This window comes from Oryctolagus cuniculus, chromosome 10, assembly GCF_051225735.1.
Source record: "Oryctolagus cuniculus isolate XC-2025 breed Fujian yellow rabbit chromosome 10, ASM5122573v1, whole genome shotgun sequence".
In the NCBI taxonomy this organism is placed as follows: Eukaryota; Metazoa; Chordata; class Mammalia; order Lagomorpha; family Leporidae; genus Oryctolagus; species Oryctolagus cuniculus.
This window is the reverse complement of record NC_142876.1, coordinates 5,452,325-5,524,413: the sequence shown is the minus strand read 5'-3', so window position 1 is coordinate 5,524,413 and position 72,089 is coordinate 5,452,325.

The window sequence follows — 72,089 nt, the reverse complement described above, 5'->3', positions numbered from 1 at the left end:
AATCAGGTTGTGGTTTTGAGAGTATGTTTCATGGTATGTGGGGATGGGGCTAGGAGTGACTTCATCACCCTCTGACAAACACAGCTTTCTTTTGATGCTCCCAAGTCAAGGACAGAATCACACTAGGGTGCGCCTGACCTGGTCTTGAAGTACTGGCTGGAAATCCAGGCAGGGCTACCATCTTCCATATGTTCCCTACATCCAAATATCCCTTCTTTAAAATGTCTAGGAATGGCATAAGGAATGATCCCGTGGCCATATGGTTAAGTTCTGTGTGTATGGGAAGGGTCATTGGTCACGACCACAAGTTTAAGGCTGGGGCTTCACTAGTGTAAGTGCTGGCCAATCAGCTAAGCAAGTGCTGAGTGTCGTGTTGTAAAGATAAAGGGGTCTGGGTAGGAATGGAATTAGGGCTGCTGGACCCGGCATAGAACAATGAAGAGAAGCATTTGTCTTCACAGATCTCTTTTATTTATTAATTTATTATTTTACATAATAAGGCAAAGGTCATGCCAGGATAAAGAACTTTTTCCAAGTCATAGGGCCACCGTGTCTCCTTGGATCATGAACAAAGGTTCACAGTGTTAATTCTTCCTCACTTTTAATAAAAAGATGGGAACAATGCCAGGTATTTCAGCAATTGATTCATTCATTCACTCAACAATCATCTACTGAGTGCCTAGTGAGGAAATGTGGTACGTTTAGGAATAGCACTGGGTGGTCTGGGCGGACATCATAGCTAACGGGTAAAGCTGCCACCTGCAACACCAGCATCCTTGATGGGCCCAGTTCAAATCCTGGTTACTCCACTTCCAATCCAGCTCCATGATAATGTGTCTGTGAAAGCAGCAGTGGATGGCCCCAGTCCTTGGGCCCCTGCCAACTATGTGGGAGGCCCAGAAGAAGCTCCTGGCTCCTGAAGCCAGCTTAGCTCTGGCCATTATGGCCATTTGGGGAGGAAAAACCCCATGTGTGTTTGCATGTGTGTATCTTTTTGTGTAAGTCTACCTTTAAAATAAATAAATAAATCTTATTAAAAAAGTGTGGTCTGCCCATGGAGAAGACAAGAAACAAAGAATATAAGTAAATACCTCACAGATTAGGATGGGGAAGCACTAAACAGGAAGTACACAGGAAACAGGAAATGATGAGGAGGGTTGGAGAGGGCGGGGAAAGGAGTACAGGGTGAATCACTTCACCCAGGATTTCTCATGGAGAAAGTGACATGCGGGTGAAATTCTGAAGGCAAGGATCCATGAACTTGAAGCCCTGGAGAAATCCTTCCAGTCAGAGAGAATAAACAGCAAATGCAGGCCCTGTGAGACACAGCTGTGTCTGTAATGCTCCAGAGGACGCGTGGGCCCGGCATGGAGGGAGTACAAGGTGCAGGTGGCCAAGAGCACAGAAGAGCTAAGAACTGAGAGAGCTGCATTTGCAAGATCCTGTTACTCAAGTTAGGAGGCCTCCGCAGGATTCCGGGTGTGGGAGTGGAGAAACCTGACCTCAGTGTACAGCAACAGTCTGCCTGGAGAGCCATGTATACCACACCTGCAGGGGGGAAGTGAACACTAAACTAGCACGGTAACACGGCTCTCTTCGTATGCTGCTTCTATTCCTTGGAATCAGCACACCAACCAAAAATGTAAGAGAATTAGGATTTTGGGGGCTGGCATTGTGGTGTAGCAGGTAAAGCCGCTGCCTACATCCCATATGAATGTTGGCTCGACTCCTGGCTGTTCCACTTCCAATCCAGCTCTCTGCTAATGGCTTGGGAAAGCAGTGGAAGATGGCCTAAGTTCTTGGGCTACTGCACCTGCATGGAAGACCTGGAGAAGCTCCTGGTTCCTGGCTTCTAACAGGCTCAGCTACGACCGTTCTGGCCATCTGGGGAGTGAACCAGTGGATGGAAGACCTCTCTCTCTACCTCTGCCTCTGTAAATAAATAAATCCTTAAAAAAAGATTTTTGTGAGATTTTGATTCTTCTTACCAACATAATTTTTTATTAAAATTACCATTCATTATTATGGTTTAAGTACATTTTTTAACAATTTTGGAGTTTCCTATTTAGCTCTCTCAATTTGCATCTGATGTATATCATAACAAAATAGGTTATCTTTTTAAATTAACTTAGCAAATCAAGTTTACATCAGAAAAAGACGAATCTCATTTTTCAATTCAAACATATAAGTTAAATGTTTTTGAGGGACATTATGTCACTGAGAAGCAAATTATAAAACACACTTTTAAGAATCCATTGCGGAGTCAATCAATATTAAAACAATACAGATGTGGTATTATGAATTTACTTGCTTTTATGAGATCTTGTAACAATGATTCAGGATATAAAATCAGGAATTCCATAATTGTGGCTGGGTGGCCTTGGACAAATACTTCATTATATCTGTGCCTCATTTTTATAATCTGTGCAATACAGAAAACCCTGGTACATATTCCACAGGGCTGTGGTAAAGATTGTCACTCTGGGGAATCAAATTCTCTCTGAAACTTGGTCCCCAAATCGATAAGAATGTATTAGCCCACCCTCTCAGAATTCTTGAAGTATTACAAATATCTGACTGATGCCCACAATATGATATGTGTGTGTTGTGTCTGTGTTGTGTCTGTGTCTGTGTCTGTCTGTGTGTGTGTTGTGTCTGTGTGTGTGTTTGACAGAAAGCAAGGAAAACACCCATGTCTGTGAGTGCTGTTTGCCTTGTGGAGTCTGCAGCACCATTTCCAGTGCCTCAGAATCAGCCTGTTCTTTGATGTCCCTTTATCACTCTCATCATTTTTGACAGAAGCAACTTCCTGAAACATTTGTATAAAGAAGTGTCTTAGAGGCAACTATGTGACGATTCCAGTAACACACTGTGTAGGATGAAAGTGGACTTTGTCTGAAGGTGCCAGTGATTTCCAGACACATTGTAGCTCTCACAGGTCAGCTTTCCTCCATCTGCTTGGAAAACATCTAGGGAGGTCACACTATTAAAAATGCAGGTCTATATTCATTTACTTTTCTTTTTTAAATTTAAGAAACTGACCCCAGATGGAAACGAAACCATATATTATTAATCTCTTACTGAGTTGATACTTAACCATTTTTTCTGTATTCTATCATTGTTGTGCCAACATGCAGTCACTTACTCTGCCAAGCACACCCTTAGGTAAGTCCCAGTGAGTCAGCTCTTGAATAATTCCTCCTAGTAAGTGCCTGTAGGGCCTGCGATTTCCTTCTGATCAATAAAATATGGGGAAAGTGATGCCCCATGTATGTTACATGATCTGGACTGTATGTTTAGAGACCATGGAGCTTTTCCTGTTGATGCTGAAGACAGAAAGCCAGGTTTTGAACACTTGTGCAGAGGGCTATGTGGACAGGGTTGGGACTCCCAACAGTCAAGAGACAGGAGCTCCTGCCCTCAGATGTCAGATGCGAAAACGGCAAACTCCGTGGTCAGCCACCTGCGTGAGTGAAGAGAGATACTATCTCCAGTAGAGCTGCAGGATGAGCTCACAGCCCAGCTGCTGCCTGAGCCATGTCCATGTTCCTGACCCACCGAAAGTGGAGATTCTGTGCAGTTTACATGAGGTCTTTTACCATGCAACAACGTGCAATGGGTGCACATATTCAGAAAACTGTCTGTAATTCTGTTTTTCCACCATGAAATTACAGCATGGTTTCCATTTTCAATACAATTTTTTCACATAGTGTGTACATGAATCAACAAATTCTCATAAATTAAGTTTCATCTACATAAATTTCTTTTGAAAATATATCTGCAGGGGCAACCATTTGGCCTAGTGGTTAAAATGCAGCTTGGGACACACACATCACATAGCAGAGTTTAAGACCTGGCTCTGCTTCTGCCTCTAGCATCCTGCCGAGCCTCACCTGGGAGACACAGCAATGGCTCAAGTAGTTGGGTCCCTGCCACCCACATGGGAGACCCAGAATGTGTTTCTGGCCCGTGATTTCAGTATGGTTCAGCTCCAGCCATTTGAGGTAAACTAGCAGATGGGAGCTCTCTCTGTTTCTCACTCTGACCCTGTGGCTCTCTGCCTCTCCTGATGTGAATGGAAGGGGAGAGGGAGTGGGAAAGGGGAGGGTTGTGGGTGGGAGGGACGTTATGGGGGGAAGCCACTGTAATCCATAAGCTGTACTTTGGAAATTTATATTCATTAAATAAAAGTTAAAAAATAAATGAATATAATAATTTTAAAAATGCATCTGTGCACCCAGATTTCCTCTTCTCTATCAAAAATATATGGACTATGGCTGGCGCTGTGGCTCAATAGGCTAATCATCCGCCTTGCGGCGCCGGCACACTGGGTTCTAATCCCAGTCGGGGCGCCGGGTTCTGTCCTGGTTGCCCCTCTTCCAGGCCAGCTCTCTGCTGTGGCCCGGGAGTCCAGTGGAGGATGGCCCAAGTGCTTGGTCCCTGCACCCCATGGGAGACCAGGAGAAACACCTGGCTCCTGGCTTCAGATCAGCATGATGCGCCGGCCACGGTGGCCATTGGAGGGTGAACCAATGGCAAAAGAAAGACCTTTCTCTCTGTCTCTCTCGCTATCCACTCTGCCTGTCAAAAATAAAAAATAAATAAATAAAAATAAAAATATATGGACTAAATTTGGGCTTCTTTCAATGGCTTCCCTTATTTCTCCCTAAAAACTGATTCACATGATTTTACAGCATCATTTTTTCTGCATGCACAGCTCCAAATGTAGAGTATACTTTGTGAATCTGGCAGAAATACAATTTTTCTTTGATGTAGTAACAGAGAGCTCTCAGCTCACTGACAGCCATATTGGTAACATGATTCCACTTCTTCTAGGATGGTCTCAACTCCAGTTCAGTTGCTACCTATGATATTGCACCTTGCTTATCTATCCTTATCCCTTTCATCTTCTCAAATGTTGTACATCTTTAAATACTGTCATTCTTTGGCAACTGCTACCATAATGAAAATTTCACTTTTATTTGTTGATGATGCAATAAATGCAGGTTGTCTTCCCTTTCCAGGCTGCTAACTCTGCAGTTGTTTTTCATGAACCCTGATATTTGTTTTTTCCCTTTCTAATGTTGCAGGTATTGGTAATTTTCTTGAATGCATCCACTGAAATGGCAAATGTCCACATAGGCATTTATACCAGAGATAAAGCAGTCAAGTCCCTTCTAAGGTCAACCATATCCTTTATCATTGTCTAGTTTGAGTCCTGGCAATTCTTTCGATCCAGCTTCCTGCCAGCATGTACCGTGGAAGGCAGCAAGTCTCAAACACTTGGAACCCTGCCACTCACATGCGAGTGAAGGTTGGAGCTCCATGCTCCTGCTTGCAGCGGTCAGTAGATAGAGGATCTCTGTCCCTTTGTCTTTCAAAAGAAGAAATGAAAATAGCTCAATAAATTTTTAAAGCCAAATGTTCCATCTTAGTTTCTGCCCCTTTATAGGGAACTTCATATTTTTTAATTTGTTTTGAATACCACCATTGAAAGCAGAGTGAAATCTCTCCACGTCTGTCTCAAACGCATGACAAAGCTCAGCAGTAAATGATGGACACTATTGGAATCATCATTAGCATCCGACTCTTTGACAGTTTCTTCCTAATTTACTTCTGATGAGTGAATGTTTCTGCCTGGACTTTTCCATTTTTGTTCTCATCGAAGGCGTGTTAACAATAAAGCCTGAGATTATAATAAAATAGATACCAGAATAATTTATAGAATTATTGATCTGGTTTTGTGATTTCTAGAACACTGAGGGAACAACACCAGGAAAACTCTACTTTAGGTCAATTTTAAAAATTTTTCTCCTATTTGATTGAGAAGCACAGAGGTGGAGGAGAGAGAGAGAGAGAGCGAGAGCAAGAGCAGGAGTGAGAGCGAGGGGCGGGGGTGCATCTACTGCTTTCCTCCCCAGTGGCCGCAACAGCGGGGACTAGGCTGTGCTGGGCTGAAACTGGGAACCAGGACTCAATGCATTCTTCCACATGGATAGAAGAAACTCAATTATTTGGCCATCTCTGCTCTTCCCTGTGTTAGCAGGAAGCTGGAGTCAGGAGCCAAAGATGGGGATTGGACCTAGAAACTCTGATGTGAGACATGGGCATCTTAATCTCTAGGCTAAATGTTTGATTCCTCATTTTTTTTTTTTTTTTTGGATATAACTTTTGATACTTCTTTCTTCCCTGGGCTCCCCTTGATGGCTAGAGCTTTTAGCATTAACCTGCAAAAGTTGAATATGAACTCTGTATGGTGGATTTTACATTTAAAGTTTTAAAAGCCTCCAAAACTAAAATGGAATGAACTAAATAAGATCATGTTTTAGTCCTTGCGGCAGGCAGTGGGGATCTAAGTTAAGCCCAGGCACCTGGCCAGTCTGCCTCTAAAGACTAAGTGTGGCACTCAGTAAAACGTTCCAGCTCTGTCCATCGACTGATTGTGAGCCTTGGGAAGTCCAGTTTCTTCCTCAAGGCTCAGGTTCCACACCTGTGAAAACATCCGTTCTCATCATGCATGCATCCCTGTCAATGGACTCACGATTGCCTGAAAATGCATTGATTACTCAGCAACATGCAAAATATTTGTCTGCTCTCAGCCTATACATAAAGGTGAACAAACAAAATAATAATAAACTTAGTATTTTACTTAAGAAAAGCAAGAAATAGTTAATAGGAGTTTTTGGAAGATGATAAGCTAAAACCATAACATGATGACCCATGTGATTTGCAATTCAAGGAAGAAAGGAAGAAAGGAAGGAAGAAAGGAAGAAAGGAAGGAAGAAAGGAAGGAAGAAAGGAAGAAAGGAAGGAAGGAAGAAATAAGGGAGGGAGATAGAAAGGTGGGGGGGGAAGAAAAGAAGAGAGCGAAAAGCAAACCAGGGTGCATGTATACCTGTGTTTGTGTGGCAATTACTTAGGGTAACTTTTGATAAAAGACACATGGCAGTGGTGCAGTGCGACTTCACTAACGCGCTTCTATGGAGGCGTTAGGGCAGATGAGCCTGGCACGAAGCCTTAACTGTCTGTGGGAACAAAGTGCAGCAGCCTGAGGACCGCAGAATTAACGTCCTCCTGAACCTGTCTGTGTCCTTCCCTGTTTTCACACTGGATTCGCCTCCTGCTCAGTTTCTGTGCCAGTGGGTTGGGCAGGAAGTGAGACTGTGACTGTCTGTGAGTCCTCTGTCAAGGAAGAATTCACTTACATCCCCACCCCCTCAATTACCCACTCTGCGTATCACATTCTTCATTTTCTTGCAGACTTCTAAACAATCAACTCCTTAAGATGATTGGATCCTGTATTTTAAACAAATACTAAAACTTTATAATCACAATTCTTTTAATTGCTGGGAAACTAATTCATGTTAGCACTTTTATTAACATCAAAATGTGTTAGAAATATGGTGCTCACATAGGGGTGAATGGGTGGGATGCCCACATCTCCCAGTAAAGGAAGCCGGTTTTTACATCTCTTCCCAGACCTCTCTGCACCGTCACCACTGGAGGAGAACCACCACATACCCACCACATTATACTGGCCCACCATCCCTGACACCACAGGCCAGTTCATGACTTTTTTGGAGGGGGTGGGGGAATCAATATAAGCGTTTTTTGAGACCCACTACTTTAGTTTGGATTTGTAGAGAGAATGGAGAAAAAGAGGAAAGAAAAAGTGTTTTCTTTCCTCCCAGAGAAAATAGAGAATAAGGTCTTTCCTTCAACCCCTGATAGGTGTAATGAAGGCAAAGTTAACTTTTATCCTTTCACTGAAATGACTCCTTTTCCTTAAATAGAAGTCATCTGGACGTGTTTCCTCGGAGGCCACTTGACAGCTTGTTCAAACGGCGACATTTTTCTGACCTTGGTTCTTATTTTCTCCATTTCGGCCCCACTTGGGAGACTACCATGAGACGTTTTAATTTGGGCTCTCAGTGTTCTCATTCTGTCACACCCACGACATATGGCAAGTGCACCACTGAGTGACCTCACTTTCAGTTCCATCTTTTTAAGGCGAGTAAGTCTAAATCCTTACATTCACCACTAATCTATCTGTCAATAACAGAGAAGTCACATTACATTTTTAAAATTGTATTTTCAGGCAACACTCTAATGTGTAAATTTTTCAAGTCTTTTATGTATTATCTGTAGAAAAATGCATTGTTTTACTGCATCATAACCATATGGTAAATGCTTTTATTGAAGCAAAAGTCTTATAAAGCTTTAATTTCAAAATATCGTCATATTTAAGGAGCTATAGTTAAATAATACTTCCATAAAATTTATTTGTAAGTTACATTTATTTAATTTATTTTAATTGCTAACATTTGAGTCTTCAAAAGGCTGTCAGACTAAATTACTGAGCAGAAGACACTAAATTTATTAGGCCTGCTATGATGAGAATTCCACCTTAATATTAGTTGGCAAACACAAGGAAATCTGAGAAAATTAGTCCTGTGGTTTGGCAGCTGGGGCTGGGTGACTTGGAGGTGGCCTTACATGGTGGGGTCTGTAATAGAGTTTATCAGGTCCCAGCTTGGAACTGGAAAACAGAGAACAGCCTACGGAAGGGAATCTTGAAAACACTAAGTTGTTTAATCCACCTGCTTATCGTCTGAGAGCAAGTATTTCTAGAGGCAAGCAGCCAATTATTTTAATTTAATCTTAATATACTTTTATGTGAGTGTATAGGCACACACAAACATAATATAATAATTAGATAAACTTAATTTTGAATTTTAGTCTAAATATTATCTGTTTTAGTATATTAATTTGATTCTTATTGAGTTTATAGCTTTAATAAATTATGACAATTTCTTCAAGAAGCTTGCAAAATGATTTTATTATATACATATTTATACATCTGTAATTGGTGCATTTGAAATTATTACAATAATTTATTTTTTTCTTTAATCAAAGCAAAAAATTTCTGCTTTTTATAAACACCAATAAAAACTAGAGGAAAGCAACAGGAATTGTCTACAAATTGTTTCTCCATTAGATAATTCTGTATCACTTTAACAAAATTTAAGGATGTAAGTAACTGCACATCCATGTCATTGTGGCAGCAGAGAACACCAGAGACATTCTCACATGGTGTGCGTCTATAACCATGATTATTTGTCAATGCATAGGGCAAAGGTGTTTAAAATCATGTTTTATTATCAATGTGTCACTTTCCTTACTATGTTTTTTTCTAAGTCTCCATGTATTTTTGTTAGTTATCAGAATTTGACATGTTTACACACTGAAAGTTGAATAAAGATCTAGAAATAAAAATTCAGCACAATGCATTTTCTTATTTTCATAAAGATTTATAAAAATGTAAAAGATCAAATTTTTAAAAGATACTTAATTTCCCTTGAATGAATTTCATGAATTTTAAAATAACTTATTTGACTCATAAAAATAAAGTATGAATTTTAAGAAGATTAAATTATAAAAAAGTCTTGTTGGAATTACTTTTCTGTTTATGAGGTATCAACTGCTTATTATTTTCCAATTTTGTTTACTTACATAAGGTGAACAAATTTCACATACCCAGATTTAGAAGCACAGTGATAATTCCCACCCTCTCACTCCCATCCTTGCTCCCATCCTCACTCCTTCGCCCTTTCTTATTCTTTCCTTAACTTTTACAGTGATATACTTTCAGTTTGTTTTATAATCATAAGGTTAACACCTTCAATAGGTTAACAATTCAACAAATAGTAAGAAGAAAAACACACTGAACAGTAGGGACAAGGGCTGTAAACAATAATCAAATCTCAAAATGTCAATTTTGCTCATATACACAAGGGCTGTAAACAATAATCAAATCTCAAAATGTCAATTTTGCTCATATACACAGACAATAAAAACAAAAATATACAAATGGGTTTACATCAAGCTAAGAAGCTTCTTTACTGCAACGGAAACATTCAACAAAGTGAAGAAGCAACTAACAGAATGGGAGAAAATATTTGCAAACTGTGCAACTGATAAAGGATGAATATACAGGATATATAAAGAGCTCAAGAAATTCAACAAGAAAACAAACAATCCAGTTAAGAAATGGGCAAAGAACTTGAACAAGCATTTTTCAAAAGATTAAATTCAAATGGCCAATAGACACATGGAAAAGTGCTCAGGATCACTAGCCATCAGAAAAATGCAAATGAAAACCACAATGTGGTTTCACTTCATCCCAGCTAGACTGGTTATCAAACAGAAATCTAAACTGCTGGCAGGGCTAGTGATGTGGCATGATAGGGTAAGTCTCCGTGGTGCTGGCATCGCATATTGGCACTGGTTCATGTTCCAACTGGTCCTCTTACCATCTAGCTCTCTGCATATGGCCTGGAAAAGCAGTGAAAGATGGCCCAGGTGCTAAGACCCCTGCACTCACATGGGAGACCTAGAGGAAGGTCCTGGCTCCTGGCTTCAGATCTGCCCAGTTCCAACCATTGCAGCCATCCAAAGAGTGAATTAGCAGACAGAAGATTCTCTCTCTCTCTCTCTCTCTTCCTCTCCCTGGCTGTAATTCTGCCTCTCTCTCTCTCTTTTAAATTTATTTGACAGATAGGGTTACACAGTGAGAGAGAGACAGACAGAAAGGTCTTCCTTCCATTGGTTCACTCCCCAAATGGCCGCTATGGCTGGAGCTATGCCATTCCAAAGCCAGAAGCCAGGTGCTTCCTCCTGGTCTCCCATGAGGGTGTAGGGACCTAAGCACTTAGGCTGTCCTTCGCTGGCTTCCCAGGCCACAGCAGAGAGCTGGACTGGAAAAGGAGCAACTGGGACTAGAACTTGGCTCCCATATGGGATGCTGGCCCTGCAGCGGAGGATTAACCAAGTGAGCCACAGCGCCAGCCCCTACTCTGCCTCTCAAATAAATAAATCAATCTTTCAAAAAGGAAAAATGCTGTCAAGGATGTGGGGAAAAGGCAATGTAATAAACTGTTGGGAATGTAAGCAAGTACAGCCCTTGTAGAAGACAGTATAGAGATACCTGAGAGATCTGAAAACAGACCTACCAAATGACCCAGCAATCCCACTCCTGGGAACTGGAATCAGCATATGAAAGAGTCGTCTGCAGCTCCATGTTTAGCCCAGATCAATTCACAATGCCTAAGATATAGAATCAAGCCAGATGTCCATCAACCGATGACTGGATAGAGGAAACGTGGTACATATACACTATGGAATACTACTTGGCCAAAAAAAGGAATGGAATCTTGTCTTTCACAAAAAAAAAAAAAAATGGATGCAACTGGAAACAATTATTGTTAGTGAAATAAGCCAGTCCCCAAAAGATAAATATCATAGCTTTCCCCTGATCTGTGGTAACTAATAAAGTACAAAAACCGTAATGTGTATATGTATAAAATTACTTTTATATGATGATAAAATGAGAGAATAGATCATAAAGATGTTTTTATGCTAAAATCCAATCACAAAATTCAACTTTTGAAAATGCAAACAAATTGTTTTAACATAAGCAACCCTATGTGTCCACATATTAAAAAAAATGTTGAAGCACTCTTGGATTTAAGCTTCGTGTTTCTTACGTTCCTTTTGATACAGAGGTGAATATTACTACTCCATATCACCATTAATTTTTATCCTTTATCCAAAGATAGAAAATATAAAGGAAAGCAAATTATAATAAGGAGAAGAATTGAAAGGGGATTTTATGGTAAATACAATGAACTTATGTCCTTTTAAAATGATCTGCTGGAGTGTTTGTTGTAACTTTTGGGATGTTCCCACCCATAGCAGAGTGCCCAGTTTCCCTCACAGGTCCACTTACAAGCCCAGCTTCCTACCACCGCTTACTCTGGGGAGTAGCAGGTGATTTCTTATGTGGTTGGCTCCCTGCCACCCACTTGGGAGACCCCAGTTGAGTGCTTGGCTCATGGCTTCAGCCTAGCCCAGCCCAGCCCTGGCTGTTCCAGACATTTGAGTAGTGAACCAGTGGATTGGAGTTCACTTGCTCTCTCTTAGATAAATGCAATTTTAATAATAATACATAAAAACAAATAAAGTGATCTATTATTTTCCCTATGTGGCCAGAGCGATTTCGTATTGACTTCGCCAGTTTTATTTATTTCATGTAAACATAAGTAGAGATGAAGTGGAGAGGTGCGGAGACTATAGGACCAAATAGTGAACACCTAATAAAATAGTAATGGTTAGTGATAACATTCATGAAGAACATGTAACTCCAAATGCCAGAACTCTCCACTAGAAAATGACACATCTCCCAGGCAGATAAACTAAATGGAGTCGCTGTCAAAGAGACTAAGTCTGAGAAAGCCTTTCACTACATTGAAAAGTTGACTCAAGCTAAGATTTTCCCAGAAAAAGGCCAAGTAATGTGACCTTATGTAGTCACCAGCAATTTGGGCCAGCTGGAGAGAGGGACTTGTTGGACCTACATCCACCCTCTTCCGTACAAATCTCCTCTTACAGGCTCACAAAGCGAGTGCCAAAGACAGCGATGCACAGAAACAAGACAACAAAATTGGACTGATCCAACAGTGAGGTTAGATGAGAATCAAATGTTTCAAATAGGAAGAGTTTACTCCAATTCATGTATTCAAAAAGAACTTTTTTTTCATTCAATGTTTGAGAACTTGGAAAAGGAAATTTGAGCTAGGGGAAATTGTAGGCCATACCTTCCCCTGTGGCCAGAGGCTTGGTGGGCCTGGTGAAAGTGAGCTGCATCTGAGCCGAGCTTCTGAGACATTGTTGAGGAAACTTCTGTGTGACGTTGGTGGATGTCCAGGGTGATGGACGACCATTTTCCAAAAGATCAGTAGAAGCACTTCTTGATCTGCAAAAGTCTGGGTTTGCTATTCCAAGAAGGACCATTCTGATAGAGGGAAATTCATGGTGGGGGTTTATAAGGTTTTAGGTCTCACCTGAATGATTTGAAAGCAGCTTGGAATGGAACAGTTTTCATGACACAATGGCTTCGGAGCAGTGGGCGTGGGAAGACAGATTCTGCAAGGGGGCCAGGAGAGCAAGCTGTGTCGCTTTGCTCACATGCATCTCTTCCAAGGGAAAGAATCCTGGAGCAGCTAGCCAGTGCCTTGCCCAGCATTGTAGTGTTTAAGAAGGGCAGGAGAAACATGCTTCAACCTGAGCTTGTTTATCTTATCAATAACCATTCATAGGACACATACTCTGTGCTAAGTTAAGTGGAATAAAAAGCTAAACACATCACAACTTAGCTCATATTTGAAAAATCTAGAAAATGTGAAAAAACAAGGTGGTAAAGAAAGTCTCCCTTTGAGCAAGCAAATTGTAGGCCACATTCTGACTTTGTAGATGACCCAGTTGACCAAATATTTTAAGGTGGCATATATCTGTACAACCCTTATTCTGTATGTTCAAAGGTGTATGTCAACTCAAATAGAAGTGGGGATGGCTACAGAGACTGAAATGAAGAAGAAAAGAACCAATGAAGAGAGCTAGCATGTGAGAATGTGGGCACAGCCGAAGCTGCACCGGACGTGCTCCCCAGGCAAGGACAGGTTCACTCAAGACAATTGCAGCAGGAGAAGGAGCTCAACTTTGTGAGGGAAGGCTGCAGCGGCTCTAAGAGCTTGGGTGGTGGAGGTCATAGGTCATCTGTGTTTCTTAATCATCATTCCCCAAAAAGAAAGTAAGTTTTCTTGGATTTCTTTAACAAGCAAGTTTTACAACTTGGAACAAATTTCCTCTTGAAGTCAGGCACCTACCTTCTCACAAGGCTAAGAGACTGAGGCAGACACTTCCTTGATGATTACATTTCATGGGTGTGGAACCTAGGACACTGAGAAAGACATACCCAGGTCTTAAAATAAGCAAAATTGTATTAAAAAGCCTTACATCTCAAAGCAGCAAGGGCCAGCGCTGTGGCGTGGTAGGCTAAGTCTCCCCTGTGGTGCTGCCATCCTTTTTGGGCGCAGGTTTATGTCTGGACCGCTCTTCTTCTAATCCAGCTCCCTGCTAATGTGCCTGGGAAGGCAGTGGAAGATGCCTGAGTCCTCAGGCCCCTGCACCAGCATGGGAGACCTGGAAGAAGCTCCTGGCTTCAGATCAACTCAGCTCTGGCCATTGCAGCCACCTGGGGAGTGAACCAGGAGCTGGAAGACTCCCCCTCCCCTCTCAGTAAATCTACCACTCAAATAAATAAATAAAATCCTAAAAAAAATAAAAGAGGCAGAGAAAGAATGTGCAGTCACAGGTTTTCTGGAATAAGGGCTCCGAGACAAGGAGATCTGGGAGAAGCACAGGCGCAGCCGAGTGGAAAGGGAAGGCTGTCCTGGTGCATGGAAGCAGTGCTGATGGACAGAGCTGAGCTGTTGTGTGGGGAGGAAAATGTCTACACTGGTTCCAGGCAAAGGGAGGAGCCCAGTAAGCTACGTCTCAAGCTCTGTCCACCTGGTAGTTAACACTAGAAATGCTTCAGAGTTTTAGGGGCTAAGTTGTGCTGTGGTGTGGATGATGGAGTTCCAAAGTCATGTTTCCTGACTCTTCCTCAAGGACCATTCGGTAACCTTGTGTCCAGAGATAATATAGTTGAAGATTTTTATTTCTTGGCATTAATGGACAAAGTTGCATAAAATGTATGCATTACTGTGTTAGAAACATCTTTAAGCATCATTTGTAGGAAAAGGCATTATACATTATCTAATAAATACACACAAAACAAGTCATTTAAATGCATAATAAGATAAAATATTTTTACTTTAGCAATGATCTCACTGGTTCTAACATTCTAAATGGCATCATGTTTATTCAATATTTCAGTCACAAATTTCCAAAGAAAATCCTGGAATTTCAAATTTGGGTGATATCATTAGTTAGTTTACCAATAAAGGGACTAACCACACAAATACAAAGCAGTTATTACTTGTTTTCACTACCTAAAGTAGAAGTCTTTATGAACATGGTTTATGGACCAATTACAACATCTATCAAACAAATATGTAAAAATACATACTACCACTAAGCTGCAACTACAGAATGTTAAATAATATATATATATATATATATATATATGTCATTTAATATATGTACATACACCAAGCATTTTCCTCGGTATACTGACACATAGTGTCATTTAACCCTTAAGAGAACAAAAGAGAGTTACATGTCTTTATCAGTCTCATTTCTTAGATGATAAATATTACGTTTGTCTTCTGAGCACAAATATCATGTGATTTCCCAATGCTATTTTTCCAGTAGACTATTTTTTATTTAAAGGAATTTATTAATATATTAGACTCTTAAGGTCATAGCAAATGCATGATAATTACCATGGTAGAATTCTCATATTAATGTGACGTTAATACAGAATAGATTCAATGTAGTTCCTAGACACAGGTCTAAGGATATAATGACACTCTCTGTCCTCTTACCCCCCCTTTTCACTCTCCCTTCATCCTTGCCTCCCCATTTCTTCTTCTTCTTCTTCTTCTTCTTCTTCTTCTTCTTCTTCTTCTTCTTCTTCTTCTTCTTCTTCTTCTTCTTCTTCTTCTTCTTCTTCTTCTTTATTTTGACAGGCAGAGCTAGACAGTGAGTGAGAGAGAGAGAGACAGAGAGAAAGTTCTTCCCTCCATTGGTTCATTCACCCCCCAAATGGCCGCGATGGCAGTCGCACTGCACCAGTCCAAAGCCAGGAGCCAGGTGCTTCTCCTGGTCTCCATGCAGGTGCAGGGCTCCACTGCTTTCCCGGGCCACAGCAGAGAGCTGGACTGGGAGAGAAGCAACCGGGATGGAATCCGGCATCCCAACCAAGACTAGAACCTGGGGTGCTGGCATCGCATGCAGAGGATTAATCTAGTGAGCCACGGCGCAGGCCCTTTTTTTTTTTTTTTTTTTTTTTTTTGCACAGGCAGTGTTAGACTGTGAGAGAGAGAGAGAGAAAGGACCTCCCCCTTTCTTCAAATGCTATTTTAAGGGGAAAATCTTTATGACATAATAGGAGCCCAAGATGTTAATAATTTCTTCTATTGTAGAAAAAATAGGCATCCCCTATGTCAGTAAATAACTTGAACTTTCTTTTATAAAAATGGACACAAAACTGTTATTTCATTCAAAAAGTCTGACATCTAAGGCATTAATATTTGATTATAAGTTCATGTGTTTATTAAAACATATATGATACATTTTGACATGTAAAATGACCAATGAGACAATCACATTTTACTTGATAAATTGTATGTCACAATCTTTAAAGAAGTTATTAAAAGCAATTTCTATTGCTCCTATATGTTTTATGTAATACATATTATCTTTCAAAATCTCATTTGATTATGGAAATATCCATAATAAATGATCAGAAGTGTAATACTTTTTTCTTTTGTAAAGTAATAGATTTTGAAAATGAAAATGGAAACTAGTAGTTTATCATGTGGTCCACATCAATTAGTGAATCAAAAATACTCTCACTTTTAAAATCAAGGTTTAGTGAGATATCTAGTTGATGTTTTCATTATTTGAAGATTGAACAACTTCCGTACTGTAGCAGAAATTTGGAATACACTTATTTTAATAGTAAAAATTACACAATGAAATTAGAATGCAATAGCATATTTGAATCAATAATCCTATGAAAATGTTATCAATTTTTACACTCTAAGTAAAAGTAATAATAGTTTCGTGATAATTAGCTTAATCAATATGGGAAAAATTAGTTGAAATGGTTAGTATGTTAAACACTGATTAACCATGAGTTATTATTTTCATTATTGTCATTTTTAATGTGAATAAATGACGGAATGCAGAAGAGTGATTGTATTCAACAATGTCCTGTCTGTGCGACCCCACACAGGTCTAAAGCACAGAAGCTCGCGGTCTCCTCAGTCTCTGGGTGCTCTTGCCTCCCAGCCCTGGTGACTTGGTCTTTCGGGGACCTGTGCAGGGTGAACAGCACCAGATCCGCTAGGAAAACAGAAGGTCAACCAGAATAGCTCCTGTTACCATCAAGGCACGCACACCTCTGCAGCAAGCATTTCCTGTTTTGATGAGAAACACGCCGAGTTGTGGCACGTTCCCAGCTGCTGCCCACTGCCTTCTGAAATGCGGTCTATTTCTAAAGCTGCCCCTCCTGCAAGCAGTGCATAAGGCTGTCTCACAACGCTGTCATGTCTGGGGGGTCGTGGCTGTGTTCACTGATCTCCCACTGCTGTGGGCTGGCAACATTGCTTCCTGACAAAGCCATTATGATTATCCTATCAACCAAGCCACATGTTCTCATAAAAACAAAGGTGAATTTATGCATTTCCTTGTAGTTCCCCCACAGCCCTTGTTTTGACAAAATGATTGTTTAAAATAATTGTGCCATAGGATTCCCAAAGGAAAATCAGCCATTAATGAAATAGAGTGATTGCAAACACAATACAATTTGTTTCAAGCATGCTCCATTTCTAGTGAAAGAGATAAAATAACACGACTTTCCTACGTTAGAGACCATCAGAAATTCACATTCATATCAATTTTAGGTAAAAAAAGAATATGGCTGGCGCCGTGGCTCAATAGGCTAATCCTCCGCCTTGCAGCGCCAGCACACCGGTTTCTAGTCCCGGTTGGGGCGCCAGATTCTGTCCCGGTTGTCCCTCTTCCAGGCCAGCTCTCTGCTATGGCCCGGGAGTACAGTGCAGGATGGCCCATGTCCTTGGGCCCTGCACCCACATGGGCGACCAGGAGAAACACCTGGCTCCTGCCTTCGGATCAGCGCGATGCGCTGGCCACAGCACTCCGGCCGTGGCGGCCATTGGAGGGTAAACCAAGGGTAAAAGGAAGACCTTTCTCTCTGTATCTCTCTCTCACTGTCCATTCTGCCTGTCAAAAAAAAAAAAAAAAAAAAAAAAGAATATACATGTAATTGAGCACTTCAAGGAAACAGAAAAGCACAGGTAATAGTAATAAATTAGTGGAATTTTTTAATAGGAAACTATGATACAGGCCAGCACCATGGCTCACTTGGCTAATCCTCTGCCTGGGGCGCTGGCACCCTGGGTTCTGGTCCTGGCTGAGGCGCAGGATTCTGTCCCAGCTGCTCCACTTCCAGGCCAGCTCTCTGCTGTGGCCCGGGAGTGCAGTGGAGGATGGCCCAAGTGCTTGGGCCCTGCACCCTATGGGAGACCAGGAGAAGCACCTGGCTCCTGGCTTCGGATCAGCGCAGAGCGACTGCCATAGTGGCCATTTGGGGGGTGAACCAATGGAAGGAAGACCTTTCTCTCCGTCTCTCTCTCTCTCACTGTCTAACTTTGCCTATCAAAAAAGAAAGAAAGAAAGAAAGAAAGAAAGAAAGAAAGAAAGAAAGAAAGAAAGAAAGAAAGAAAGAAAGAAAGAAAGGAAATTATGATACAAATCTCAGCACGTGGATTCAGAGGATTTTAAGTAAAAGGTATAGCAGGTTCTCAGTTCTGCTGCGGTGGGGGAAAAAAAAAGATGAAAAGCTGGTAAAACTGCCGCCTGCAGTGCCAACATCCCATATGGGCGCCAGTTCGAGTCCCTGCTGCTCCACTTCTGATCCAGCTCCCTGCTATGGCCTGGGATACCAATAAAAGATGGCCCAAGTCCTTGGGCCCCTGCACCCGCGTGCAAGACCCGGAAGACACTCCTGGCTCCTGCCTTCGGATCAGCGCAGCTCCAACCATTGCAGCCTACTGGGGGGTGAACCAGCAGATGGAAGACCTCTTTCTCTCTCTCTCTTTCTCTGTGTAACTCTGACTTTCAAGTAAATAAATAAATAAATAATATTTTGAAGACTGACAAAAACGAGGCCTTGTTGTTCAGGGAGACTTTAGAACAAAGCTTTTGAAATCACTCAGAGCCAAAAGTCAACAGCATCCTCTACCTCCCCCCCATAACTATTGCTGCAATCCTAGCTGTATTTACTTAGCAATCTTTCTGTAAACCACTTCTTACCCATTCTCAATCTCTCTTCCCATGGGGCTACTTTAACTCTTGGCCCCACTGCTGAGCTCAACACCAGTGACTGAGTCAGGGGCTAGCGTGTACATAAGATCACAGACTAAAGAGAATTTTCCAGATAATTTTGCAACTGCTATGCTATGATAGTTCATTTGTTGCTAACTGAAAAAGGTAAACATGGGGGCTGCTAATGATCATTCTTTTGCATTGTCCTGAAGGAGCCTTCTCTGGGGATACAGAACAGTGGAGGGTTGGGGAAGGAAGAGAGAGGGGAAGAAAAGAATAGGTAGATGACAGATTGATTGATCTGTGGATAGATGATAGATAGGTGATAGATGATAGACAGACAGATAGATGATAGATAATAGATAACAGACAGCAGAATGATTGTGTTGCCCATCATGTCTCATTGACTGGTCCTCTGTGTATAGCTATTACTGGCATCAACCTTACCCCTATACTTCTTGGTTTCATGGCTTTGCAAACTTCTCTTTCATTGAATGTACTTTACTTACTACTGTTTGCAATCAGAAGCATCTTAACTTTTATTGATGTACTCTGTGATCAAAATTAATTTCATAAGAACACAGAGAAGTTTAAATGCAAATCATTTTTTAAATTTCTAAACATTAGAAATGTGCTTTCACTCACAAAGTAAATATGCCTGTATCATGTAAATACATCAGCTCCTTAGAGGATTGATAACTACAAAATAATGCCTCTAAAATATTTTGTATTGATGCATTTACTACAAGTTCTTTATCAATAAGCTGTTGTATTCAAGACCGTGGTAATACCATGATAATCAAATATTGATAGGGATTTTATCCTTATGGAAGGGTGAGCATTTGGCCTAGTGTTTAAGACACCTGCATCCCATATCAGCATACCTGAATCAGTCCTGCGTTTGCTCCTGATTCCAGCTTTCTGCTGATGCATACCCTGGGAGGCAGGTGGTGATGACTCCAGGAGTTGGGTCCATAGAGTTTCCAGTTCCTGGTTTCAGTCTGCCCAATCCCAGCCATTGCGGGCGTTTTGGGAGTAACCTAGTACATAACAGTGCTCTCTCGCTCTCCCTCCTCCTCCCCACTTCTCAAGTACATAAGGAAACATTTAAGAAAGTACTCTGGGAGCTGGTATCATGGCACAGTAGTTTTAGCCTCTGTCATGCCAGCATCCAATGTCCAAGTGTCAGTCCTACTCCAACCCACTTTCAGCTCGTGTGCCTGGGACAGCAGCAGATGTGAGTGCAAGCACTTGGTTCCCCGCCGTCTATGTGGTAGGTAGCTGTCCCGGCCTTGTGGCTTCAGTATGGCCCATTACAACCATTTGGGAAATGAACCAGCAGATGGGGTTTCTCTGTCTCTCCCTCTCTCCCTGTAACTCTGCCTTTCAAATAAACAAAGAAATCCTTAAAAAGCACATTAGATTATTGCAGGGAGCAAACTGCTGCGTTAATTCCTTGACTCAGAACCCACAGGAGGTGCTACAATTGTGGACAAGTAAATGATCTTGAACACATTATGGCCAGAAAACACAGTGCAAACCTTAGCAGCGACAATTACACAGAAAAGAACTGCTAAACAAAACTGGAGGGATGAGGTCATTAGAGGAGACAAAATAATGGGTGCAAAAGGAAAAAGTGGGTATCAGTGTCTTCAGAACAAGATCAAAGAGAAAGGAAATCTATCTGTTACGCATTTTCAGCTGGAGCAACAGAGGCCTTGTTGTATAATCAATGAGACTTCAGACATTTAAAGCACAGTATATGAAAGCATGGACTAATACCTAGTACCTATGGCTGAGATTTCTTTAAAAGATTTATTTATTTATTTATTTGAAAGGCAGAGTTACAGAGAGAGAGAGAGAGAGAGAGAGAGAGTTTTCCATCCTCTGGGTTACTACCCAGACGATTACAATGGTCAGAGCTGAGTCGACCTGAAGCCAGGAGCCAGAAACCAGGAGCCAGGAGCCAGGAGCCAGGAGCTTCTGGGTCTCCCATGCAGTTGCAGGGGCCCAAGGACTTGGGCCATCTTCTACTGCTTTCCCAGGCCATAGCAGAGAGCTGACTCGGAAGAGGAGCAGCCGGGACTTGAACCAGAGTATGGCTGAGATATTAATACCCAGGTAAATCTGGAGATCTTTGGAGTAAAGATAATGGAGAAACTATGAAAAGAAATCATTGAATCACATCGGTGTTTTGAAACATGAACCAGCACTGCTCAGAACATGAAGGTGTATAAAGCCCTGGAAGTGTGGGAGGTGGAAAGAATCAGACGCTCCTCGTAAGGCTCAGAGAGATAAGAAACTGGAACAAAACCTACTTGGACTTTGAATCTGCTAAAACTACATATCAGAGGAACACTTGGCTGATTTTTGTGGCAATTCAGAATTTGAGAAAAGCCAAAATGTTTGCTTCATTACAATGCAGATTTTTAGATACCTGCAAAGAGAGGAGCCTGACAGAAGGTCTGCAGGGGAATTATAATTGAAAGGGGTATATGAGCAGAAGTGGAGAATGGAGACCATGGTGCAGGGAGGAGTCAGCAGGAATTAGTGGACGCCTGGGGGCCTCTGTTGCCCTCAACGAGTTCTGTGTGGCAAGAATGTTGCTAAGCCAGCAGGAGGACAGGTCTCCCTGTTCACAGGTGAACCTGACAGTCAGCTACAACAGAAAATCACTCAGTCTGTCAATTAGCTTTAGGTGATGTGAGAAATTAAGTCCATACTCTGAGCACGGAATATGCACGCAAATAAAACACAAGGTGAGGACATATTAGAGGGAGGAGGAAAACGAGGCAATTGATGCATAATTTTCAAGGGTGCAGTTGTTGTATTTTAGCATACGTGGAGTCATAGGGGATATCAAAATGCTTTCTGGGATACATGCTATCCACTGAGCAGGAGCCAGTAATTCTTTAGAAATTGCTACAGTGACAATTCTGGTGTATAAATTCAGAACCATGTCATCTTTTAAAAAGTAGTGTTCACCTGAGAATCGGATCCATCCACAGGGCAATTGCTTGTCTGGAGATATTACTTCTACAATGCTGGTGTAATACTAATCAATCAAAATGCATGAGTGTTGGCAACTCAGTATCTGTGATTTTAATGTTTGCATTCAAGATCAGTGGAACACTGTGAACAAGAATATCATGAGTTGAGTGTTGCTCACCCTGGGCTTGCTCAAGGGATACCCATCCAACAGATCATGGAGTTTGGGGTAGACAAATCCTTACAAGTTACAACTTGGCTAATAAAAGCAGACAAGATCAGGATTAATATTCGGTTCTGCCACCTTACAAATCTTTGAATTCTCTCTCTCTCTCTCTCTCTCTCTCTGACTACCCACTTTCCCTCCTCTCTCCTCACTAACCACCTTTTAAATAAATAAAAAATGAAAAAAATTAAAAATCTTTGAATGTATATGATGATGGCTTAAGAGATGCCACTTGAGGGGCGGGTGTTGTAGTATAGCAGACTAATCTGCTGCAAAACTAGTACAAGTACTAGTACAAGTACTGGTTCAAGACATGGCTGCTCTACTTCCACTCCAGATCCCTGCTGGTGGCCTGGGAAAGCTGCAGAACATTGCCCAACTCCTTGGGCCCCTGCACCTGCATGGGAGACCTGAATGAAGCTCTTGGCTCCTGGCTTTGGCCTGACCCAGCTGGACTACTGGGGAGTCAACCAAAAGTGGATGGAAGATATCTGTCTCTATCCTCCTCTCTCTAACTCTGTAATTCTGCCTTTCAAATAAATAAATATGTAACTCGAATTTTATTTTCTCATGATTTTTCAATATAGAAACATGACATAGAAATTTTAATTATATGATTAAAGAAATTTTTGACACATCATTGGGTCATTTTAAAGATTAAAAATAGGACGGCGCCGCGGCTCACTAGGCTAATCCTCCACCTTATGGCACCAGCACACCGGGTTCTAGTCCTGGTCGGAGCGCCGGATTCTGTCCTGGTTGCCCCTCTTCCAGTCCAGCTCTCTGCTGTGGCCCAGGAGTGCAGTGGAAGATGGCCCAAGTGCTTGGGCTGTGCACCCCATTGGAGACCAGGAGAAGCACCTGGCTCCCGGCTTCGATCAGTGCTGTGCACCGGCCTCAGTAGCCATTGGAGGGTAAACCAACGGTAAAAGGAAGACCTTTCTCTCTGTCTCTCTCTCTCACTGTCCACTCTGCCTGTCAAAAAAAAAAAAAAAAAAAAGAAAGAAAAGAAAAGAAAAAAAAGATTAAAAATAAAGTTCTACTGCTTATTATTAGAAAAGTAATTTAGGCTAGTAAAACGCAGAAAAATTCTAGAAGAAACTAAAGCAACTTAAACTCTTTAGTCTTTACTATTTATAACTAGAAAAAAATGTGATAATTAATAAACAAATTTTTTAATGGATAACAATTTCTAATTATAATTAAATCTAATTTTGTCCATTTTTTAAAAAAGACATTTACTTATTTAAAAGTAGAGTGATAGAGCAAGGGAGAGATTGGGAGAGAAGGGGAGATCTTACACTCTCTGGTTCACTCTCCAAAAGGCCACAGCACTGGGCCTGGCTGAAGCCAGGAGGCAGATCATGCACACTGGTGCAGGGATCCAAGGACCAGGCATATCTTCCTGCTTTTCCAGGTGCATTAGCAAGGAGCTGAACTGGTAGTGAAGCAGCCAGGAACCAGCACCCATATGGTACCCACCTGTGGTGGGTATTTGTGAAGTAAACCAAAATAAGGGCACCTCCCTCTCATAAAAAATAAATAAAAATAATACCAAAAAGGTTAACTTCCCCAAAATTGAGACAAGTATTACGCTTGAAGTATGAGAAAAACAGAGAAAGAGGTGAGGGGTGGGAGGAGAAAGGAAAGTACAGGGAGGAAAGGGAGGAGAGTTGGCCAGGCTCAAAGACAGACCTAAATGCCAGCAGCCTGCACTGCTATAGCAAATCTATAGAAGGTGAAGCTCACATATTTTGTCTCCTCCAGTGCTCTAGGCTGTACCTGGGTCTGCCTACCCACAAAATAGAGAAAGACAAATGAAGATGACTTTGGCCCTTCTGTGATACAGTGACTTCAAACACAGGAACTGTAGCCAAAGCACTATCTTGACTGCTAAGTGATCAGGGTGGAACTTACCCGATCCTTTGTTAGAGGGTAACCAATATGGGACTTAGAAACATCTGTCAGGAAATAATCTGTCCCCCTATTATAAGCCTTATTATTCTCATTTTGTAGATAAGGGATTCGGAGCCCAGAATGTTGATGCGCCATTCCCAAGATCAAAGAACAGCCAGCAGAGTTCACTGTAGAAAGAGCGAGGGGATGGCCCAGGAAGACGTAAGTGCTCGCATTCAACTTTTGCACATACTTCATCCACACGTTTCAGAATACACTGTGCCTGTCCCCACTCATGCCAGCTTAAACCTTTGCATCTCCATGTCGGGGAACGGGACAGCCTGGCCAGCTGTGCCCCTCCCGACATGTACAAGCACAAGAAGTTTAGTGCTGGGCTTTTTCCACCCTGCCCGTTGCTAATTGCAAGATCCTGTTTTGACTTTAAGCATCCTGTTATTGCATGTTTCCCACACTTAGTTGGTAACATGTTTTCCGTGAATGATATATATAAATAGGTGGACGGTGGGCGGGAGTAAGGAATGAACGCTGGTAAAAGACGGAGAGTGAATGAACGCTGGTAAAAGACGGAGGAATGAATGAACGCCGGTAACAGGCGGAGTTGTGAATGAACGCCGGAAACAGGCGGGAGTTATGAATGAACGCCGGTAACAGGCGGGAGCTGTGAATGAATGCGAGTAGTAAGCCGGAGTGGTGAATGAAGGAGTTGTGAATGAATGCCGGTAACAGGGCGGGCGTTCGCGACATGTAACGCGAGTCTGCTGAAAAATAAAGTGGAAGCTGAAAAGCCGATAAACGCGTCTGGTGTCTCCGAGGTCTCGCTGGCGTTAACCTATCTGGAAGGTGTACGCCTGCATCTCCATGTCCCCTCAGGGTTAGTGTCAGAGAAGGAAGAGAAGGATGACCAACCTCACAACCCATTCCTGAGGTATCCATGGAAACCGTGAAGGCCACGGTGATCTCCATGGACGCCTGGGGGAACATGAACCCCATTGTTATCCAACAGCAATGAAGATCTCCTGCCCACTGTGTGGTGCAGCGGTCAAGAGAGGGGACTGGTATTCTCTGCCCATACCAGAGTATCTCCCATGCTTCGCTGCCTGTTGGGGGAATCCAGCTAACAGGTTTCAAGACAATCCAGTGCCTCACATAACACCCAAAATGGCCCACACAAGGCATATCATATGCAAACTTCAGATAATCAGAGGAAAAATGTCAAGATTCCTGAAGAGAATAAAACACCATATGTTTGAGGGAACGAGAGTAAGAATTACAGCAGGTGAGTTCTCATCAGAAACAGAGAGGACAAAAGGGCAATGGAATTAAATATTTAAAACGTTGAAGAAAGAGAATTTCAACCAAAGTTATATGTCCAAAAATGAAATTATAATTCAAAAATAAAGGAAAAATAAAAACTTTCTTGGGTAAATAAAGCTAGAGGGATACAGCACCAGGAGAGTGGGCTTGCCAGAAATGATAAATGATTTTTCTTGGAGTTGTGGAAAATTATGTAGGTCAAAAGTGAGATTCTTCATAAAGGTATGAGGAACATTGGAGAAAGAATAAAAGGTTTTAAAAGCCCTTTCTTTTCCATTTTTAATTCACCTAAAATGTACCTGTTCAAGGTAGTAACATGGACAGTGTACAGTGTGCTTATGTCAGCCTGTGGACTGGTGAAGTGAGTGACAGTAATGTTATCAGGGTCAGTAGTCTGTTTTCCAGTGTTAGGAAAATCATCTGAGGCTGGGTGGCTTAGAAAGAAAACAAAGAGGTTTATTTTGCAGGCTGAAAACTCAAACTGCAAAGTACAGCTATTCACAAGGAGGGGTTATCAGATGGGGGATGGCAACATAGTGGAAACGCCTGTGGACCCATGGGGATACAGGGGGCCAGTGTCAGGGAAGGGGCTACATTTGCTCCTTTTGCAACAACCCTATGGAGTACAGACATCCCTCCATGAGAATCACCTTAATCCCTTATGGGGGCAATGCCCCCTAAGATCTACAGACCCCAAGACCTCACACTAGATCCCCAGCTCTAAATTTAAAGTCCCATTGACTCTTAACATCATCACACTGGGCACCATCTCTAATACTTGAATGTTCTGGGATACACTCAAATGCTTTCCAAATGATAACACAGAACTGTTTATTTAAAACTAGACGTTAGTGAAATGCATAATGTGAATTCTGAGGCAGCTAACACAAAAATGTTCAAGAAAAGCATAACTGAAACAGCAAGAGGGGAGAAATTATGAAATATTATAAAAGTTAAAACAAATATTAAGTCCTTGCTGCGGTAGAAAGCACCAACAAACTTGATTCCGATCAACTCAAACACGTCAATAATTCCTTGAACAGTGAATGGTCTAAATGCACAGTTAAAACACAGATTGTCAGAACAATGTATCAGATAAAAACAAGGAAGTAGATCTAAATGTAAAATGCAAAAGCATGTCCTCTTGAAGCAAACAATGCAAAAATCTATTACTTTGAATTCAGCAGAGTATTTTAAATATAAAAACACAGCACAATCCATGATAGGAAGAATTGATAAGCTTTTACTAATACTGATAACTTCTACTTTGAAAAACTCTTATTAACGAAATGAAAGATAAGCCATAGCCTGAGAGAAAATGTTTGCAAAGCATGTATCTATGAAAAAACGTATATCTAAAATTGACAAAGAATTCTTAAAATAGCAATAAGACATCAAACAAGCCAATTTTAAGCAACAGACAACATCTATAAGCAGACATTTTATCAAATCAGCTACATAGGTGGAAAATAAGGGTTTGCAAAGGAAAACAATGAGATGCCCATGCACACCTACTTGAAATGGTTGAAATTTTTGTGTGTACAAGGAAGTTATTCTATATTGTACTGTAATGGTGATGCATAATTAGCATTTCTTAAAGCCCATAGAATTTACATCACAAAGGAAAAACCTTAATGCATGAAAATTGTAAAACTAAGTTAGGAATTCAGGGAGATCAGTATGGAATGCATGAGGTGACAAAACATTGTAAATGTATTATGAATGAGGTACAATAACTTTACTGAAGAGGATGGGGGATGGAGGTGCTGATCTAAGTCACTTCGGACACCAGTGGAGGCTGTAAGATTATGGGAAAAAGCAAATGTACATGAACACTATGCTCAGTTGATGAAAATTTTCTATGAGGCTATAGTTGAGCTGTTCCAATGTACTTAACAACAACTGTGCATGAATATTTGAATTGAATAATTAAGTAAACGTATGGCAGATGGCAGGAGCAATGTTTCTCACTGTTGGAGCAGGAAATTATAGAAAGCAAGACAAGGATGCCAGATCCCAGAATGATCCGTGTAGTGGTTCAAAGTTGAGTACATCAGGATAAACTTATGTATACCTTAATAGAGATGTAGATATTCCGATTTGGTAATACTGATAGATATGTGTCTATGCATGAGTTAGTGCATGTATTATCACACGGGTCTCCTGTATCTTTAAGCAGAGGAAAACCAGGAACTATAACATGCTAGTAGCAATGAATGCACCTAGCACTACGACTGTGATTTTAATATCATTTTCAAAAGATCCAGGCATCCTTTGAAAAATGGCTGATTTTTCACAATGCAAGAAATATACACAAGTAACCTGATTCATTTTGTCCTGTCATCAAACATGCACTCAGACACACATGGGCACATGTGACACACACATGCATACACACACACACACACACACAGAGAGAGAGAGAGAGAGAGAGAGAGAGATTATACAAGGAATGCAAAATCCACTGAAAAAAGCATCCAATGATCAAAGCTAGAACAATTGAGCAAAAAAATGAGTAAGGTAGCACTGGATTATAGCCTGAAGTATAAAACACATTTCCATGGGACCACATTAATATAGATAATTTAATGGCAAATATGCGATGGACACTACATAAAATTTCCATGCAGAAAAATCCAAATTTACATTGATATTGCCTCCTTACGTGGGGGATCCTGCGCCTGTTTGGGAGTTTGGGAGACTGCCTGCTTAGACCATTCAGGAGGTTAAGAGGGCATGGCACACCATGCCTCCCAGGAAAGACCCTGTTTGGGGGCTCAGCACACTGAGACCCACACATGACCTGACTGCTGGCAGGCAGCAGGGGCTACTGCACATTTCCCTCACCCTCACTTCCTGTTGAGGGGCTTGGTAATTGTCAACTAAGTAAACAGCTCCTGGGTGTGACCCAGACTCCTTAGACCACCTGGAAGGTTACCTAGGCTATGTGAGCTTTTAAGCTGATTGGAGAAGCATAGCAGGTCCTGTATCAGTTTTATCCTGTAGAATTAGTGTTGCTACCCTGAGCTAGCTACTCCCCTTTGCCTGCCCTATAAAAGCCGTGCCTGGGCCGGCGCTGTGGCTCACTTGGTTAATCCTCTGCCTGCAGTGCCAGCATCCCATATGGGCGCCGGGTTCTAGTCCCAGTTGCTCCTTTTCCAGTCCAGCTCTCTGCTGTGGCCCGGGAAAGTAGTGGAGAATGGCCCAGGTGCTTGGGCTCCTGCACCTGCATGAGAGACCAGGAGGAAGCACCTGGCTCTTGGCTACACTGGCTACGCTGCCTGAGCTGGCTGTGGTGGCCATTTGAGTGGGTGAACCAATGGAAGGAAGACCTTTGTCTCTCTCTCTCTTACTATCTAACTCTGCCTGTCCAAAAAAAAAAAAAAAAAAAAAAAGCTGTGCCCAGTTATTAATAAATGGACATGTTCACTGAAACTGTCTCCTGTGCTTCTTGTCGAAGAACATTGTTGCCCCACCATCCTGACAGTGTGGCCCTTTCAGGATGAGCCCACATCCTTATAGAGCTGGATCATAACTCTCCACCTTGTAAGGGGGGTGCCCTATGGACAGGGAGAAGGAAAAGTGTGACTTTGCACTGGAGAGACTGAGACACTCTGAAGCCAGGGCATCACAGTTACTAGCAACAGTGGTAAATCATACTTGACATGATCAGAATGACACTCCTGCGAGCTGCTTCTGAAACACCTACTAACCTCAATCTAGCCATGAGGAAAACGTTAGTTCCCATCTGAGCTATGCTAGAACATATCATTAGAAATATTTTCCTCATTACTAAAGTTGTCATAATAATTAAAACAAGGAAAATGTCACCAGTTACCCACTGAGGCCTGATGAATGATGATGATGTGCTATGTTGGATTGCATACCTCAACAGAAAAATGACAAATACAGCTGAGGAAATCCAAATGAAGTTTAGTTAATAATGTATCATTTTTGCATATTAATAGTGAAAAATATATCTTAATAATGTAAGATGTTAACAATAAAGGAAACTAGGAGTAGATATACTATCTTCACTATATTTCTGTAAATATAATACCATTACTTAAAAAGTTCATTTAAAAAATATTTACAGAGGGGTGGGCTGACAGTATGGCATAGTAGGTTACGCGTCCACCTGCAGTGCCTGCATCCTGTATGGGTGCTGATGCGTGTCTTGGTTGCTTCACTTCCAATCCAGCTGCTTGCTGATGGTCTGGGAAAGCAGTGGAAGAAGGCCCAAGTGCTTGGGCCCCTGAACTAGTGTGGGAGACTCAGAAGCTTGGAGCCCCTGGCTTTGGATTGGTCTAGTTCAGGCTGTTGCAGCCATTTGGAGAGAGAACCAGTGAAAGACCTCTCTCTCTCTCTCCATCTCTCCCTCTCTCTGTCTGTAACTCTGCCTCTGAAGTAAATAAATAAATATATAAAAAATTTACAAAAACATATTAATAGTCCAAGATACTTTTTTTTTTTTTTTTTACAGGCAGAGCTAGACACAGAGAGAAAGAGAGAAAGGTCCTCCCTTTCCGTCGGTTCACCCCCCAAATGGCCTTTACGGCCAGCTCAATGCGGCCAGCGCACCTCCTCCAAGTCTCCCATGTGAGTGCAGGGCCCAAGCACTTGCGCCATCCTCCACTGCCCTCCCGGGCCACAACAGAAACCTGGACTGGAAGAGGAGCAACCGGGACAGAATCCGATGCCCCAACCAGGACTAGAACCCCGGGGTGCCAGCGCCTCAGGTGGAGGATTAGCCTAGTGAGCCGTGGCACCAGGCCCTTTAAAAAAAAATTTTCATGTAATAAATATAAATTTCCAAAGTACAGCTTTTGGATTACAGTGGTTTTTCCTCCCCCCATAACTTCCCTCCTACCCACAACCCTCCCATCTCCTGCTCCCTCTCCCATTCCATTCACATCAAGATTCATTTTCAATTATCTTTAAATACAGAAGGTCAGTTTATATTAAGTAAAGATTTCAACAGTTTGCACCCGCACAGAAACACAAAGTGCAAAGTACTGTTTGAGTACTAGTTATAGCATTAATTCACATTGTACAACACATTAAGGACAGAGATCCTACATGGGAAGTAAGTACACAGTGACTCCTACAATTGACACTCTTGTTTATGGCGTCAGTAATCACCCTAGGCTCTTGTCATGGGTTGCCAAGGCTATGGAAGACTTTTGAGTTAGCTGACTGCAAGCTTTTTTAGATAAGGTCATAGTCAAAGTGGAAGTTCTCTCCTCCCTTCAGTCCCTTCAGAAAAAGGTACCTCCTTCTTTGATGGCCTATTCTTTCCACTGGGATCTCACTCGCAGAGATCTTCCATTTAGGTTTGTTTTTTGTTGTTGTTTGTTTGTTTGTTTTGCCAGAGCAAGATATGGTTTCAAAAAGAATAGAAAAGGAACTATATAAACTTATAAAATGGAAAGGAGAAAATAATAATAAATAAAATAATAAAGACAAATATGAACAAAAACAATGATACAATCAACAAATTCCTTGAAAATATCAATACAACTGACAAATTTGTATCAATACTGACAAAACAAAGAGAAGATGTATTAACAGCATTAGAAATCAAATAAGAGCATCACTACACACCTTAAAGTGTTACTTCCTAGAAGAAGCATCCAGATCCAGATAGCTTTATTAGAGAATTTTACCAAGTATTTAAACAAGAACTGGCATCAATTTCAAACTTAATATAGGGATAGTAATAAAAAATATTATTGAAGAAATAGATCAATCAAAAATAATAGAGAAACTAGATATAGGCCCAAATATATATAATTTTTTTTCAGATGTGTTAGTTCTTCCATGGAGAAAGGACAGTCTTTTCACAAGTACTGCTGGGAATGCAAACGTTCCAGGCAGAACACTGAACCTTGATCTAACACTGAACTTTGACCTGTGCCTCGCACCTTACACAAAAGTCAACTCAAAATGGATCATGGCCCTCAATGTAAAATGCATACCATAAAGCATTTATAAACATACAGAGGAGGAAACTTTTTGGATCTGTGGGTAAAAATGAGTTCTTACTGATGCCAGTACCATGACCCAAAAATTGTACCTCATTTAATTAATCACTACTGCTTTTGAGCACTCCTACGAAGAGGATAAGAAGGCAGCTGATACAGGTGGAGGCAGATATTTATAATTTACAGATCTGACAAATGGCAACTATTTCAAATAAAGAAAAAAATCAATAATGAAATTGCTAACAGTACGATTAGGAAATGGGCCAAAGAAATGAACAGTCATTTCATGGTAAATGCAGACGGCAAGCAAATAGTTGAAAAATAATAAAACTCATCACCTGTTAGGAAAACGCAAATTCAAACCACAAGGTGTTACTACCCATAAGGAGCTCCTCCTAAATGTCTATCACAAATGCCAAGATTTCAAAAATAGTACCAAGTGCTGGTGATGCTCAGAAAACAAGGATGCAGGTGGGATGTATGATGGTGTAGGCCACCTGCAGAGCAGCTGGGCAGGTTATACATCAAACAAATGTGCCACTCTGTAGCCACCTACTGTCCAGAAACCCTAAATTATTGGCATTCATCTTGCACAATTGAAAACTTCCAATTACAAAATTAAATCAGTTATATTATTCTAAAAAATATTTGTTTCCCAAACACTTTAAATATACATGTCAGCACTCTACTGAACTCACTAAACATTATTTCCTGCCATGAAAAAATCATATATAGTTTCACAGGGATAGCACAAATTTAACACAACACATCCCTTCAATGATTCATGAAAAATAGTCTTCTATCTTAGTAAGCAGGAATTCTTCTCAGAGTGTTGACATCTGAAACTATCTACAGTCTTATAAATTTTGGAAAATGATTTTTGTATGTAAACTCACATTTACAAAAAGAATTTTACGTAACTCACTTATCTCACATTTCAGAGATAACCAGAAAAAATACAGAAACACAAGATAAAGTGAAAATATTTAGGTGTATATCACTTCTTCAAAAAATTCAAAATATGCATACTCTTATGTCGCTCCCCCTCTTCGCGGAGGAACGACACAGGACCCTGTGCTGTTCTTTTGTCTGCTCGGCCCTTCCCGGGTTTGCTGCTGGTTCTTCCCGGGTTGGCTACCATCCCTTCCACCTCCGTGGAAGGGCAGTTCCCCCTGCCACTTTCCCCACTTCCGCGGGGGAGCGGCACACCGCCGGCCGGCTCTCTTGGGGGCTGCACAGGTGTTCCTTCAGATAGATGTTCCTGGTGCATGTTGTCTCTCTCCTCCTTTATAGTCCTCTTCCACCAATCCCAACTCTGCTACCCACACGCTGAGTACGCTGCTCTCCTCCGATCAGGAGCAGCTCCTACAGCTTGTCAAGTTGGTGAAAGGCAGCTGTGTAGAAGCTGTTTCCTCCTCTCCCAGCGCCATATTGTGGGAGAGCAGATGCATAGAATAAGTCTTAATTCCAGTAACAGTCTAGTCCGAGTTGCTCCCCACACTCTTAGTGATAATTATAGTTATCATCATGTATTCTTTATTACATGGCAGGCCTCTACCAAGTATTTTATTTCCATACCATATTACCCTTGGGCTTAAACAATTCCACTACTAGAAAGTGTTAATGTCGGGATTTAAAAATCAAGTTAAAGTAACTGCTCTTTCCATTTCTCTCCACACAGGCATGCACAAGCACACATACACAGGCATACACACACATGTATACACACAATTACAAATAAGCATGATCCTGTACTTTCAAAGGTAAACAAGCCACTTTTTTTCTAAATCCTAGCAATCATTGGCACAAAGTTCAAATAAGCAGAATGAGCATTTGCTCAAACCACAGCCCTTAAGGGGAAATTTATGTTAGAAACAATTCCAATAGTTTCTTTTTCAAAATAAAAATAATGAGGCTGAAATATAAAATGCCTTGATTGTTTTACTAAGCAGCAAAATTGTTAAAACACAAAATACTTTTATCCTTTGATTTTAGGACTAGAAACCTAGAATGAATCATTTAAAATCTTATAAGGGAAAGACAATGTAATGAGACACTATGAGTTACAGAATTAAACCAATTCTCTGCTATGGCCTGGGAAAGCAGCTGAAGATGAACCAAGTCCTTTGGCCCCTGCACCCACGTGGTAGACCCGGGAAGAAGTTCCTGGCTCCTGGCTTCAGATCAGCTCAACTCTGGTCATTTAGGGAATGAACCAGTGAATGCAAGAACTCTCTCTCTCTCTCTCTCTGGCTCTACCTCTCTCTGTAAATCTTTCAAAGAAATAAAATAAATCTTTTTTAAAAAAACAAGGATTAATATACAAAAATAATTGTAAAAATAAAATAACTTAGAAATATAACAAAATTAAATATCTCACACCAATTAAGAAATATCCTACAAAAGGTATTGAAAATATTGCGTCAGAAAAAGCAGAATATAAAGTCAGAAGCCTCTATCAATGGCTAGATTAATTGAACATTCTCATTACAAGGAAGTAGTCTGTATTGAAACACCTGAAACAAATAAAAATTAGAAATGTTTCATAAACAAAAAAAGTTGAAAACAAATTTTAAAGCATAAGTTGCTCTTGGAGATGATGGAAAAACCCCAACAATTATCTTTCTTAATTGTTTTTAATATTGAATGAGATAACAATTTATCCCAAGTGTTTGTGTGTTTTGTTTTGCTTGGGGATAACAAGGTAATTCGCTTTTCTGGTTGAAAAGAAAAAAAAAAAAAAACAAACAAGGAAAACAAAAAATCTCAAGATGTTTTGAATGATAGGAAAAGGGGTTCCATTACTGTGTGGATCATTGGTCTCCCATCTGTGAGTACCAGGTTTGATCTCCAGCCCCTGTGCTTCCAGTCCCAACTTCCTGCGGAGGAAGCACACCCTGCAAAATGCCGGTGAGGACTCAGATCCTGGGATTCCTGTCACCTGTGTGGGCTCCTGCTCCCAGCTTGGCCGAGCGCTGACTGCTAGACAGTTAGGGAGTGTGCCATGGATTGAAAGATCTCTCCCTTCTCTCTATCTCTTTCTCCCTCTTTCTCTCCTCCTCTTTTCTGCCTTTCACGTAAAACAAAGATAAAATAACACACTTTTACAAGATGAAGAAAATTTCTTCCTACTACATTTTATTTTTCAGAGGTACAGCAATTTGAAAAGCTGGAGCCTATAAAAGCACAGAGGTAAGTGTTTGGTTCATGGTTAAGACGCTTGTTTAGGAACCCATATCCTATATTGACCTGCCTGAGTTTGATGCCCAGCTCTGACTCCTGACTTCAGCTTCCTGCTAACGTAGAGCCTGGAAGACAGCCATGGTAGATCTACTGGTTAGTTTTCTGCCACTCCTATGGGAGATGTAGATTGAGTTCCCAGCTCCTGGCTGCAGCCCCAGCTGTATCATTGCAGATGCTGAGAAGTGAACCAGCAGATGGTAACTGTCTTCTGCATGTCTCTCTGTCCCTCTGCCTTTCAAATGGATGGATGGATGGATGGATGAGTAACTAAATAAGTAATAAAAGTGTATGTCAGGGAGTTATGACAGAATAAATGAAAGATACGTGGGAACAGACCCATTATATTTTGCCAGAAAACAGGCAACTTCATAATTTCAAATAATGTGCAATTTAATTAGGATTCATAAGGGGCAGGATGAATGACTGGGAGCTTGGAATGATCTCAAAGGCCTCTTCATCTGTCTGTCTCCCAGATGACAAAGATTCAAACCTCCAGGACCGGAACACCTGAGTGTCTCCAGAGATTATGTTTTTTGTGATCTCTGCACCTCTTTTTCTCCACTGGTGATTTCAAAGTAGCCAGATTAACTCGTTTCCCGACTCTAAGGTGCACGTTTCGAGAAATGGCTACAGCAGAAGCTGCAGTGCCTTCGTGTCCCAGCACCCTGTCTGCTCCAGTCCCTCAGCACAGGCAGACACAGAGGTCTGTGTAGTTCAAGAAGAGGGACGAGACCTCACTTCTCAGAGGAGGACCGGACAAGGTGAGTAGAAAGGACAGGGAGAGTGTATAATGCCATCATGGAAAAGGCCTCCTGTCACAAAACACTTGACTAGAGGTAGCACTTGAGAAACACAGACAACAGGTGGCACTCAGGTAAGTGGTGACACACGGGATGTTTCAAAACTGAAGCGATGTCACGTGTCCTTGCCACAAAAAATAAATAAACAAATAAATAAAAGCAAGGTGGTAGATTTACCAGCCTTATTAAATCAACACACAACGTCAATGTGTATCAAAACATTTCATGAATATGTAAGATCCTTACATATTAACTAGTAAAATAAATTTAAATAAAGAAGATCAAGAGAAAGACGAGTAGTCAACTAATGATGTTTTTAGTTACAGAATAAAATATTTAAGCTCTTGATTTATAAGAATAAATCCAGTGGGCTTACCTGATGCAGAATAATGTTCATATCATTCAAACATTTAAACTGACAAAAATAAAACTTTAAAAACACTGGTGGTAACTTGAATGAGATTACTTCTAATTCTGGAAAGTCAAAGGATTTCCAAGGAAGACATGAAATCTGTAAATAAAACAAAATATTATCTCCATAGAAATCTAATTCTATATAGCAAAAAAATGCAATAAAATAAAAAAAGATTAAGGAAAGTTTGAAAAACATTAAGCAATTTGCATATACTTTATTTTCAAAATGCTCAGAGAAAATAATTGAAATATATATCCAATACTGAAACCAGTAGGGGACATGAACCATTACTTTATAGAAAATAAAAAATAAAAACTTCAAAGGAAATATGGTGACAGAATTTAAAACTACTCGTAAGACAGAAACACATATTGAATCAAAAGCTACACTTGGTTAGGAAGACGTTTTCGCATCTTGTCTAACAAGCAAAAATAAATCAGGGGTGTGTATAATATCTGTGTATCTATCACCAAGACCAACACCTTTCTTTCATGTCTTTGCCTTGTTGAATTTTATGCCACAGCCATAGTGTTGAGACACAAATCCAGGGCTTATTTTAATACTTAAAGAGAAGAAGACAATTGCTCAAAACCTCAAATCAAAGAATTCTAGTATGCATAATCCAAGGGTTGCATTTCTGTGTTTGCATGTAATACTTTATCCATTTTAGTATATTTTTTTTTGTTCTAGTACCACTGGTTGAACTCTGTAAGTAACACACAATTATTCTTAGGTGTTTAAATTTAACTGAAAAGTGATCCCTGTTAGGAATTTGGAAAACATTATGCTGAGTGAAATAAGCCAATCCCAAAGGGACAAATACCACTTGTTCTCCCTGATAGGTGACAACTAACTGAGCACCAAAAAGGAAACTTGTTAAAGTGAAATGAACACTATGAGAAACGGTGACTTGATCAGACCTCGCCCTGACTGTTGATGAACAACTTAATATGTTAGCCCTCTTAGTATTTTTTTTGTTTGTTCTACTTAATACTTTTGGTTGAATACTGTAATCAACACACAATTATTCTTAAGTGCTGAAACTTAACTGAAAAGTAATCACTGTAAAATATAAGAGTGGGAATAAGAGAGGGAAGAGATGTGCAATTCGGGACATGCTCAAGCTGACTTACCTCAAACGGTAGAGTTAGAAACATGCCAGGGGATTCCAATTCAATCCCATCAAGGTGGCATGTACCAGTGCCATCTCACTAGCCACAGTCTGTTCACAATTGATCGTAATGATAGGACTAAGAACCAAAGGGATCACATAAACAAGAATAGTGTCTGCAAATACTAGCTGATAGAACAAAAAGGGGGGAGAATGATCCAACATGGGAAGTGAGATACACAGCAGACCCATAGAATGGCAGATGTCCTAACAGCACTCTGGCCTCAGAATCAGCCCTTAAGGCATGCAGATCCAGCTGAAAAGCCCATGAGAGTATTTCAGGCATGGAAAGCCAACACACTCTGGGGAAAAAACAAAAAACCTAAATGAAAGATCTCCGTGAGTGAGATCCCAGTGGAAAGAACGGGTCATCAAAGAAGGAGGTACCTTTCTCTGAAGGGAGGAGAGAACTTCCACTTTGACCATGGCCTTGTCTAAATATGATCAGAGTCAGTGAACTCAGGGGGCTTCCATAGCCTTGGCAGCTCATGACAAGAGCCTAGGGTGATTACTGATTCCATAAACCAGAATGTCAATTTGTTAAGTCAACAACAGGAGTCATTGTGCACTTACTCCTCATGTAGGATCTCTGTCCTTAGTGTGCTGTACATTGAGATTTAATGCTATAACTAGTACTCAAACAGTATTTTTCACTTTGTGTTTCTGTGTGGGAGCAAACTGTTGAAATCTTTACTTAATGTATGCTAAACTGATCTTCTGTACATAAAGAGAATCAAAAATGAATCTTGATGCGAATGGAAGGGGAGAGGGAGTTGCAAAGGGGAGGGTTGTGGGTGAGAGGGACGTTATGGGGGGGAAGCCATTGTAGTCCATAAGCTGTACTTTGGAAATTTATATTCATTAAATAAAAGTTAAAAAAATGTTCAGAATAATGCAAAATTGAACCTGTTACACACAATAGGACTCTATCTACTGAGGCCAGGCTAAGTTTTAGTTCCCTATGGCAATCAGCAAAGAAGATAAGAACAAGAATGGATTTATTTAAAGGACTGACATGCTCTTATTTCAATAGCAAAGGTATTGAAATCAATAAGATCAATAAGAGCAGATTCCATATCCCCTGTTTCAAAAGAGGATGAAATACTGACTTTGTTGTTACCTAGATTACCTGATTCGGAAGAGTGTTTTTGTTTCTATTTCTGTGTTGCTTACAATTTGAGTTTAAACCAAAGATGGATGGTAGATGGATGGACGGACAGACAGATGAATGGGTGGGTAGGTGGATGGATAGATGGTAGATAAAATAGATCAGATGCATAGTAGATAACATAGATCTGCACTTCACACTCACACAGACACACACACACACACAATCCTGTGGTGAAAAATTAAACCTGGAATTTCTATTTTTGTTTCAATTGCCAGTTCCTGTTTATTTCCATTTCTCAGTTGGAAACAAGGAAGATAACAGCTGAAACTAGGAAAAAATGGAATGATAGGCTGGCGCCACGGCTCACTAGGCTAATCCTCCGCCTGCGGAGCCAGCACCTCGGGTTCTATTCCCGGTCAGGGCGCTGGATTCTGTCCCGGTTGCTTCTCTTCTAGTCCAGCTCTCTGCTGTGGCCTGGGAGTGCAGTGGAGGATGGCCCAGGTCCTTGGGCCCTGCACCCACATGGAAGACCAGGAGGAAGCACTGGCTTCGGGTCAGCACAGCGCGCCAGCGGTAGTGGCCACTTTGGGGGGTGAGCCAACGGAAAAAGGAAGACCTTTCTTTCTGTCTCTCTCTCTCTCTCTCTAACTCTGCCTGTCAAAAAATAAATAAATAAATAAATAAATAAATAAGGCATCATACAAGCCTTGCAACTGTGAATTCTGATTCCTCTCAGCACAAAAGGAGAAAAAGGGTGAAAGAGAAAATTGTATTCCTTCTCATGCTTTTATTTCCACCAACAGAACACTTCAGTTGTGACTAATATCATAAAGACCACTGAAGGATGAATAAAGCCGTCTCTAAGGCCCCAACTTCAGGCTCACTGACTTCAACTCCTTTTTATTGATCCTTTTGTTAATTTGTGACTTGCTTATCAATTTGTAAAAAAAAAAAATCAGTTTTTCTGTATTTATAATGTTTTAGTGCTCAAAAAGGATTATCTTTGGCTGGTCTCTAAAATATCTTTTGATTTCTAATTCATCTTTTCCTCTTTATCATTTACTTTTTCATTCCTCCCCCAATGAACTCTGCAGGTTTTTTTTGCAACTTTTTCTAACTTCTTCATCAATATGTTTGCATACTTGTTTTAAGTCTGAACTCTCACTTATTTAGATGTATGCACCTGAAGTTATAAATTCCCACAATACAGTATTTATGTAAATCACTAAGGTTTTGCTAAACAGTGCTATTATCACTGATTAACTATGCCACTCTCATTTCCCCAAAGCCAATGAAAACACAGAAAGCCAGAGTTCAGGTAATGCTCATCTATTAAGACGTCTTAATGCAATTTCAGATGAAATGTCCTCCGTCAAATGTTGACTTCGCAGAAGACTTCAGAAAAACACATTAATCAAACAAAGCTAAGATTATTCGATTCAGTGCAGTAACAAAGAACACAACCTTGACAGAATCTTAATTGTGTCTCAAATCGTTGAGATTTATTTGTGGCCTATTGTGTATGCATTTTTATAATGCTTATATTTTGGAAAAATTCATATTTTCTAACTGACAGTATACATTTGTATATATGTGTGTTCAATTTAATATCTTTGTATTGTTTAAACTCCCTTTAACCTTAAGTATTTTTGTCAACATTTAAAAAAATTCTACTATAATGATAAATTTGTCAAATTCTCCTTATAGACATGATAGTTCTAGGTATATTCATTACTAATACCTTATTTCCATTATTTTATCTATTTTTTCTTTTTAATTTTTTTCTGATTTTATTGAGTGTACAGTGTTTTTTTCACTTATTTGATGTTCATGCTCCCAGTAATTTATAAATTCTATCTTGATTCTTAAAGTTGTTACCTTTGAAATTATATTATACAAACTGTAAATTATTGAAGTCTAAAATTAATCATCAATTCTATTGGCTATTGAAATAGTGTGAGGATATTAAAATTATCTTACTCTTTCTCTTATTATTATTGTTATTATCACTCCTCCTTCATGTTTATACAGAAAATTATGAATTAGTATCACTACGTCTTTAGCAATTTCACTGTTCCCATGCCCTAACCATGGAGCATTATATTAACATTCCTCCTATTATCTGAAGTGCAGTATTCTTGCAATATTTTGTTTGAGTTGAAATGTGAAGTGAGTTTTGTCAACTACTTTTCTCATTCTCACCTATTTCAATACTTAGTATTTACAATATCATTATTTTCTATGCAGAAGTTTCTTAAAAGGTTGATTTAGGATCAGATTGTATGTACACACACATACATGTACATTTGCTGTTTTTTTCACTGATCATAAGTGTTTAATTTCAGCTGGAAATTCAATCTTTTTTGTGTGTCTCCCAGAATAGATCAATGGTTATTGCTCACTCCTGAGTAACTAATGTTGTTCAAGATCTTCAGTTTCAAAGTAGTCAAACTTCTACTGTATTTTTATTTTCAATTTCTCTTTTTGCTGAAAGAGGTTCTATACACACAATTTGAGGTTAATTTCAAATGTACTCTATGCCTGATATCTGTGCTTTGGGCATTAAACAGTGCTATTTCCCTTCTTTTCCTACTTCTGCATTGTTTTCCTGTCCCTCTTCCCAAGTCTTTTCTAAGAATTTAATTGTTTTTTTAAAAATTTATTTTAAGGAATTTATTAATACATTAGATTTCCAGGATCACAGCAAATGCATGATAATTACTACAGTTTTTACTTTAATTTTCCATTTTATGTATAAGAAAAAAGTTTTATATTTGCACACAAAATAAATAAACATATTTCATTATATAGCATAATATTCCCTGCAGAGCTGTGGACCTCAAAATCATTTTCCCTTACTCACTGATTCACTAATGGTGAAAAGTGCTTATAATTTCTGTCAATACCCCTTTGCATTATTTTATTCTTTCTCTTTAATGTCAAAGACTTGAATTTTAGTTTATTTGTTTAACTGTCTTTGAAATCTTCCACTAAACAAGTGACAATTAGGACAAATTGTTTATTAACGTTCAGAGTGAGGGAGACAATTCCTGCATCCTGGGGCTGCCAATTTGTGATGAGGCTGCCCTCTGATCAACAGCTGAAGGCAGGGCCTTTAACCATTGGCTGAATGCTCCCACTTTTCCCCAACTATCATTCTGTCCTCTATCACAACCATCCTCTTGAATAAATATTTCCCTTACATTCCTACATGATTATTTATTTTAAAATATTTATTTGAATGGTAGAGACAGAGAGAGAAAGTGCTTCCAGTTGCTTGTTCATGCCACACACGCCTGCCACACCCAGCGCTAGGCCAGGCAGGTAGCAGGGCCCAGGAACGCAATCCAGACTTCCCTCTTGGGTGGCAGGAACCAATTGAGCCATCACCTGCTGTCACTCATAGTCTTCATTAGCAGGAAGCTGGATCCAGGATTGGAGCCAGGTATCAATCACAGGCACTCTGATAAAGGATACTAGCACTAGTTCAAACATCTGTTCCCCCACCTGATTTTTAATGATACTGATAATTTAGTTGAAAAATAAAAACCAACTTGAAGCTAGTATTTTCCGTTTTTGCTTCATGTCTAATGTTTGATAAGGAGAATAGAAAGAAGCATTGCAAACTTTCTCTCCCACCAATTACAGGGTTGAGGATTTCAGCTTAAAGCACAAATACCGATGAATGGAGTCGGGGAGAGGAAGCTAAAGAGAAAGCACAGTGGTAATCCCTGCCCAGTGGAGGCCACTGAGAAACGACCACACTTGTGTACACACAGTTCAGATCCAAGACGTGGCCACTGTGTCGACCAACTTCACCTGGTCTTCTATAAAATATTTGTCCAGAAGAAAAACCTAGAAACCCATGATCCCCTGTGCTTTTTACTTCTTCCTATAAGTTTCTGAAAAGCAAAGTAGGCAAACAACTGCTTGGAAAGCAGCTCCCGTATCAGGGCACAATTTGTTCTTCTAGGCAAGTTGATTGCTGATCCGAACACTTCCCTTTTCAAAAAACCTTCCTTCCAAAGCCTCATATTGCTGTGTCCTAAGTTACTGGGCAGTATCATGCATCCAATCTCAGTGCCCTGATTTGAAAGGTCTACATTGGACTATTTTAATACACATCTCAAACTCTAAAACCATGACCCCTGCAAGTGTCTCTCTGCCAACACTGCACGGAGGCAAACAGACTTATCTCTGCCTAGCCAGCAAGCTTCCAGGGCTGTTAGCGAGATGAGGGTCCAAAGAAGGGTTGACCCTTCTTTAGGCTGGGGGACAAGTGGGAGAAAATATAGAACAACTTTCCATTTATCTTCAGTTACAATTTGATGAGGCTAAATCCTGGATGCATAATGAAAACATTGTACATTTTCTAATTCTAGTTCAAGCACCTAAAAATTAGGATGAATTACTTATAAATTCTCACACTTACTCACTGGTGTAATGTTTGGTCCTATAATGTCTTTTCTTCCTTTTCTATGTCTCCACATTTATTATAGGGACAAATTGAGAGAGGCTATGATGGGGCTACTAACCAGTTTCCACACTGAAGTTAAAGTCAATGGTTAGCGCCGGCATCCCATGTGGGCGCCGGGTTCTGGTCCCAGTTGCTCCTCTTCCAGTCCAGCTCTCTGCTGTGGCCTGGGAGGTCAGTGGAGGAAGAGGCACCTGGCTCCTGGCTTTGGTTCAGAGCAGCACTGGCTGTGTCGGCCATTTGGGGGGTGAACCAACGGAAGGAAGACCTTTCTCTCTGTCTCTCTGTCTCTCACTCTCTAACTCTGTCAAATAATAAAAAAAAAGTCAATGGTTAAAATTTCCCCTTAGCTCATAAACACCCATCCCTTTCCACCTCAATATTGTGGCAGAGATGTGGGCAGCAATGGAGTTCATTGTCTGTAAGAGCCCAGAGCCTGTGTGAGCACTTACATTTCAGTCCAAATTTTAAACATGTGAACTGTGAGGTATCATAACTTGTAATGACTAAAATTCAAGTAAATTTTTTTCCAAATATTTATTTTTTATTATAAACACTTTTATTTAGTAAATATAAATTTCCAAAGTACTGTTTATGGATTACAATGGCTTTCCCCCCTTAACTTCCCTCCCACCTGCACCCCTCACATCTCCTGCTCCCTATCCCATTCCATTCACATCAAGATTCATTTTCAATTAGCTTTATATATAGAAGATTGATTTAGTATATATTAAGTAAAGATTCCATCAGTTTGCACCACATAGAACATAAAGTGTAAAATACTGTTTGAGTACTAGTTATAGCATTAATTCACATTGGACAACACATTAAGGACAGAGATCCCACATGAGGAGTAAGTACACAGTGACTCCTGTTGTTGACTTAACAATTTGACACGCTTGTTTATGGCATCAGTAATCTCCCTAGGCTCTTGTCATGACTTGCCAAGGCTATGGAAGCCTCTTGAGTTCGCTGACTTTGATCTTATCTAGAAAAGGTCATAGTCAAATTGAAGTTCTCTCCTCCCTTCAGAGAAAGGTACCTCCTTCTTTGATGGCCTGTTCTTTCACTGGGATCTGACTCACAGAGACCTTTCATTTAGGATTTTTTTATTCTTTTTCCCAGAGTGTCTTGGCTTTCCATGCCTAAAATACTCTCATGGGCTCTTCAGCCAGATCCGCATGCCTTAAGGGCTGATTCTGAGGCCAGAGTGCTGTTTAGGACATCTGCCATTCTATGAGTCTGCTGTGTATCCCACTTCCCATGTTGGATTGTTCGCTCCCTTTTTTATTCTATCAGATAGTATTTGCAGACACTAGTCTTGTTTGTTCCTTGTTGTGGAGAAGAACAAATATTACTTTCTATTCTAATGTTGAGTTTGTAGCTTTAAAGTAAAAGAATTGCATCAGATCATAAAAATCAAATTAGTGGCATAGTCAGATGCCAAAGTTGTAACTTTTGAAAATGTTTTGGTTTTATCAAAACAAAGTATTAATTACTTGAAAATTATTTATGTGAAATATTTTAATAACAAACTGGAACCAAGTAATCAATGTTCAAAATTTTAGGCAGCTCCAGAAACTATTGAAAGTTTTGCATTTCTTATCCTGCAAGCATTTGAAGGATTTGTAGTCATTTCAATGTATTTATGAAACTAGCCACTAATATTTAGTTTTCCTGAACTCCATAAGAATTTGAAGTGAAGGTTCCTTAGCAACACTAAGAATTATTGATGTGATTGAGCTCAACCACCAAGCAAATTAATAATTAGGGCAAAGCTAAAGATAATTAAAATGATGCCTGTAGCTCTTTTGAAACAAGTTATACATTTTATGATTGTTACTGAAATTTATTTGTCATATAGAGCAGAAGCTAATCAAATAATATGCTCTGGATGTCAAACAGGCTATGTATTCTGTTGTAGGGTTTCAAAATATGGCATATTATTATCTAGTGATTTTGTCTTTAACAAGCATGATTAGCCTTACAAATTTCAGCTGTTAGAAATTAGACAGTTATTAGATATTCAGTTGTAACCTTTTGACATCACATTCTAGAAATTAAAAAATTATTCTTGGGCTAAAAAGAAACATTATAAAAAGTATTTTGAATGCCCAAAAGGTTTTCATATTAACAGATGGATTGAGAAACATCTTTCAGTGATGGAATTTGATTTATTCATTGTGCACTGACCTTTTTGTTAATTAGTAGCTTAAATGGTTTCACTTCATGTAGCAAATGAACTCAAGGATGTGTGTTAATTTATACAAGAAAACATCAAATTCTTTATAATATATTAATTGCTTAAAACAAGTATTTGATCATCGTTTTTCAAGGTGCATTGCATGGAAGTTAGTGTTCCACTATTTTTTCAATTATAAGTATCAGGATTTCTGAAGCAGCACTCAAGACATTTTCTCTTAAAATTATCTCAGTGGTAATGAGTGCATTTTTAATGTATTTAGTAGAGTAGCTTCAGTTTTATAAGCATGCAAGTGTAGATAACTTCATATTAACAGAAGAGAGTATCACCTTATAGCAAGGCAGTATTCACCCTACAGTAATATAGGCATCATGATATTGTGCATGAAAGATTAAAGTAAGGAAATATCTAAATAGGCTGTGGAGGGGAAATTTTTTTAATGAAGTGGCCATGTTATTGTATCCATGTATTTCTTCTATAATAAAATTGATTTTACCTCAACTAATCAACTTCAACAACAATAATAGCACTAGCAGAAATAACAGCTGTAACATCAGCCAAGCGGGTACTGTGTGCCATATATTTGTCTGCTGAATCCCCTCAACAGACCTGTGAGATAGGTGTTATTTCTCCCCCCTTTACAGAGGAAGAAACAAGCACACAGCGTGTGAATACCTTGTTAAAGTGAAATCACCAATGGAGTGCTCAGAAATGCACACTGTTTTCTCATCAGCATTTGAATTGCTCATCCCAGGTTAGAGATGGACAGACATGCTGTTGAAAGAAGCCATTCTTGTACCGCATCAGGTAGCCAGCATTACGGAGAATGTTTCACAGGGAGCAAAGCTCAGTAGACTCCGATTCATGATGCCCCTTCATAGAGCCCCTTGATGAAGGTCAAGCATAGAGTTACTTTAGTTTCTTTAATTAAAAACCAGTCACTTCAAGCATAGATGGAATTGAATGACAGCATGATGGTGTGGCCACTGAAGGTACACAAAGCTTAGGAGAGATGACTCTAGATCAGATGTACACAGAAAGTTGAACATGTTTGGTCAAGGTTCCGACGAGATCCTTGTTAACTACTTTATTTTAGACTCTTGACTTACATTCTTTACAACAGACATGTATTTGTGTAAAGCAAAATATACATATTTTTACTTTATCACAGAGACAATACCTCAACAATAGCTCATGTAGTATCTAGAAAAGTTTTAACTCTAGAGCATGTCTAATTTTTTGTTACATATTGATATTTATTATTAGTGAACCAGTGAATCAAATGTGTATGAAATTAAATGTGTGACCCATAGGAACGAAAGATAGATTTTCCACCAGTGAAACATTAATTCCAGTGCTAGCCGCTTTTGTATATTACAGTTTATTTTTCTTTTAAATGGATATTAACATATAAGTCTGTATTTCCTGGCTTTTATTAAAATTATTAAAATTATAATAGAATTTATTTTCTAGGTACTCCAGTAGGTCCTGGAGACACTGTGTGTCCCCTTGAGGAGTGAGGGTTCTGAGACTGTGAAGAACAAAGGGGACTTGCATGCCTTCTGATTGGCCCCAGTTAGCATTCACCATCTGAATGATGCCCCTGAAATAGTACAATAAAAGGGGGTGGAGGTGGAAAAGTCTCAAAACAAACATTCTCTAATAGAAGGCTTGTTTTCCTGAGTGAAATGCATACAGCTCAAATCCTCCTGCATTGATTCCCTCCCTTCCTGCAAGATAGAAGGCCAGGTTGTTTTCCCCTTCTTTGTGCACCCCAGAGAGATCTCCTGGGAAATCATACAAAGCTTCCTGGAATGAATCTCTGTCACTGGCATGCAATTTTCCTGTACAAACAAGAGCGTTTGCTCGCTAGGCCTACACTACCATTTAATAGTAACACTGCAATATCTCTGCTTTCGCTTCTGTGGCAGAATGCCCACAGCTGGGGCTACAAGGCTTTCAATTCCTCAGTCTCTGTCATGCTCCCTCATAGACTGGCAATAAATGGACACTATTCTCTTTAATTACTGAACACCGTCTTCGAAATAATGTGCACTACTAAATTTCACTCTGTTTGCACATCATCTGCACTCACAGTTAATTTATGAGATTTCGTAGGAAATATCAAATATATTAAGTCATATCTGCAGCTGAGATTGTCTGAGAAAATTAGCAGTACCAAACAGTGAGTGCTTTAGTCTTGCTTAAGGACCTGTGACTCAAAAGATGGAAGACAGTAATTAAACAATGAAAAACAAACACATATTCCATGTCGCTGTGTTAGCACAGCGGCAAATTATCTTCCACAGAACGGAATATAAAGTTTGTAATGGCAGTGAGAACATCTACTTTAAACTCACACACATCTTCACTTCATATATCCTTATTGAATCAATAGCCAGTAGCAAAAATTAAGAAATCTTCCAGCAAACAACAATCTAGACTTGACTACAGTTTTCAAATTCTTGATTTCCAATTTTTTTTTAAGTTTTTAGTTATTTGAAAGACAGAGCAACAGAGAGAGAGGAGGGAGGGCAGAGAGAGGGATCCACCATCTCCTGTTCTCTCACAGAGTGTCTGCAAAATTCAGGTCTGGACCAGCCTGAAGCCAGGAACCAGGGACGCCATCCTGGTCTGCCACCTGGGTGGCAGGGGCCAAAGCACTTGGGCGGTGCTCTGCTGCCTTCAAAGGCCCACTAGCAGGAAGCTTGATTGGAATCAGACCAGACAGGAACGGAGCTAGCACTCTAATATAAGATGCTGATATCGTAAGCAGCTACTGAACTCATAGCACGCAGCTCTAGCCCTTGTTCTCCAAATTAATTTCATAATAAAAACTGAAAGGAAATTTTTGAAATTAATCTTTCTGCCTGATCTCAACTCGCAACTTGCACTGATAAAGAAACTTCATGTGATTGAATATGGATTGTTTTTATTTTTTGTCATCTTAGTATGATGGAAAAGTCATAATGCATCAATGTGAATAATAACATCACGTAAGAAGAAATAAACACCAGGAGTTTCTGGGAGGTGCCAACTTTCTTCATTTTGTTTCTCTTTGACTCATCTCCACTCCCAAGTCCTGATGGGAAGATGCAGACTGGTCTTTGCACTGTCCAATGGCCAAAATAGTGTCAACTTCTCATAGTTTTCCTGGATTATAAAACAGGTCTGTGCCTTGATTGTTTCTGTTCAGAAAAGCATGCTTACGGTGTTGTTTACACACTTTTATTTAATAAGTATGTTTTTAGGCAGATCTATGGTTGTAAATCAATAATAAGAGACTAATATGAAACGTGAAGGTAACAGTGATGGAAAGTCTAAGTAGATGTGTTCCTTGACCAAAGAATATTCGAGAAAAACTCTTCACACACAAAGTCAATCTGAGTCTGGAAATATGACCAATTAGCTCTGAAATTTAAGGTGAATATCTAATAATTCCACCAAAAAAACCCCACAAATCACAAAATGTTTCAACATTAGTTCTTTCTTCCTTGTGATGATTTTGTCATTGCCACGTTCATTCCTAGTGTGGAGAGTGTGAAAGTGAACTGACTGCTGAGTTGTGAACTTAATTTTCCCAGTATCATGGGGAAAAAGGAGAAGAGAGAGGGAAAGGAGGGAGAGAGACTGGCGGGAAGGAGGAGAAGGCGCAGAGTGCGGATGCCTAAGAAAGCGCAGGGGACCCTCCCCATGGTGTCCAGTGCTAGGCATGCCCTTGCTGTACAAGTCTACGAGTGCTTCCTTACCCAACTGCAGAAAACAGCTGCAAACACAAGGATGTCTAGTGTATCTCAGACTCGAATGCACATCAGGATGTCTTGCGGAAGTTTGGTCCTAGGTTTCCAATCAATTAAATCCATCTTTGATGTAAGTTTCAGCAACTGGTACTTTTCTAAGAGGCCCAAATTGATTCCAATTGGCTGATAAGGTTGAGAACTGCTCTGGGAAGGATCCTGTAAAAAGATGGACAGTTAAGGATTGATTATTTTAAAAAGTTAGCTTACCATGTAAATTAGAATATAATATTTGGAATATTGGCAAGAAAAATTAATTGAAGTTAGTGAATTTAAAAAAAAGTAGAGTCAGTGAGAGGGAAATTTACAATCCAAATTAGATGTAGTTTATAAAAATAAACATTATTTGTGAATAAAAATGTCAGAATAATCTACAAAAATATAAATGTAGATATAACAAATTATAATATGAGGAAATAATGAAGAATTGCTATTTATTTTTAATCATGATCTTTAACAAACACTATCCACCAAAACCAAAATAGAGTGAAAACTTTAAAATCATTTGAGATTATTTTGTCTCTACTAAAACATTTCTAGTTTTCATTTAATTGTGGATATTGAGAAAATGAAATATTCATAAGAGGGGCAGCACTGTGATTTAGTGGGCTAAGCTTCCACCTGCAGCACTGAGAGCCCATTTGGGTACTGGTTCAAATTCTGGATGTTTCTCTTCTAATCCTGCTCTCTGCTATGACCCAGGAAAGCAGCAAAAGATGGCTCAAGTGCTTGGCCCCCCACAACCACGTGGAAGACCCAAAAGAAGCTCCTGGCTCCTGGCTTCAGATCGGCCATGATCTGGCTGTTGTGGCCATTTGGGGAGTGAACCAGTGGATGCGATATTTTGCTCTCTGTGTTTCTCCGTCTCTCTGTCTGTAACTCTGCCTCTCAAATAAACAAATAAAATCTTTTTAAACATAAGGAATGTTTATAAGAGGCATAAAATTAATAGAATGGAATTGGATGCTCGCAAAGTGAACCATGAATGCCGTGGTAGGCACTAGAGCAGGGGACTAATCCTGGAAGCCAAGGCATTTATTTGCATGGATGCTAGTGAGCTGGCTTGAGGAAACCTTGACATCCTCTTGTCCCTACTTTGTGGAGTGCCCTACTGGGACCCATCAGAAACATCACAGACTGTGTCCTTACTATGAACGTCTGCAGCAACTTGAGATCTGTTGGATCAATTTGGGGATAAATTACCACAGTATGGAGCCATTGTAGAGATTTTACTGAATTCAGACAACATCTCAGAGCAGAACACAGTTCTCAAGTGTGATACATGACACAAAGATCCAGATATGCCACCAGATGCCAACGTGCCATCCTACCTGGCAGAAGTTATCTATAACTACTGCCAGCAATTTGCCTTGTGTGATACGATCCTCCCTACACTGAACCACTGGACTCAGACAGGAATCCACCAAGGGGCAGGCCTGGGATCTTCAGGGGGTTTACTCCTATCTTCTGGAATCAGCATACTTGCAGCATTTCAGGGATACCATCTTCTAACTTTCTACCAGCCATGAGGATTTGTTGGTTCAGACTAGTGATCAGTAATCAATTTCAAAATTTCATCTGAAGAAATATCTACTGCTGGTACTAATGTCCTTGAAAGTCCTTTTTAAATTTTTTAATTTTTATTTATTTAATGAATGCATTTTTACATAGATACAACTTTAGGAATACAGTGGTTCTTTCCCCCATGCCCCTGACCCTGCTCCCATCCTGCCTCCCATTCCCTCTCTCATCTCCTTCTTCATTATGGATCATTTTTGGTATGATTTTTTATATAGAGGACCATCTCTATGCTAGTCATAGATTTCAACAATTTACACCCACGCACACACACAACATATAGAGTACAGTTTGGGGAGAGAATTTGCAGTTGATTCTCATATTGCAATTCAATAGCGACAGAGATCCTACCTGGGGAGCAAGTGCACAGTGACTGCTGTTGTTCCTTTAACAATTAACACTCTTTTTTCATGATGTCAGTGATCACCCCAGGCTCTTGTCCTGAGCTGCCAGGGCTATGGAGGCCTTTTGTGACCATAGACTCCATTGCTCTTTGGACACGGCCGTAAGCAAAGAGGATGTTCTCTCTCTTCAGAGAAGAGTGTCTCCTTCTTTGATGACCCCTCCTTTCCTCTGAGATCTCACAGAGATCCTCCATCTAGGACTTTTTTTCCACACAGTCTTGTCTTTCCATGCCTGAGATGCTCTTGCAGACCTTTCAGCCCGACCAGGAAGCCTTATGGGCTGATTCTGAGGTCAGAGTATGATTTATTGTGAAAGTCATTCTAAGAGTCTGCTGTGTGGACTGCTTCCCATGTTGGTCCTTCCTTCCTTTTTTAATTCTATTATTTTACTGGGTATTTGAAGTTAGTTATGTCTTCCCTTTTAAATTTAGACTGGTCTATCTGTTGCCTTTAACATTGAAGTTGATCATTGTAACAGTGATGAAGTGATGATGTTGTTTATACCACTGATTCTTATGGGTTTGGAGCCCCATGATTAGTTCTTAGGTTGTACCCTTAGAGGTGAGTCTGTATGCCTGTATGCAGAACTATACTGTTTTACAGTCTTAGACTACCTCCTCTATCTCTTATTTCCTCTCTTGCTTTTAACTGGTATATTTTTCCAATTGCATTAAAATACATATTATTAACTCTGTGTTACAAAGAGAGTTCAGCATACAGGGTGAGGTAGAGATGAGAGAGAGAGAAAGAAAACAGGAAAAAGAAAAAAAAAACTGACAAAACAAAACCAGAAGGATATACACAGTGAAAAGTAACAATAGTTAACTGTCTCTCGACATTCAGGTCAAGGATTCTTGAGGACATTAGTTCTGAAGGTGACTATTTCGCTTCTATAGCTTTCATTTTAGCTGCACTGTTAATTCTCCTGAATCAGGGAGAACATATGGTGTTTGTCTCTTTGAGACTGGGTTATTTCACTAAGTATGAGGTTTTCCAGCTTGCTCCATTTTGTTGCAAAGGGCCAGATTTCATCCTTTTTTACTGCAGTGTAGTATTCCATACTGTACATATCCCACAATTTCTTTATCCAGTCTTCAGTTGATGGACATTTAGGTTGCTTCCATGTCTTAGCTACTGGGAATTGAGCTGCAATAAACATGGAGGTGCAGATAGTTCTTTTGTTTACTGGTTTCATTTCCTTTGGGTAAACTCCCAGTAGTGAAATGGCTGGGTCATATGTTAGCTCTATATTAAATTTTTGAGTTATCTCCATACTGTTTTCCACAGTAGCTTTACCAGTTCACATCCCTACTAACAATGGGTTAGGGTGCTTTTTTCCTTACAGCCTCTCCAGCATTTGTGGTTTTTTGTTGTTGTTGTTGTTGTTGTTTTTGCTCAAAAACATGCAATTTTATTACTTCATCTAAGATGATGAGGATTAAATGTTATGCTTCTTGGATTTTCTTTTTTTTAACTTTTATTTAATGAATATAAATTTCCAAAGTACAGCTTATGGATTACAATGGCTTCCCCCCCATAACTTCCCTCCCACCCACAACCCTCCCCTTTCCCTCTCCCTCCCCCTTCCACTCACATCAAGATTCATTTTCAATTCTCTTTTTATACAGCATATCAGTTTAGTATATAATAAGTAAAGATTTCAACAGTTTGCACCCACATAGAAACAGAGTGAAAAATACTGTTTGAGTACTAGTTATAGCATTAAATCTCAATGTACAGCACATTAAGGACAGAGATCCTACATGAGGAGTAAGTGCACAGTGACTCCTGTTGTTGACTTTACAAATTGACACTCTTGTTTATGGCATCAGTTATCACCCTAGGCTCTTGTCATGAGTTGCAAAGGCTATGGAAGCCCCCTGAGTTCACTGACTCTGATCATATTTAGACAAGGCCATGGTCAAAGTGGAAGTTCTCTCCTCACTTCAGAGAAAGGTACCTCCTTCTTTGATGACCCATTCTTTTCACTGGGAACTCACTCGCGGAGATCTTTCATTTAGGGTTTTTTTTTTTTTTTTTTTTTTTTTTTTTTGCCAGAGTGTTTTGGCTTTCCATGCCTGAAATACTCTTATGGGCTTTTCAGCCAGATCCGTGTGCCTTAAGGGCTGATTCTGAGGCCAGAGTGCTGTTTAGGACATCTGCCATTCTATGGGTCTGCTGTGTATCTCACTTCCCATGTTGGATCATTCTCTCCCTTTTTGATTCTATCAGCTAGTATTTGCAGACACTAGTCTTATTTATGTGATCCCTTTGGTTCTTAGTCCTATCATTATGATCAATTGTGAACAAAAATTGATCACCGGGACAAGTGAGATGGCATTGGTACATGCCACCTTGATGGGATTGAATTGGAATCCCCTGGTATGTTCCTAACTCTACCGTTTGAGGTAAGTCAGCTTGAGCATGTCCCGAATTGCACATCTCTTCCCTCTCTTATTCCCACTCTTATATTTAACAGTGATCACTTTTCAGTTAAGTTTCAACCCTTGAGAATAACTTTGTATTGATTATAGTATTCAACCAAAAGTATTAAGTAGAACAAACAATACTCTGTGTGTTTTCATATGATGCGGAGATTCTTGAGTTGCTGATTTCAAGTTTCATTGCATTGTGGTCTGAGAAGATGCATGGTATAATTTCAATTGTTTTGAATTTGCTGAGGCTCCCTTTATGATCTAGCATATGGTGAATCCTAGAGTAAGTTCCATGTACTGGAGAGAAATATTGTACTCTGTGGCTGTGGGGTGGAAGGCTCTGTAGATATATATTAGGTCTGTTTGGTCTATAGTGTCAGTTAGCTCTGTTGTTTTCTTGTTGGTTTCCTGTCTGGTTGATCTGTCCATTGATGAAAGTGGGGTGTTGAAGTCCCCTGTTACTATTGTATTTGAGTCTATATCTACCTTTAAATCCTTTAATAATTCTTTGAAGTAGCCAGACGCCCTGTAATTAGGTGCATATACATTTATAATAGTAATGTCCTTTGTTGGATCGATCCTTTAAACATGATATAATGTCCTTCTTTGTCTCTTTTAATAGCTTTTTTGTTAAAGTCCATTTTGTCTGATATTAGGATGGCCACACCAGCTCTTTTTTGGTTTATGTTAGCTTGGAATATCTTTTTCCATCCTTTAACTTTCAGTCTGTACGCATCTTTGCTGGTGAGGTGTGATTCCTGAAGGCAACAAATTGATGGATTTTCTTTTTTAATCCATTGAGCTAGTCTGTGTCTTTTGATCATAGAATTGAGACAATTTATATTCAGTGTGACTATTGTTAAATAGTGTCTTTCCTGTCATGTTTCCTTAAAAGAGCTGTTCATGTATTTTGGGATTTGTTTGTATTTTAGTTGGGTCATTTTCTACATCTGTCTTCTTCTGCAGTAAAGTTCTTGCTTTTGTATTTCTGTGTGCAGCACGTCCTTGAGCCAGTGTTGTAGGGAGGGACATGAAGATACAAATTCTTTCAGTTTCTGTTTGCCATGGAAAATCTTTATTTCCCCTTCATTCGTAAATGACAGATTTGCAGGGTACATTATTCTCAGTGGGTATCCTTTATCTTTTAAAACTTGGAATATATTATACCATTGTCTCCTTGTTTGTAGGGTTTGTGATGTGAAGTCCAGGGTGAGTCTGATTAAATTACCTCTGAATGTGATTTGTCGTTTCTCTCTGGCACATTTTAGGATTTGTTCTTTGTGTTTCTTTCTTTTTTTTAAGTTTTTATTTAGTGAATATAAATTTCTAAAGTACAGCTTATGGATTACAATGGCTTCCCCCCCATAACTTCCCTCCCACCCACAACCCTCCCCTTTCCCTCGCCCTCTCCCCTTCCATTCACATCAAGATTCATTTTCTATTCTCTTTATATACAGAAGATCAGTTTAGCATACATTAAGTAAAGATTTCAACAGTTTCAAGAAACTCCACAACATCAAAACAAACAACCCACTTAAGAGATGGGCCAAGGACCTCAATAGACATTTTTCAAAAGAGGAAATCCAAATGGCCAACAGACACATGAAAAAATGTTCAAGATCACTAGGAATCAGGGAAATGCAAATCAAAACCACAATGAGGTTTCACCTCACCCCAGTTAGAATGGCTCACATTCAGAAATCTACCAACAATAGATGCTGGAGAGGATGTGGGGAAAAAGGGACACTAACCCACTGTTGGTGGGAATGCTAATTGGTTAAGCCACTATGGAAGTCAGTCTGGAGATTCCTCAGAAACCTGAAGATAACCCTACCATTCAACCCAGCCATCCCACTCCTTGGAATTTACCCAAAGGAAATTAAATTGGCAAACAAACAAACTGTCTGCACAGTAATGTTTATTGCAGCTCAATTCACAATAGCTAAGACCTGGAACCAACCCAAATGCCCATCAACAGTAGACTGGATAAACAAATTATGGGACATGTACTCTATCGAATACTATACAGCAGTCAAAAACAACGAAACCCGGTCATTTGCAACAAGATGGAGGAATCTGGAAAACATCATGCTGAGTGAATTAAGCCAGTCCCAAAGGGACAAATATCATATGTTCTCCCTGATTGGCGACTACTAACTGAGCACCAAGGGGGAACCTTGTGGAAGTGAAATGGACACTATGAGAAACAGTGACTTGATCAGCTCTTGTCCTGACGGTTGATGTACAATGTAATACTTTATCCATTTTAGTGTTTTTTTTTTTTTTTGTTCTAGTACCATTGGTTGAACTCTGTAATTAAGACACAATTATTCTTAGGTGTTTTAAATTTTAACTGAAAAGTGATCCCTGTTAGGAATTTGGAAAACATCATGCTGAGTGAAATAAGCCAATCCCAAAGGGAGAAATACCACTTGTTCTCCTTGATAGGTGACAACTAACTGAGCACCAAAAAGGAAACCTGTTAAAGTGAAATGAACACTATGAGAAACGGTGACTTGATCAGCCCTCACCCTGACTGTTGATGAGCAGCTTAATATGTTATCCCTCTTAGTATTTTTTTTTTGTTTGTTCTACTTAATACTTTTGGTTGAATACTGTAATCAATACAAAGTTATTCTCAAGGGTTGAAACTTAACTGAAAAGTGATTGCTGTTAAATATAAGAGTGGGAATAAGAGAGGGAAGAGATGTGCAATTCGGGACATGCTCAAGCTGACTTACCTCAAACGGTAGAGTTAGGAACATACCAGGGGATTCCAATTCAATCCCATCAAGGTGGCATGTACCAATGCCATCTCACTAGTCCCAGTGATCAATTTTTGTTCACAATTGATCATAATGATAGGACTAAGAACCAAAGGGATCACATAAATAAGACTAGTGTCTGCAAATACTAGCTGATAGAATCAAAAAGGGAGAGAACGATCCAACATGGGAAGTGAGATACACAGCAGACCCATAGAATGGCAGATGTCCTAAACAGCACTCTGGCCTCAGAATCAGCCCTTAAGGCACGCGGATCTGGCTGAAAAGCCCATAAGAGTATTTCAGGCATGGAAAGCCAAAACACTCTGGCAAAAAAAAAAAAAAAAAAAAAAAAAAAACCCTAAATGAAAGATCTCCGCGAGTGAGATCCCAGTGGAAAGAACAGGTCATCAAAGAAGGAGGTACCTTTCTCTGAAGGGAGGAGAGAACTTCCACTTTGACCATGGCCTTGTCTAAATATGATCAGAGTCGGTGAACTCAAAAGGCTCCCATAGCCTTTGCAACTCATGACAAGAGCCTAGGGTGATAACTGATGCCATAAACAAGAGTGTCAATTTGTAAAGTCAACAACAGGAGTCACTGTGCACTTACTCCTCATGTAGGATCTCTGTCCTTAATGTGCTGTACATTGAGATTTAATGCTATAACTAGTACTCAAACAGTATTTTTCACTTTATGTTTCTGTGTGTTCTTTGTGTTTCGCTGAGCTGAGTGTTGCCACAATGTGTCGTGGTGAATTCCTTTTCTGGTCAAATTTGTTAGGACTCCTGTGTATTTGTTGAATTTGGTTGTTTCTTTCAACCTGCAGATGTTGGAAGTTTTCTGATGTTATTTCATTGAAAATGCCTTGCAATCTGCTCTCTCTTCCCTCACCCTCAGGGACTCCTATTATCTTGTAAGTCTACAACTGTATTTTTTAATTTTCTAATTTCTTCTTCCTTTGTTTGATCTGACTGTTTTATTTTTAGAAGTTTGTCTTTGAGTTCTGATATTAGCTCTTCTATTTCATCTGTTTGTTTCTTGAGGGGTTCCACGGTATTTTTTATTTGGTCAATTAAGTTTTTCATTTCCAGTATTTCATTCTGGCTTCTCTTTAGGATCTCTAATCCTTGAACCTATAGCTAAGAATCTCTCTCTCCCTCCCTCTCTCTCTCTCTCTCTCTCCTCGCTCCCTCCTGTTCAAAAAAATTTAAAATACTGTTAAAATATACTCAGGATAGCACCTGAGAGTAGTTCTTCAAGGGACTGAAAGAATGGAAATTCATCCACCTGGCTTCCCTCAGTCCCTTGACTCCCACTGGGCAGAGTGTATCCATGAGAATTTGATTCCTGTGTACCCTCAGATTGTGTTTTTCTGGCAGCTCTAATCTTAGAAGCTAATCCCCTTGCCGACTTGTTTGGCCACCATGCCGGTGGGGCAGTTGGACTGTCAGTTGGTGTTGTGCCTGGTGTCCCGCCATTACTGATTGGCATCAGCAGCTCTCTGGTTCCACTGTAGGTACAGTGAGAGCCATGATCACATTTTTCATGCTATGAAAAAAGCAAGCACTAAAAGTTGGGTGAGGGGGGATGACAGGCAACGTCTCATGGAGTTAATGACTTCATACAACAAATTCGCTACACCATGGTTTTAAATGGTACTCATTAAAGATGTTTGATGCTATTAGGTTCCTTCTGTAGACCACAAATAATGAGAAGCTAGGAAGAGTGGGTCATAATATAAACAGGAATTATAGAATATTCATATTGTTGGAATGAAATGAGAGATAATTATACAACATTAAAAGATGCATACTTTGTCTAATGAAACTTCAGGGAAAACACTAGCATATGTCATATACGGAGACATAAAAATTAAAGGACTAACTTTTCAAGAAGAAAATGTCAAGTATAATGAAGAGAAAATGCAAAAAATCAAATTAGAGAGATGCCACACCTAACAGAAAATTTTGAAAGAATGAAACAAGGCAAAGCTGAGTACTTTCAACTCACAATCTCAAACCATGTTGCTCTGGCATTATCTGGTCTTGAGAAATTCTGTAGTTCCATTGTGGCTATGAGCAGGACAGAAGAAGCATTTTTGTATCAAATGGGAATTGTGTTCCAGGCAATGCAGCGGAATTTACTTGACTGGATTTTAGTGAAGAAAATTTCCACTATTCCAATGAACAGCCACCAGATCCATGAGAAATGTCAGCATTGTGCAGAAGATGTCAGATAAATCCCTTTCTTACTCTTTGCAAAAGGGAAACCTGAGTTTAGAATCAGCAGAGAGCTGTGACTGCACGCGTGTATCCTGCAGCACTATGCTTTATTTAGTTTTGGAAAACCACATCTTATTCCAGGTTTTTAACTGCTTACAGTGCATGGATAATTTTCTCCTACATTACTGTGAATTTTCATTAGATCATTAAGCTTTTTATTTCAATAGTTCTGAAACTCAGGTTCTGAGCACACACCCATGGGTCTACTGAGAAAGTTAGTCATTAAAGTAAAACCAGCTTGAGTTGGGAAACTGCATTTATATTGAACTATGTGGTTACTGGGCTACTGCCGCAACACAGAGCAAGAAAAGAAAAGCTTATGACTGATAAAGAAAGTGGGCTCCTGCTGCTGCCTTCCATTAACAAACAATTTACTGGCTGAGTGGCGTTCAGAGGATCATGGCTTTTTTATGCGTGATCCATCCATCTTAGGGAAGATAAAATGTACTGCTGGGACATCAAGCTAACAAGTTCATGGGTTCATGGATTAATGCTCTTTCTATTACAAGACGTGATGTTATTAATCAGAAGCCAAGGTGTATTTGGGTTTCAAAGGAAAAAAATAGTCAAGTAGTGAGTATCTTTTTCTTGTTTTATATATGTATATGTACATATATATATATATATATGTATAATTTACTTATTTGTGAGGTAGAGTTACAAACAGAGAGAGAGAGAGAGAGAGAGAGAGAGAGAAGACTTCCATTCACTGGTTCATTCCCCAAATGGCCACAGCAGCCAGAGCTGGGCTGGTCCAAAGCCAGGAAGCCGGGAGCTTCTTCCACATCTCCCACATGAGTTCCAAGAACTTGAGGCAGCTTTCTACTGCTTTCCTGGGCCAAGTAGAGGGCTGGAACAGAAGAGGGGCAGCCGGGAGAGGAACCTGCACCCATATGGGATGCTGGCGCCGCAGGCAGAGGCTTAGCCCACTACACCAAAGCACCGATCCCAAGAATCCTTTTTTCTTCATATCAAAACATAAAATAGGTTCCCCATCAATAATAGCATGCATTATTTTGTACAGAGAATACATTTACTTCTTTTTTTAATTTTTATATATTTTTTTAACTTTTATTTAATGAATATAAATTTCCAAAGTACGGCTTATGGATTACAATGGCTTCCCCTCCATAACGTCCCTCCCACCCGCAACCCTCCCCTTTACCATTCCCTCTCCCCTTCCATTCACATGAGGATTCATTTTCAATTCTCTTTATATACAGAAGATCAGTTTAGCATACATTAAGTAAAGATTTCAACAGTTTGCTCCCACACAGAAACATAAAGTGAAAAATAATAGATGATTTTTTAAATGATGATGAAATCAGATCAGACCTATTGTCATGTTTAATCCCAGTGAGAGTCAAGTTGGGAATTGCTAATTTCTTCTCTCTTTTTTTTTTTACAGAAGATCAGTTTAGTATACATTAAGTAAAGATTTCAACAGTTTGCACCCCCATAGAAACACAAAGTGAAATATACTGTTTGAGTACTCGTTATAGCATTAAGCCTCAATGTACAGCACATTAAGGACAGAGATCCTACATGAGGAGTAAGTGCACAGTGACTCCTGTTGTTGACTTTACAAATTGACACTCTTGTTTATGGCATCAGTAATCTCCCTATGCACCAGTCATGAGTTTCCAAGGCTATGGAAGCCCCTTGAGTTCTCCGACTCTTATCTTGTTTAGACAAGGTCATAGTCAAAGTGGAGGTTCTCTCCTCCCTTCAGAGAGAGGTACCTCCTTCTTTGAAGACCTCCTTCTTTGAAGAGAATACATTTACTTCTTAACTTTCACTTCAGTGTATCGTGATAATTGTTCCAGGTTGCAATTAATCATTATTGCTAAGCTTTTGCTGTGCCTAACTTGTAAATAAACTTTGTCACGGATATTTATATATAGAATAGCTCTTGGTGCATACTGTATATAGGGTTCAGTACTAGCTGCTGTATAAGGCATTTTCTGGGGATATTTCAACATTTCTTCCAGCATGGAACATCTGCACAAACAAGCTCTTGACCTTGTCATGCCTCCACATTAACAGCTGGGATGGATTACAGAAAGGGATCCCCAAAGCTTGCAGCCACTCCTGTCTGTGGAGCTTCAAGAACTCTGAGCTGGGTGAGGTCCTATGCTGATGACCAACCCTCCTGAGGAGACCCGAGAACCCTGGCAGTGAGACCAAGCCCTGTGTTTGGCTACATAAGCCTTGAGTACAGCTTCCTGTTGACTAAGTCAGAGGTTGAAATGCCACAGACTCTGGATGTTAACACAGATTTTTGGCAGATGCTGGAGAATAAACATTTCTTCATTTCCTGTATGTCCTTTGGAAAATTTCTGAAGACATTCAGTAGGGTTTAAACCTGAATTAGTCAAGGTTCTCCAGGGGAACAAAGCCAGTGTGTGTGTGCGTGTGTGTGTGTGTGTGTGTGTGTGTGTTTAGAGAGAGAGACAGAACTTAAGGAACTGGGTCATGCGACTGTGGAGGCCAGTGAGTCTACAGCCAGCCTGGAAGCCCAGAGCACAGAGGTAGCTCACATCTGAAGGCCATGTGTGGGTACATTTCCTCCTTCCTCTGGGGAGGTCGGTATTGTTTTGTTTTTCTAGCTAAGGCCTGCAATTGGTTTGATGCAGTAAACTCATAACCTGCAAACTAACCTGCCTAGCTGTCTACTGATAGGGCTGTTAATTTCATCTAAATATTTCAATACATTCCTAGAATTATATCTATGAACTATATTATATCTGTTAAAAGCTAATTTAAAAATTAAAAAACCCACATCTCTATAGATAGATGAATAGGAATGTTTAATAGAACATTTAAACAAATAGCCAGGTATTGTGACTAGCCAAACTGACACAACATTAACCATAAATACTTATCAGTTTCAACAAAATCTTCCATCACTTGTGTATTGGTACCTTGGCAGAGATGGCTGCAACCCTGACTACTGGCCACCTCCCCATATCCTGTCCATGTTTCTACCAATAGATGCGCTCAGAACACGATCTTCTAGTAGAGCCAGTCTCCTTCCATGGCCTCCTCTCGGAATGAAATTTCCATGGAAAAGAAAGCAGGGGGCTGGCGCTGTGGCATAGCTGGTAAAGCCATCTTCTGAAGTGCCAGCATCCCATATGGGGCCAGTTCAAGTCCCGGCTGCTCCACTTCAGATCCAGCTCTCTGCTATGGCCTGGGAAAGCAGTAGAAGATGAGCCAAGCCCTTGGGCCCCTGCACCCATGTGCGAGACCTGGAAGAAGCTCCTGGCTCCTGGCTTTGGATCCATGCAGCTTCTGGCCATGTGGCCAATTTGGGAGTGAACCAGCAGATGGAAGACTTTCTCTCTCTCTCTCTCTCTCTTTCTGCCTCTGCCTCTCCTTCTCTCTCTGTGAAATTCTGACTTTCAAATAAATAAATAAATCTAAAAAAAAAAAAAAAGAAAGCATAAGCTGACAGTCATCTCAAAATCCAAGCCTAGAATTAGGCCAGTATAGTTTCAAGCCTGCCTAGATTCCAGTGTCTGGAGGACCTGAGCCAAATTCCTGGATGGGGACCGGTGACATGGCTGCACTCAGAAGACAAAGTACACGCAGGTTTACTGCAGGAGAAGCCGAGATTCCAGTTCAATTTAAAAAATGCACAAGATTAGTAGTTCTATATCAACAAGCAGAAATTACATAAAGTTTGATGCTTGCACTTGGCAGGTAGATGAAGCATATTCTACAAGTGTTCATTTTGTCTTCTTCATTGGCTATAGCATTTAGCCATGAACATAATTTATAAGGGGAATTCAAAGCTAATGTTATTATCTCCTGTAATCGTAACACACACCTCCTCACCAGGATACTTCTCTTATTTATTCAGAACTAGCAAATCCCCGACCATCTACATTCCATAATCTCAGCACTTGATGAAATTGATGCCTTCGTCAAACAAGCCACCGGTGGACTGGGGCAGCAGGTGGTGACCAGGGTGAGTGACTGCCATTTGCAACATTGGTTGGCATTTCCTAAGAACACAGGAGTAGAAACCAAACATAAAAGGCATTTGAGAGGAATCATGTTCTACAGCTTCCACTGAGACACTTCCTGACACCACATTGTAAGCAGTAGCAGGTGCTTTATTCCTCAATACACAGCACGATATGTTATGTTCCTCATATTCAATGGCAGGTGACAAGCCTCTTTGTGTGTGTAGACACATGTGAGCTATTTACATTTGCATAGTGCCTGTGAACACCTGGGAGGCCTGTGACATATACTAATTGCAAAGCAAAGTTTGATAGTTATTGAAAACTTTGCAAAAAATAAAGCAACCATGTAACAAGGTACCAGGCCAGAATGCACTGACTCTCCTACATTCAATCCCTTCAATTATTTATTTCTCCTGATAATTGTTGGGTCTTTTGTAATTTTGAAAAATGTAAAAGTAGCCAGCTGGATTCATTTGTGAAATCCTTGGGAGAAATATTTTCTAAAGGTAAAATGGTTCTGAAAGATGCCTTGATGTAAGAAAAGTATAGAAATTGAAGAAATGTTAACATGGGCTCTTCCATAGAGGTGGTTGAAGATCAAATTCAGTCCAAGTGAATCATATTTAGGCCGGTGCTGTGGCTCAATAGGCTAATCCTCCCCCTGTGGCACCAGCACATAGGGTTCTAGTCCCGGTCGGGGCGCCGGATTCTGTCTCAGTTGCTCCTCTTCCAGTCCAGCTCTCTGCTTTGGCCAGGAGTGCAGTGGAGGATGGCCCAAGTGCTTGGGTCCCTGTACCCCATGGGAGACCAGGAGAGGCACCTGGCTCCTGGCTTCGGATCAGCGTGATGCGCCGGCTGCAGCGGGCTAGACGGAGCGGCCATTGCGGGGTGAACCAATGGAAAAAAGGAAGACTTTTCTCTCTGTCTCTCTCTCTCTCACTGTCCACTCTGCCTGTCAAAAAATTAATTAATTAATTAAAAAGTGAATCATATTGCTACACTGAATTCTCAATCACTGTGCTTCCATCATTGCATAAGCTGCAGCTACATGGAATGATGTATCTCCACGGGAAAGGGGCCAAAGTTGTGAATGTTGGTAATAGACAGGACTGTGTGTGTGTGTGTGTGTTTTTTTTTTTTTAAGATTTATTTATTTCACTTGAAGTCAGAGTTACACAGAGAAGCAGAGAGAGAGAGAGAGAGAGAGAGAGAGAGGTCTTCATCCTCTGGTTAACTCCCCAGTTGGCCACAAGGGCCAGAGCAGTGCTGACCTGAAGCCAGGAGCCAGGAGCTTCCTCTGGATCTCCCACATGGGTGCAGGGGCCTAGGGGCTTGGGCCATCTTCCACTGCTCTCCCAGACCACAGCAGAGAGCTGGATGGGAAGTGGAGCAGCCGGGACTCAAACCGGCGCCCATATGGGACGCTGGCACTGCAGGCGGCGGCCTTACCCACTACGCCACAGCGCGGGCCCCAGTATTAAGTTATTGACTAAAACTAAGGTGTTTATTTTCCACAAGAGTAGAAATCTTGCTAAAAATCATTTTAAAAGTCAACATGTTTCCTTGGCAAAGGCATAACTAGTTTGTATGATATGAATATGTGTTTCAAGTTAGGAGTTAAACTGGCTGGGTTTACCCAAAAGTTACACAGAAGTACCAGTAACTTCTTCCAGGTTCCCATCTCCCACATAGATATTTCACTATCTGTTTCTTACTTTGTGTTCAAACCTCTCTTCTTTTTTAAAAATATTTCTTTATTTTTTGAAAGTCAGAGTTACACAGAGAGGCAGAGGCAGAGAGAGAGAGAGAGAGAGGTCTTCCATTCACTGCTTCACTCCCCAATTGGCCGCAACAGCCAGAGCTGTGCCAATCTGGAGCCAGGAGGCCGGAGCCTCCTCTGGGTCTCCCATGTGGGTGTAGGGACCCAAGGACCCGGGCCATCCTCTACTGCCTTCCCAGGCCATAGCAGAGAGCTGAATTAGAAGTGGATCACCGGCCGGCGCCGTGGCTCAGTAGGATACTCCGCCTTGCGGCGCCGGCACACCGGGTTCTAGTCCCGGTTGGGGCGCCGGATTCTGTCCCAGTTGCCCCTCTTCCAGGCGAGCTCTCTGCTGTGGCCCAGGAGTGCAGTGGAGGATGGCCCAAGTCCTTGGGCCCTGCATCCCATTGGAGACCAGGATAAGTACCTGGCTCCTGCCATCGGATCAGCGCGGTGCGCTGGCCGCAGCGCGCCAGCCGCGGCGGCCACTGGAAGGTGAACCAGCGGCAAAGGAAGACCTTTCTCTCTGTCTCTCTCTCTCACTGTCCACTCTGCCTGTCAAAAAAAAAAAAAAAAGTGGATCATCCAGGACCAGAACTGGCACCCACACCGCTGCACCACAGCACTGGCTCCACCTATCTTCTTTCTATTCACCTGCCACTGTTCAAGGTAAAGTAATCTTAGATTTTACCTAAATTACTGCATTGGAGGTTGGTGCTGTGGTGCAGCAGGTTAATGCCCTGGCCTGAAGCGCTGGCATCCCATATGGGTGCCGATTTGAGACACAGCCATTCCACTTCCTATCCAGCTCTCTGTTATGGCCTAGGAAAGCAGTAGAAGATGGCCCAGGTCCTTGGGCCCCTGCACCCATGTGGGAGACCTGGAGGAGGCTCCTGGCTCCTGGCTCCTGGCTCCTGGCTCCTTGCTACTGGCTTCAGAACTGCGCAGCTGCTGCCATTGCGGCCAACTGGGGAGTGAACCAGCATAAGGAAGACCTCTCTCTCTCTCTCTCTCTCTCTCTCTCTCTCTCTCTCTGCTTCTCATTCTCTCTCTGTGTAAATCTGACTTTCACACAAAATAAATCTAAAATAAATAAATAAATAAATTACTGCATCGAACATCCTAACTAGATTCTTCACTCTAGTCTTGATCTCTTCTGGTTACAGAGCGACAACTCTGAAGTCACTCTCCTGCTTTCTACAACAAAAGACCAAAGTCTGTGTGACTTTGCCAGACCTTCATGATTGGTAATGGCACCGAGCCTATAGATCAATTTGGAATAAATTGCCAGCCTAACAATGTTAAATCTTCCAATTCACTAATATGGCATGTATTTCTATTTTTTTAAGATTTACTTATTTATTTGAAAGTTTGAGTTACAGAGAGATAGAGAATCATCCATCTGCTGGTTCACTCCCCAGATATCTTTCTGTTTTTTAAAGTCATGTTTAATTTCTCTCAGAGTCGTTTTGTAGATGTCAGTGTAGAAGTCTTCATCATATGTTATATTCTTCCTATGTGTTTTTTTTTATTTTGTCACCTATGATAGGTCGTATTACTGTTAAGTATTGGGGCCAGCACTGTGGCACAGTTAAGCCATTTGACTCCAGGGCTTCCAGCCCATTTTGGCGCCGGCTCACGTCTCAGCCACTCCACTTTCTGTCCAGTTCCCCGATAATGTGCCTGGAAAAGCAGTAGAAGATGGCCCAAGTGCTGGGGCCCCTGTACCCACTTGGGCGACCCAGACAAAGCTGCTGGCTCCTGGCTTTGGCCCGGCCTAGCAGGACTGTTTTAAGCAAGCTTTGGCATTTATGAATCATGAAATCTTGAATTAACTATCTGTCTCAGCTTCTTCTACAATGGTATGGATCATGTGTACACATCACATATGACACAGGATGGATGCTCAATAAATATGATTTAACTACCCAGAATAAACTATTTTTTATGTTTTAAGCTAAAAATAAATATCCTTAAATGCTTGATAACACTATGCTATTTCTCAATCTTGATCATCTTTTTTTGCAGCAACAAATAAGCACACTCAGTACTTTTCACTACCAGTTCTGTGATTTAGGTCACGTAGAGGTTAGGATTTATAAATACACTGGTAGGTGATACCGATTTCAGCATAAAAATTATGCTTGATAGACTGTAGCCTATGCCACACACTTGTTCCTGTGGGCATCACTCTCCTCTAGTGTGCACGTTTTTCTCCATGTACATCAAAGCACAGCACAGGCTGCCTGCGCCATGCGGCTGTGAGCCCTGGAGGCCAACCTTGACCACACCTCGGACCTCCAGCCACTGCTTGGCTTCAGTCAGGAGGTGCAAAGGTGGAGCCAATGGCAGAGAAAGGAGAAAATTAGTATTTCTCCCTGGCTCCCTGCTCACTCCTGAGGCAGGAGCCGTATCATTTTTTTTCCAAAGGACTCCTCCTGTCCCCTCTACCAGTTCACACAACTTCTTCATGTCTGTGGGTTTCAGAGGATTCTCATCTGAAGAAAGTATTCACTTTCTGTATATCTGTTCAAGTATAAAAAAATGTAAACAGCATTGTCAGCTCACAATCCATCCTGGAAGAGATAGTCTGGTGCATTTGGCTTGAAATGTATGATGTGTTGATGCTGGATTTTAAAAAATCTATAAAATATACAATTCCATAATTTCAAAACTATGACAGAGAGAATGAGGAAGCAGGAGAAGAAGAAAATAAATTAGAAAGGAAAAATGGAAACCTTTTTCAATAGAATAATTCCAGTTAATAATAGATAAATAATTAAATTATCATTCCATAGTGTCAACTCCTGTCTTATTTGGGCTGCTATGAAAAGTCGTAAACAGTGTGGCTTATAAACAGAAGCTTCTCACCATTATGAGAAGTTTGAGATCAGAGGGCTGGCAGATTTCATGTCTGGTGAGGGCCCTTTTCTGTTTGTCATTGTGTCTTCACATAGTGGAAAGGGTATCTGAGTTTCTCATTACATTAATGAGTGCCCTACCCTCAGAACCTAATGGTCTCCCACACCTTGCAACACCATCACCCTGAGAGGTGACCGTCCAGACCAAGATGTTTGGGAACACACACATTTGGGTCTAGCATGCCCAAACAATAATAACTGAATCCATTAAGAATCTTCATCGACCCAGTGGAAAGAACAGGCCTTCAAAGAAGGAGGTACCTTTCTCTGAAGAGAGGAGAGAACCTCCACTTTGACTATGACCTTGTCTAAACAAGATAAGAGTCGGAGAACTCAAGGGGCTTCCATAGCCTTGGAAACTCATGACTGGAGCATAGGGAGATTACTGAGGCCATAGACAGGAGTGTCAATTGGTAAAGTCAACAACAGGAGTCACTGTGCACTTACTCCTCATGTAGGATCTCTGTCCTTAATGTGCTGTACATTGAGGCTTAATGCTATAACGAGTACTCAAACAGTATATTTCACTTTGTGTTTCTATGGGGGTGCAAACTGTTGAAATCTTTACTTAATGCATACTAAACTGATCTTCTGTAAAAAAAAAAAAAAAAAAGAAATTATCAATTCCCAACTTGACTCTCACTGGGATTAAACATGACAATAGGTCTGATCTGATTTCATCATCATTTAAAAAAAATCATCTATTATTTTTCACTTTATGTTTCTGTGTGGGAGCAAACTGTTGAAATCCTTACTTAACATATACTAAGCTGATCTTTTGTATATTAAGATAATCGAAAATGAATCTTGATGTGAATGGAAGGGGAGAGGGAGTGGGAAAGGGGAGGGTTGTGGGTGGGAGGGACGGTATGGGGGGGAAGCCATTGTAATCCATAAGTCGTACTTTGGAAATTTATATTCATTAAATAAAAGTTAAAAAAAATAAAATAAAATAACATTTCAACTCTTAAAAAAAAAATCTTCATCGAGGGGTGGGCATTGTAATACAGTATTTATACTGATTCTTGGGACATCCATATCCCAGACCTGAGTGACTGGGATCGAGTCACACTTCTGCTTCTTATATAGCTGCCTGCTAATGTGCTTGGAGTCAGCAAATGATGTTGGAAGTACTCAGGTTCCTGCCACCATGCGGGATTCCAGAATGGAGTTCTTGGCTCCTGGCTTTGGCCTGGCTCAACCCCAACAATTGTGGAAAATGAGAGTGAAACAGCAGATTGAAGATCTCTCTCTCTCTCTAGAACTTCCTCACTGCAACTCTGCCTTTCAAAAAAAAAATTAAATAAAATTTTAAAAGAAAGCATTATTATTGAATGTCAAACCTATCCTTACAACATATTCAAATTATCTCAAACTATTTTCCACTGTATTACTGAATTATTAAAGGATAATTTTCCCTTAAATTAGATATATCTGGTTCTTAATCACGTAATCAAACAGCATCAGCACTAGCACAACATCCTTATAGTCTTTGCTGTTAATGGGAATAAATACAACTAACTTGTGAAGTGTTTTTACAAAAAATTAAAAATTTTAACCATTTGGAAACAATTGGAAAACAATTAGAAAATATGTGCTTTGGAATATTAAAAATATCAGTGATGAAAGATCAAAAATTGACACAAAGCCTCTTCTAGATTAGGACAAAGGAAAGACATGGCAGTGGAGATCCATTAAATTGGATTGTAGTTGGTGTGAAAATTACTAGCTATGAAAAAATGGATAAATTTAAATATGGATTAAATTCAGATAATATCCTTGAGTTAATATAATATGTTCTGGTTGTAATGAAGGCACTGTTGTTATGTAAGAAATGTTTATTATTAAGGAAGACTGAATAAACTTAAATGTTCAAAACCAAAGCAAATTACTTTTTTTTTTTTTGACAGGCAGAGTGGACAGTGAGAGAGAGAGACAGAGAGAAAGGTCTTCCTTTGCCATTGGTTCACCCTCCAATGGCCGCCGCGGCCAGCACACTGCAGCCAGCGCACCGCGCTGATCTGATGGCAGGAGCCAGGTACTTCTCCTGGTCTCCCATGGGGTGCAGGGCTCAAACACTTGGGCCATCCTCCACTGCACTCCTGGGCCACAGCAGAGAGCTGGCCTGGAAGAGGGGCAACTGGGACAGAATCCAGCACCCCAAACCAGGACTAGAACCTGGTGTGCCGGTGCTGCAAGGCGGAGGATTAGCCTAGTGAGCCGCAGTGCCGGCCAGCAAATTACTTTCAAATGGTTCAATCACAACACAGCAGCAGGACACAGATGGAAAAACATGTGTGTAGTGTCAGCTTTCCATTATCTTAACAGGATTCTTGACACGGGCTAAGAATGAAGAAAAGAGGTTAATGTAGCTCATACTTCCCCATCTTCCTCCTCAGTCTCTGATTAGTTTCTTCTGGAAGCACACCCAGGATGCACCATTCTAAGGCAAACCTTCATCTTAGTGTTGCTGTGGGTGGGGGAGCAGGAAACGCCGGCCTAGCACAGCTCTAAAGTTAGCATCCCTGTTCATTTCTTCCCCAAGGAGACATCCCTGAGTGTCTTCCCAAGGACCATTTAATTGTCTGAGTAAACATTTAATGAAAACAGAAGATCAATATAGCCATGGAGATTAGTATAAAATAATCAAATAAAGATAAGAAAACCTGATTAATATGCCAGTCATTGCTATCTCTATGACTTTTGAAGCCATTGTCATTTGCTCTAGAAGATAACAGATAATCTGAAGAAGGCATACAAACAACTCTCTTCTTCAGGCTTTGTCATATTTATATTTAACAGGAGGATTTTGTTTTACTGTTTTCAAGTTCTGTTTCCACCAGTCTTTCGGTTCTTAAAGCCCCATAGATTGTTATACAAATAACAAAGAAATCCAAATTAAATATATCCTATTTGACAAAAAAAAATAAGTGTGTAGGTAGCATGTCAATGGAGTCCACAGAAGAACTGTTTCTGAACAACCAACAAAGGTGTGCAGTTGAACAGCCCATACATGAACAGCCACATACATGAACAGCCACATACATGAACCAGGCAGCAGTCATGCTGAGCTTCCTGAACCTTCTTGTAAAAAAACAATTAATCTTTGCATGCATCAATCTCACACTCTGTCTTCAGGATGTAGGCTCACTGTTGTTTCAAATATGGCTTTTTCAAGCTTTGTTTTATATCTTTGTCAAAAAAATGGTTAAGAATGATATATTACTAAAGTTTTAATGATCTGTAATTATTTTAAATTTTACTGTAAATGAGCAAAATACATTCTTGCATTGGATTGTGGTTTATAGCCTTGTCTATATTCCAGCTAAACTATGGTCTTTTTACTTTCTACTTGTTGATCTGTTTATTTAGTGGAGCATTAAATCCTTATGTATAATGCAAATTAAAAGTGTTATCTCAATCACTGAATAAAAAGAAAGAAGAAAGAAGAAACGAGGAAGAAAGGGAGAGAGAAGTGAGTGAGGGACGGAAATATTGTTTTCCTAGAATTGTATCTATGAACTACATGGAATTTGTTCTCTTTGTATTACTATCACATTAGAATGAGGAAACATATAGCTTCCTATATAAAAGAAAATTGGAGTTCAAAATACAGAGATATTTCATCTTTTATCAAAAAATTTATATAGTTGTAGCTATATTTTTATCTTCTTAATTTCTAGGCAATGATGTTTCAGAAGTATTAATAATGATCTTTAATTTCTATTTTTAGTTATACTCAGTACAATTTTTAAAGTTTTTTTTTTTATTTATTTGAAAGACAGAGTTACAGAAAGAGGTAGAGACGGGGTTGGGGGGAGAAAGGCCTTCCATCCACGGGTTAACTCCACAAATGGCTGCAATGGTGGAGTTAAGCCAACCTGACCCTAGGGGCCCGGAGCTCCTTCTGAGGCTTCCACGTGGGTGGGGACCTGGGTCGTCCTCCAACACTTTCCCATGCCATTAGCAGGGAGCTATATTGAAAGTGGAGCAGCTGGGTCTTGAATCTTTGCCTATATGGGATGCCTATGCTACAGGCCAGGGCTTTAATCTGCTGTGCCACAGCACCAGCCCCCTCAGTGCAATTTTTAAAGCTTTGTTGTCATACTACAGCGTTTTTGCTACTTACAAACTGTGGTCTTGAGCAAGTTGCTACACAGATGCAAGGTTAACAGCATAAACTGTATATTAGGAATGATGATAGCACTTTTCTTTTTTCCTTAAGTTTTATTAAATATTAATTTGAGAGAGGGACAGGAAAGAGAGAGAGAGACAGCTCTAGACAGAGTTCTCATCTACTGGTTTACTCACCAAATGTCCACATAACTGTGGTGGGGTCAGTATGAAGCTGAAAGCTGGGATCTCGGGCTACAGTTCCCACATGGGTGGCAGGAGCCCAATTACTTGAGCTGACACTGCTGAGTCCCAGTTCCTGCAGTAACAATGACGCTGAAGTCAGGAGGCTCCGTATCCAGGCGTCAAAACAAGGCACTCCAATATGGGATGCAAGTGTCTCAACTGCTGGGCTAAATGCCTGCCCCGTGGTGACATTTTCTGACTGAATAACACTAACTTGTGTAAATCACTTAATACTGTATTTTGTACCTAGTAAGTACTCAACATTAAATTATCACCTGCATAGCTACCAACTGCATATCTGGCTTCATTATTGGCATAAGACCTATTGAATTCCAGGCACTGTGTTGGACGTAAACATACAACATTGCGGAAGATAGAAAATCCTCTACCATCACGGAATTTACAGTGAAGTTGAGAGCATACATAGCCGTACAAGAAATTACAATTTGGAGTGATAAGCACCATGCTGCTGCTCCACTTCCAATCCAGCTCCTTGATAATGTGCGTTGGAAAACAGTGGAATATGGCCCAAGTCCTTGGGCCCCTGCCACCCACGTGGGAGACCTCAAAGAAGTTCCTGATTCCTGGCTTCAGCCCGGCTCAGCTCTGGCTGACGTAGCCATTCAGAGAGTGAATCAGCATGTAGAAGATCTCTCTGTCTTTGTCTCTCTTTCTCTCTTTCTCTCTCTCTCGCCTTCTCTGTAACTCTGCCTTTCAAATAAATAAATATCTAAAAATAAAGACAACAACAAAACAATTGTACCTGAAGTACCAGTATAGTAGTAGACAGTTCCTGAACATGACAGAAATGTGTGTTCTTGGGAAGGAGCATCATGTATCTAAAATCACCAAGAGGACACTCTGTAAAATAGTTGTAGTAGGAAGCAGGCATATTGCTAGAGAAATGAGAATGGTTACGTGATGATGTGGTTTCTATTTTAACATCTAAGGCTAATTGTAATGTTCCATCTCAAATTTAAAATTAAAAAATAAATTTAAAAATCTAAAATATAAGCGTGCATACATATATATTCCCAAATTTAAACAT